This window comes from Nicotiana tabacum, chromosome 8 (assembly GCF_000715075.1).
Source record: "Nicotiana tabacum cultivar K326 chromosome 8, ASM71507v2, whole genome shotgun sequence".
Taxonomy (NCBI): domain Eukaryota; kingdom Viridiplantae; phylum Streptophyta; class Magnoliopsida; order Solanales; family Solanaceae; genus Nicotiana; species Nicotiana tabacum.
This window is the reverse complement of record NC_134087.1, coordinates 150269270-150341358: the sequence shown is the minus strand read 5'-3', so window position 1 is coordinate 150341358 and position 72089 is coordinate 150269270. Positions and strand designations below refer to the sequence as shown.

At 39.4% G+C, this 72089-nt stretch overlaps 1 protein-coding gene and 1 long non-coding RNA gene across 5 annotated transcripts; both read left to right on the top strand.

Moving 5' to 3' along the window:
- The first annotated feature begins 18161 nt into the window (after window positions 1-18161).
- LOC107793672 (uncharacterized) lies at window positions 18162-31375 on the top strand. Of its 3 annotated transcripts, XM_075219765.1 has the most exons (3): window positions 18162-18392; window positions 19666-19847; window positions 25520-31375. In XM_075219765.1, exon 3 carries the CDS (start codon window positions 27138-27140, stop codon window positions 28503-28505), a length of 1368 nt encoding a protein of 455 aa, XP_075075866.1. In that variant the 5' UTR covers window positions 18162-18392; window positions 19666-19847; window positions 25520-27137; the 3' UTR covers window positions 28506-31375. The 3 variants fall into 3 exon arrangements, 2 of the variants coding, with proteins under 2 accessions (XP_075075866.1, XP_075075865.1); XR_012694276.1 differs by lacking the exons at window positions 18162-18392; window positions 25520-31375 and adding an exon at window positions 23211-25477 and having other exon boundaries at window positions 18811-19847; XM_075219764.1 differs by lacking the exon at window positions 18162-18392 and having other exon boundaries at window positions 18811-19847.
- A 2060-nt stretch (window positions 31376-33435) lies between these two features.
- On the top strand, window positions 33436-57241 carry LOC107793673 (uncharacterized). Of its 2 annotated transcripts, none has more exons than XR_012694275.1 (2): window positions 33436-33650; window positions 56986-57241. It is a non-coding gene; the product is annotated as an uncharacterized LOC107793673 (long non-coding RNA). The 2 variants fall into 2 exon arrangements; XR_012694274.1 differs by lacking the exon at window positions 56986-57241 and adding an exon at window positions 35522-35885.
- The last annotated feature ends 14848 nt before the right edge of the window (window positions 57242-72089 follow it).

Here is a 72089-nt window from a genome sequence, read left to right as displayed (position 1 = left end):
AAGTCTTTAACTTCCTTCTCTCGTACCTGTTTAAATGCCCCTGCTTCTACCCATTTAGTGAAATAATCTGTAAGTACAAGTAGAAACTTTACCTGACCTTTTGCTTGTGGAAGTGGACTTACGATATCCATTCCCCATTTTATAAAGGGCCACGAGGCTATAACAGGATGTAGTAACTCAGCTAGTCTGTGCATATTGTTGCCGTACCTTTGACATTTATCACATTTGGACACGAAACTGGTTGCTTCTTCTTCCATCTTAGGCCAATAATATCCTGTGCAAATTAATATTCTTACCAGTGACCGTCCCCCTGAGAGATTCCCACAATGTCCTTCGTGCACTTCTCTCATCACATATTCTGTTTGAGAGGGTCCGAGACACCTTGCTAGTGGTCCACCGAACATCTTTCGATAAAGATTTCCTTGATATAAACAATATCGAGCAGCTTTTTTGCGAAGCGCGTGAGCCTTTCCTTTGTCATTAGGCACGGTACCGTGCTGTAAAAAGGCAACAATTTCGTTTCTCCAATCCCATGTTAAATGATTAATATTTACCTCGTTTTTATCAGATTCGAGAACGGAATGAAATAAATGTATGACTGAAGCATTTGTATCGTTTGCTATGTCTGCTGCAGATGCGAGATTTGCTAAAGCATCTGCCTCTACATTCTCATCTCTTGGGATCTGCACTACTTTTCAAGTTTGGAATTGCTTTATTAACTCCCGTACCTTTGCGAGGTATTCTTGCATTCGTGTCTCTCTGGCTGTATAAGTCCCCAGCATTTGATTGACCACGAGTTGAGAATCACTCTTGATTATAATCTGTGTTATGCCGAGTTCTCGTGCCAATTCTAAACCTGCAATTACAGCCTCATACTCTGCTTCATTGTTAGTTATAGAATGACATTTTATAGCCTGTCTAATAGTCTCACCCGCAGGTGGTACGAGGACTATCCCTAGGCCTGCCCCTTTTACATTAGATGAACCATCAGTGAATAAAACCCAAGTCCCCGGGTTTGCACCATTAAAAACTAGTAATTCTTTTTCTGCTTCTAAATGCATCCCCTGGCTAAAATCAGCCACGAAATCAGCTAGTACTTGAGATTTTATAGCGGTCCTGGGTTGATAAACAACTTCATATTCACTTAGTTCTATGGCCCATTTTGCTAATCTTCCTGAAAGTTCGTGTTTATGCAAAATATTTCGAAGCGGAAAAGCAGTAACTACATTAATGGGATGACATTGAAAATAAGGTCTTAATTTTCTAGATGCCATGATCAAAGCTAATGCTAATTTTTCTAGTTGTGGGTATCGTGTCTCATCTTCCAATAAGGACTTACTTACATAATAAATAGGAGATTGTTTACCTTGGTCCTCGCGGACTAAAACAGCACTCACCGCGACTTCAGATACGGCCAGATAGATGAGAAGTTTTTCCCCCACCTTTGGTTTTGCCAACAACGGTGGTTTTGACAAACAAGCTTTCAAATTTCTAAGGGCTTGTTGACAATCTTCATTCCATTAAAAATGATCTTGCTTTTTCAGTGCAGAGAAAAACTTAAAACACCTTTCTGAGGATTTGGAAATAAATCTCCCCAAAGCTGCAATTCTTCCCGTTAATCTTTGTACTTCCTTTTTATTAGTAAGGATATCAGGGATTTCTTCTATTGCTTTGATCTGAGAAGGATTCACTTCAATACCACGGTTAGAAACAAGAAAACCCAAAAACTTACCTGATGCAACTCCAAATGCACATTTTTCTGAGTTGAGTTTCATATTAAATTTTCGCAAAATTTCAAATGTAACAGATAGATGAGAAATATGATCATGAGATCGCTGGGTTTTGACGAGCATATCGTCTATATATACCTCCATTGTTTTCCCTAAATGTTCTTGGAACATTTTGGTGACCAACCTTTGATAGGTTGCCCCAGCATTTTTGAGACCAAAGGGCATTACTTTATAACAGTAAGTCCCCCTGTCTGTGATGAAAGAAGTTTTTTCTTCATCACCAGGATCCATTTTAATTTGATTATATCCCGAGTATGCATCTAAAAAACTTAAAATTTCATGACTTGCGGTTGCATCAATTAGTTGGTCTATATGCGGTAAGGGAAAGGAATCTTTTGGACAGGCTTTATTTAAATCGGTATAATCCACACAAACACGCCACTTACCATTTTTCTTGGGTACGACCACCGTGTTAGCTATCCAATTAGGATACTTTACCTCACGGATCGATCCGATTTTTAATAATTTTTGGACCTCATCCTGAATCACCTGGTTCTTGAAAGCACCTTGCTTTCTTTTTTTTTTTGCTTTATTGGTGTGAAAAAAGGGTCCTCATTGAGTTTGTGAGTCATCACATCCGGTGGTATCCCTGTCATATCAGCGTGGGACCAAGCAAAGCAGTCTAAGTTAGCTTTTAAAAATTCGATTATCATACCTCGCATGTTTAAGCTTAAATTGGCCCCGACATAAACCTTCCGTTCAGGCCATTGCTCAAATAATATCACTGCCTCGAGCTCTTCAATTGTCGTTTTGATGCTTTCATCTTCTTCAGGTTCCTGAATTGTGTCAGGCCTTGAGTCCAAATCTGTCTTTTCTTGTTCAGCTGAAGTTTGATCTTTTTTACCTTAAATTGTTCCCTGTAATTACTATTTTTCTTTATTTACGGTGCTTGTACTTGTTACAGCGTTGACACTTCTAGCCATCTACTGATCCCCACGAATTTGGCAAATTCCCCATGGTGATGGGAATTTAATAACTTGATGTAAAGTTGATGGGACAGCATCCATATCGTGTATCCATGGTCTCCTCATGATCACATTGTAGGCCATTTCCATATTAACTACATGAAATTTAGTTTCTTTAACAACACCCGTAGCAAAAGTTGTTAGAATTACCTCTCCTTTTGTTACTACACTTGAATTGTCGAAGCTTGACAAGGTGTGCGCTTTGGGTATCATTTTGTCTTCAGCTTGCATTTCACGTAATACCCTTAGTAATATAATATTTACAGAACTCCCTGGATCAATCAAAACTTGTTTTACATTAGTATCATGTACAGGTAAAGATATTACCAGTGCGTCATTATGTGGAGTTGTCACTCCTTCGGTATCTGCGTCATCGAACGAAATACTTTCATTTTCTAGGACCTGCCGCACCCGTTTCCCGTGTGTAATTGTTACCTTAGAAACATTGTTGGAGGCTGTGTAGGTTATGCCGTGAATATCTTCTCCCCCGCTTATGACATTCACTGTCCTCTTGGGTGAAGGAGGTTGTGGTGGCTCTTGCCTGTTTTTCATATAAGCTTGTTTTCCTTTCTCGCTAAATAACTCATTAAGATACCATTGCTTCAATAGATGATCCACTTCACTCTGCAAGAATCTACATTCTGAAGTTTTGTGCCCGTGATCATTGTGGAATTCGCACCAATGATCTGGATTGCGTCTATTTGGATTTGACCGCATCTCTTTTGGCCACCGTACCTTATCTCCCATGCTTCTTAAAACATCTACGAGCTCGGAGGTAGAGATATTAAAATTATATCCGCCGAATCGTTCCTTTAAACTTCTGTCATCATCTCGTGATTCTTGTCTGTTCCGATCATTCCTGAACTTTAAAGAAGAACCAGAGTCCCTGTTCCTCGATTTTTGATCATATTGCTGGCTATCCTGTTTCGACCGTGTGTCTTTTCCTGCAAGTCCCATATAGGGATCGTACCTGTTTTTACCTGATCTTTTTTCGGTTTCTGATCTTCGGGGACCACCCCTTTCTTCATGATGAAACTTAGGTATGGTATCTTCTTCAATTCGCAGCTTCGTACTATACCTGTTATAAACATCATTCCACGTGGTTGCAGGAAATTCTCGAAGGCTTTCTTTGAGTCATCTCGTGGCTTCAGAACTTTTGTCATTTAAATTACTTGGAAAGGCTATTGCAGCCCAATTGTCAGGCACACGAGGTAGAGTCATTCTTTCCCTCTGGAATCTATCAACAAAATTTCTAAGCAACTCCGAATCCCCTTGTTTGATTTTGAAAATATCTTCCATTCTTTTCTCAACCTTTTGTGCTCCCGAATGTGCTTTAATAAAAGAATCTGCAAGCTCAGCAAAAGAATTAATAGAATTTTCAGATAAAAAAGAATACCAGGTTAATGCACCCTTGGTGAGTGTTTCTCCAAATTTCTTGACCAGTACTGATTCAATTTCTTGTTTGGTCAAGTCGTTGCCTTTCACGCCTGTTGTAAATGCAGTCACGTGGTCACGTGGGTCTGTAGTACCATCATATTTTGGGATGTCAGGCATTTTGAACTTTTTCAGAATTAGAAGGGGAGCAGCACTTGGCTTCCATGGTTGTTGTGAGTATTTGTCCATGTCTACTCCTTTTATTACAGGCGGAACTCCAGGGATTTGTTCAATACGCTCATTTTGTTCCTTAATTTGTTTCTGCAAGGTTAGTACTAAATTTTGCAAATATGAATTATTTGAATTACCTGGTCCCCCTTCCTATGGTTCACTGAGGGTTGCTCCGTTTCTAGAATTATCAAGACCAGAACGGGGATTCTCCAATGTATTATTATTAGGAGTTGGTGTGGGTGGTGCAGCAGGCAATCGACTAACAAGTGCCTGAAGAGCTTTGCCGACCTGTGCATCAATTAGCTTTTGTAAAGCTTCAGTTGTAACTCCTTCAAAGTGTTCAGATTGTTCTTGTTGATCAGCACGTGATTCAGTAACAGGAGTGCCTACACGAGATTAACGTGGTGAATCTGGAGGGGAGGGAACCACGTCATCTTGATTTTGATGTATTTGATTCTCATGGTTTCCCAATGTGTTATTACTATTATTGTCGGTGTTGTTGTTTGACATGGTGACGACAATGGACAAGATATAGCTTAAAAGAAAAGATTATCAGATTTCCGGTAACGGAACCAATTTGTTTAACCAAAAATCTGAGTCTTTGATCAAAGCTAAAAAGAAATTCGGGTTACTGATAATCAGGAGACGAAAATAAAATACTTTTGAGAATGATGGTAAAGCAGCAAATAGTTTTGTATTTCAATAAGTTCCCAATAGTATTCCGTGTCCTTACAAATGATGATACTTCTTCCTTTTATAGGTAATTCTAGGTAAAGGAATGAAGCCTCAGCTTTAATGATATAATTATGAGTAATAAATGATATTAAATAAGCCGTTATACAATCATTCCTATTAAATACCAATTTTCTAACATATCAGGTATTTAATAATGAATTTGGACTTCTTTCTGTCATTAGATCTTTGCCTTTAATGTCTTCTAATCCGTTGGCTTTAAATGACTTGAATTGGTACGAGACTCGTATCTGCACTTCGTCTCGTGCCTATTTAAATTCTTAGTCAATTGTTGCACTTTGACCATTTAACCAAACCACGTGTCATGCCACGTCATCTTTAATATAAACTCAGTTTTTCCCAATACAATTACACTACAAATGAATATAGAAGATATCATTCATAATATTCATTTTTTAAACTAAAAAGCAATGAGTTTGCAATTATTATACCCTTGAACGCTTGATCTTCATTGGTTTTTAGGAAGAAAACACGGATAATTTTATCGTTTTTGTGTTTTATCCATGTATAGGTTATACACGTTTTAAAATATAAATCAAACATTGGATAAGGTTATACCCAGTTATATATGCATACAGTCAAAATTATGTGTCCTCGATTTTGTAGGCTCGGGGGTCGCGTCGAGAACAAGTTCAATACGGACCGGGCTCGAGCCCGATGACATAATACAAAACACGAAGATCAAAGTGCTCGATGAACAGCGGGGCCAAGTATGACCAACCTCGAGATGATACCGTTACGTTTTTATAACGGAAAGAGCGAGATTCCCGTGGAGGTCCTAAGAACACAGCGTAAATTCCGGAACGGATTTGTACTAGGCGGTTAGACAGCTGTATAATAAGATTCCCTACTACAATTAAAATTGTACCTTATTTAGGATTCCCTTACTATATAAAGGTATAGTCAGCATATAGTATAGTCATTTACTATAAACATATTATACAGTGATTAAACATTTTACTAAACTAACATTGCATACCCAGTGTATGATGTTTATAAGCATCGTAAAAGGCCTGAAATTTATAAAAGAGAAAAAAGAGGCATTCACTAGCAGCAAACACCTCTGCCTGCATCGGTTTGCAAGTATAAGCCATTATGTTGCCACTGTGAACTGATTTTTTGGTTTCTTCTGATTGAGAAAATTCAAGAGAAGTTCACGAAGTTGAATATAGAAGCATAGGACACTGTACATATAGTGGCAGAATTAGCCTGGATAAGTGGTCTAAAGGAGCTGGAGGTGAATCTTAAGCTGCATACAGAGTAAGAGCCCGTTTGGATTGGCTTGGATAGAGTAAAAAAATACTTTTAAGCACTTGTTTTTAAGCTAAAATGATAAAAATAAGCCAAAAGCCAAAAACTAAAATTCCTAACTTATGGCTTAAAAGCTATTTTGGTTTAAAAGTCAGTTAAAATAAGCCCATCCAAACGGGCTCTAATACTGTGACAACAATGTAGCCCTACAAATTGCATATAAAAATAAATTGTCATTTCATAAGGGCTAATCAAGACTTTACATATATCCAGTCAAGAACAATCAACCTATATTTTGACAAGAGCCTTGAGCATCAACAACATGTTGTACTAGTGTCCAAGTTGAGAATACAACAACAAACCTAGTGTAATCCCACAGACTAGGGTCTGAGGATAGAGTGTACGCAAACCTTACTTCCGATTGACCCCCGACTCAAGATAAAAGTAAAAGAAGCAGACACAACACCTACCTTGAGGCCCACTGGTTTGGTTCAACTTACCTCTTTAACTTATACGCTTGATTCTTTGATTATCAATTAGTATTGGGCTAAATCACCTATCTTTAAAACTTTAATACAAATTTAATTGTTACTCGGATTTTAGGGTAAACAATATACTATAATTATTTTTTATATACGTCATACAAAAAGACCCCTTAATGATTATACTAAAAACTTAATCGACATTTAAAAATCAGAGATTATTGTCTATTGGTGTCAAAACAACTTATTGCGGGTATGGTTAAATTCCCTCTATGCTAGGTTACAATAAAATTTTAAAAAAAGAGAACATAAAATATAGTTTTTTTCCCTCTGGGAAGTTTTGTTTTCATGGAACAATTTTCAGCTTGTTTAAGAGTGAATTTCTTATCCAGTTGTTTACCCTTAAAATCATATAATATAAGTGGTTTTAAAAATATGTGCTTTTTTTGGCACAAAATCATAAATATAAGAATTAATGATAGAAATTACAGTAAAGTAAAACAAACCAATGCGATGAGTAATTATGGCCCTCGAGCTAATTGCCCTCGAACCAACTGAACAAGCTATTGAAAGAATGAACTGAATAACAGAGCTTGCAAGAGAGAAAAATGTGATATATTGCTTTGATATGCTGAATGTAAGATCATTGCAAATGGTTAAAACCCTCTTTATATAATAGAGGAATCCTATTTACGGTATAATTTTAATTACAGAAGCAAGTCCCATGATTAGCTAACCAACTGCCTTTGATTTGATCTGTTCCGAGATTTCTGCCATGATCTTCGACCAGTCACGAATATCTCGCCTTTTCGTTATTATGCTATCTTCGGTCTTGCTCGATGTCTATCCTATTCGACCTCGATCATTACTGGTCTCGATCTCGGCATGTACCTCGAATCCCGAACTTGGTACCTTATCCTCATGTCTTGGTGTGATATGCTATGGGGTTGATCCTCGATCCATCCCCTGGTCTCAGTTAATCAGTAAAATCGGGTGGGCCCGATTTTAACTTTATACAGATAGTCCCCTCATTTTTTGGAATGCAATGACAAGAAACGAATTGAATTTTCAAACTGTACCTTGGTTCACCATTATGTAAGCATTGTGACGTAAGAGCTAGAGGTGATCGAAACGTCCCATTGCTTCAATTTCCTAGACATTTAAGGCGTGTCAGTTGCCGGTCGGCCATTAGAAACTTTGAAACATCACCGTGAAACCCATAAATAGGCCTATTTACCACTCTTTCAAACTTTAACTTTATCTCTTCTGCTATGATCTTCAAAGCTCTTTGCATTCTTCAAGTTCTTCTTCTACAAACCTTCAAGTTTCATCTCTAGTCTCTTCTTAAAACGCCAGATATCCTAACCCTTGTTATTCTTTGTTCTTAAAAATGGCAAAGACCTTTAAAACTATCCCTCACAAAAAACCTCCTCTTCATCAAAGTCTGTCGGCGCTGCCGCGGCGGTAGAACATCCCCTTGCGGACTTTGTTCGACGAAGTGTGCTACTGCTACTGATTTCAAGGTGGAGAACACACCCTCGACGTCGGGCCAATGTGAACCCATGTCGAGGTACATGTGTACGATCACCGAACGTTTCCTCGAGAAGGTGAAAGAGGAGTGCAACTGGGTAGACAACGATGTAGTAGTGCCTAGCCTCGAAGAATCCATCACTACTCACACAGAGGGGTATCTGAGTGTCTATACCTACCCCTTCATGATAAGTCCCTTAGACCCTATCATCGTTGCCGTTTGCAAGAGGTACAATGTCACTCTAGGCCAAATCCACTCATCGTTTTGGAGGATCGTGATCCTCCTCCGATTTTTTTGTAAGCAAGATCGAGTGGCATCCTTTTACCCTCGATCACCTCATGCCTCTCTATGGCCCCCGGCTTTATCGAGGAGGCATGATCAAACTTTATTGCCGAGCCACCAAACCCCCATTCTCGAGCATAGATGAGACCCAAGACCAAGGTTGGATGGGTAGTTTGTCCGAATAAAGACTTCAGATCTAATCCCCGCCGAAGATATATCGTTCCCTGAAAAGTGAAACATGAAACATAAGTACTGCTTAGCCTTTTGAATATCTATTTTGCCATTCTGCTTTCTTGTCTTTCCCTCATCTAATTTTTTTTATCTTGCATCTAAGGCCGTTATGCCGGAAGTTATCCCCGACTTGAGGCAATTGGTCGAGGGATTGGTGTTACAAAAAACTTATTCTGAGGGTGCTTGGATAGAGTTGTCAAACGGCCAATGGGATTCTTGTAACCACGGTAATCCTCTTTCCTTAAAAAGGTTTCCATTCGGGCTTTGATATTGTACTTACTCATCTTCCTCATTTTGTAGGCCTCGGGAAGGATGTGCCGATGAGGCCCCCTTCTGCTCAAGAAGAGGCACTCCATTCCCCATCTGCTCTGAAGTAGGGCAAAGAGAAGAAAAAGAAGGAGGCTCCGAGTGCAGGCCCAGAAAAGAAAAGGCCGGCTAGGCAGCCCTACAAGCCTAAGGAAAACATCATCCACGTATCTTTGAAGTTCGTCCAATAGCTAATGGATGAGACCGAAGCTGAAGACGATGAAGAAGAAGGCTCTAGGTTGGTAACTCGTGTGCAAGCTGGAACTGAGGTTCAAAGAACTATTGGGCAGGCAGGAGCCGAAGCTGCTTTACCCCGAGCTGATGAGCTCGAACCGAAAAGAGTCGAAGATTCCTTGCCTCAAGGTGGGGAGGCCACCAAGGAGGTTGTCAAGGCTACTGCAGAAACCAAGCCCAATGCTTCCCATGACGAAGGCGGGGCCCCAAAGGATTCACTTGGGGCAATGGAGATTGGAGATTTCTCCTCATTGCCTTCGTTCTTTGACACGACAATTAAGGACGCTCAAGAGATGGAGGCTCGCCCCAGCGAAGAGTTTCACGGAGCAGAAGACCTTTTCGACAGCTATTTTGTTGAAGTGGAAGACGTCACTGGTCTCGGTGACTTGGACATACCAAAGAAGAGCTCGAATGAGGGTTCCTCGAGCTATCAACTAACCGACCAATTTCCGGCCCCCAGCGTCGACCCCGACGGCAAACGGCCTCTTATTATCTCGATCCCGGAAGATACTCAAGTTTTCTCTGCCCCCCATGGGGGTGGCTAGCTATCTTCGATGCTTGGTCTTTGAGGAGGACCAACCCAAAATGGATGCAGTGGATGTTGCTTGCTTGTTCAACGAGGACCAGCATGCTCTAAATCGGGTAAGTTCAAGGACCATTATCTTTTCATGAATTTGACTTGTAAATATAGATAATATTTCTTCCTTTCTCGTAGGCTTCGGTGTTGCATCATGAGGCCTTTCTTTGAGTACGAGAGGAATGTAAGGCCGAGGTCTAAGGTCTCACTGAGAAGTGCAATACTTACAAGATTATTAGTGAGAAGCTTCAGGTAGACCTGGTGGAGGCTCAAGATGCGCATGAAGAGATAGCCTAGCAGATATTCCGAGTCCTTCATGATAGTGAGGACGAGTCGGAGATAACGACTAACAATCCCATTCTATAGGTTAGACAGAGGCTCAAATAGATCAAGGGCCTTCAAGGGCAAATAGACAAAGTGCAAGCCGAAGCTAAACAGTTCAAGGGATGTATAGACATTCTGGCTGCACAAAAGGAAACCATTCAAGTAGAGCTAGATTCCGCCAAGTCACAACTTCGATATGTAAGGGACAATGCTTCTGTCCAAGTGAAGAAGGTCGAGGGGCTCGAGTCCAATTTAGCCAATTTGGCCAAGGAGCTCGAGGTTTCCAGATCTGAAGCAGCCCCGACAAATACTAAGGCCCAGGCTACTGCGGCTTAATACAAAGTCAATGCCGAAGATATCCTCCAGTAGGCCACGAGCATGGTGATCATTCAAAGTGGCAGGCTCGAAGAGAGGATCTCGAGGGGGTCCTTGCTCAAAGTATCGACATATCTCCTCAACTCGACATCACCAAGTCTAAGGAAGCAAAGGCTTGGAAGTTAGCATTTCCCGATGAGGATTCCGAGGATGTGAGTGGATCTGGTGGAGAAGACTCCGAGGGAGAAGAAGCTGCTCCTGAAAAAGACTAGGCCTTTAGGATTAGTAATGTTTCTTTTAGGGCCGTTTTGGCCTTTGTAAAGAGTTCATATCGGGCCATGCCGCCTTTGTAAATGATTTTTGATATACAAAATATTACACCCCGTAATATTATGATGATGTTACGCTTCACAGTATTAAGTTACGATAATGTTGTACCCTGTAGTATTGTACGTTGAATGTGTCGTAAGGTAATTAACATCAGTCCAAGTAAAAGATTATCTGGAGATTATAAGGATTAGGCTATTTCACAAGTGATGAGTAAATTCGTGAAGGTGAAAGGGGAAGCAAGTCAAAGAATGAATTTTCGTCAAAGTTGGGCATTTTGGGGTAAAATACGGCCCGAGCTAAAAATACCCGGTATTTATGGACTAGTGCCATACAAGGTACTACATGACCATGCTAGTAAAATATATAAAGTATATTAAAAATAAGTATAATTTTAAGTAATTTAAGGTAATTTTTAATTATGCGGGTAATTAGTTAATTACCGGGTAACAGAACATTACCCAATTAACTAATAAGTGAATAAACAATAATAAATTTCCCCCAAAGTAATGTGGCAGCCCAAGAGGCATTTAAAAATGACTCTTAATTTTATGTTCAAGGTGTCACTTTAAGAATCCACACATCATATGAGCCACTTTGGGTTCTTTTGTCCATTCTTTGGGAATTTGCCAAGCTTTAACAAATATCAAATGAATTTCATTGCCCAAAAACATGAAAACTCCCTGGAGTATTACAATGTCCAAAATGTGAAACTCTCTGCAATGATACCAGTCCAAACGTGAGATTCTTTGAAATGCTAATTCAAAGAAAGCCCGATACAATCATTCTCAAGAATATTATACGGAATTTTCTCTATTTCATTCCGCTATTACGTGTTTTCGCAAAAGAGAATCGGTTCAGGTATGTTAAGGCTATCTCTTCTTTCTTTTGGCATGATCTATATGACATGAACGAAACGAGAAAATACACAACTTCCACAAATGACTCTATTTATAGAAGTATTAGAGGTGACTATATTTTTTAACTCCCATATATCTTATTGTTACATCTTCTGTTCATGAGTCTCAGAAAAATACGTAAGTTAAAAAAAGTTTATTTCATGATATTAATCAGAGGTATAATGGTCTTATGACGTTCCGAGAGATTTTATTAACATACTTCTCATGCATTGCATTCATTTACATGTGCATTTACCCATGACTCAGACGGCGTTATATACACGTATATATATATATATATATATATATATATATATATATATATATATATATGTGTGTGTGTGTGTGTGTGTGTGTGTGTGTGTGTGTGTGTGTGTGTGTGTGTGTGCATTTGAGATATAGGAAAAGGTTACGGCATTATATACGCACCACCGCCTGATCAGCTAGTATATATTGATGATTTTGCCCACCGTGGCCAAGATGATGTGATGGGATGCCCTCAGAGGCTGATGATGTTACGAAACATGTACCTATGCATGACATGACAATCATACGTATTTGCATGATACTATAAGTATTTCATGATTTACAAAATTATTCAGACATACATGTGGAGTCATTTACTCTATATTTCCTCCATGTCTGTGATATACTTATTTATGTGCCTTACATACTCAGTACATTATTCGTACAGACGTCCCTTTTTGCCTGGGGATGCTGCATTTCATGCCCGCAGGTCCCGATAGACAGGTCGAGAGCCCTCCAAGTAGGCTATCAACTCAGCGAAAGATGTTGGTGCATTCTATTTGCTTCAGAGTTGCTTGTTTTGTCAGTATGAGTTAGATGTGTATTGTTTGGTATGACAGGACTCTATCCCGACCTTTATGAAAATTATGTATTCTTAAAGGCTTGTAGACATATGTCATGTACGTAAAAGATTGAATGGCCTTGTCGTCCTATGTTTAGTGTTCAAGTGGTTACTTTGGTCTTAGAGGCCAATATGTCCTATGTATAAATTGGAATTACCTGTTGTATTCTACCTATTGCATGGCAGCCTCTCCGGCTCGGTTATTTATGATAGTATGACATGAAAAGATACGTTATGTTGGTACTCGGTTGAGTAAGGTACCGGGTACCCGTCGCGGCCCATCAATTTGGGTCGTGACAAAAGTGGTATCAGAGCAGTTCTATCCTAGGGAGTCTACAAGCCGTGTCTAGTAGAGTCTTGTTTATGGGTGTGTCTGTGCACTAAACTTATAAGCATGAGGCTATAGGGCATTTAGGACTGTCACTCTTTCTTTTTACTCTAGATCGTATGGTAGAGGTCAGTTGTAAGAACACAATTTCCTAAACTCGACCTTAACCATAATATGACAATGTCTTTAGTTAGAAAGATGGTTAGTAAGGGATTGAATGCAGTTGTGAAAATGTTGAGTCAAAAGAAACCGGTGAGCTTCTCGAAAAGGAGCCTTAAGGAAAGAATATCTATCCATCTTTATGGTGAAAGACAATGAGATATTAAGAAGATAAATACAAGTTTCAACAAGAAAAATAAGCAAGATGAAGAAGGGTACGAGGCGCCTAATTAATGAAGGTTAACAGTGTTTATAATTCAGGCAGAGGAACATAAGCTTTTTGAGTTATATTCAATAGTAACAGAGGTATGTACAATTGGTCATACCCATTTTAGTTGTGCCCTGCGGGGGCTAACAGGTATAGCTATGGAAAGGACGGGATATCAAGATCCGTCTGGGGTTAGGGTAACCCAAATTGGTAAATGGATTGCTTGTGTTAGTTGATATTGCCGAAGGATATTACAAATGTGCTAATAGATCTCTTTATGAGACACCTAGATAGTCCACTCTAAAATAGTACAACCAGATATGAGTACTACAAAGATAGTCACTAGAAGCCTTGAAGGGATAAATATTACCTTAGTATGGCTCCCGCCCCTAGTAGAACGAGAATGCTTGGCAACCCGAAGAGCCAATGGATGAAGCAAAGGGAGCTAAAAGCAAAAGAATGTCATGTTGAAGTTTTCTAAAAAAAGTGATAGGCAGAAATATTAACAGGGAAATAAGAAGAGAGATAAGGAAACATTATGAATAAGGTGTGATACATGGATAACGACAGTAGGAAAAAAAAAAGAAATGACAATATTATTGAGTCTATATCAGGTGAAGAAAGGGACGAGGGGTGTCAGGCCTTGAGACAAGAAAAGAGTATAGGCCATAAAGTCGTATCCTTATTTCGAGAAATAAGTTTGTGACTCCAATATGACTACTAGAAGGAAAAGATTCCAAAGTAATAGAAATCAGTATGGATTGGTGAACAAGACAAACTAAAAAAAAGAATTAGGGATTGAGTGATTTAATAATAGTCAGAATCATGAGAATTTCAGATTGTGTTCCAGCGATGATAAAATAGACAACAAAAGAAGACCCATGATGAATCCAGAGAATCATCACTCAGGAAGACGCTTCCCTAAAGCAAGCAATGTGAGCAAAGTTAAGCTTAAAAGACTGTATGTGCCAGTTACACTAAGTGTCACCATCGCGAGTGAGGAATTTGTTATTCTTGGTATAGAAGGATTACCGCAAGGTGAGTAAGGATCATTGATGATGTGAAAGGACGCCAAAGATAAAGAGGAAAAACATCCATAGGCAAGTCGTCATAGCTCCAAGTCTTAGTACTCCCCTAAAGGGGGGAATATGGAAGAATAAAGGAAGGATACGATAAAAAATGAGGAAGGGATGAGATTGTACTTATCCAAATGTTACAAATATGCTATGATTCCAGAATGTTATGTAAGCACGACGTCAAAAAAAAGTAAGGATTCCTTCCCGGGATGTTATCGATAGATAAGGAACCAGTACGGGAGGTAAGTTAAGGCAAAAAAATAACCCAAGAAAGATTACGTGGAAAATGAAAATGAGAATGGGCTGACAAGTAGATAGTAGTTGATTCAGGAAGAGCCTAGTCATGACTAGACAAGAAGTTACAAACAAATCAGTAGATCATGCAAGATAAATGTAGTAAACCCCAACATAGATAATTCAGCCTCAAAGTAATGTCATTATAATACTTGAGATATATTCAAATAGGAGTCGGGGTAGTTAAAGGTACCGTATGAGTTTTACGGGGATAAAAGAAAGTGCCTCTAGGAAGGCAATCAAAATATCAGTTCAGAAGCAAACCCACAAGCACACGGGCACGGAGGTAAGCAACTACGGATAATTATAGGCAAGGAAGGATATCAAATGGTCTGTAATAAGCTCATAGCTTTACGAGGGTCAATGATTCTCCCTAAGTACTACGATGAAGGACTAGCTGAGGAAACAAGGAAGAAGACTTCAACCTAAGCACAACGACCTCAAGAGGAAATGGTCGTGTGACAACAGTCTCCAAACAACATTGTATGCACTCCCTAGGAAAGTGGCACCTACCGTGGCTAATGAACATAAAGTAAAAATCGGAAGTGATATTCAAGATCATATGAGTTGTATGAAATTTCAATATATGTGGGAACTAAGATAAGCTAAGTATGGATGCAACAAGGGTGCAAAAAGACCAAGAAAAGTAATAGCTTACATTGAAAGAAAGCTAAAATGGAATGAAAGAACTTATTCGAGCAATGATCCAGAGTTGGTTACGTTATGAACTCACTTAAGGGTTCAGAGTTTTATACATGCAACATATACAGTCGTAGAAGATTCTGGTATACGTTAAAAGAAAGAATTGAGCCCAGGTCATAAACGAATAATTAAATTATTAAAGGGTTGTATCATACATATTTCTCAAGCCCGTGAAAGGCTAAAAAAGATAACTAATACCATGAACCATAGATCGGAAGATAGCTTAAGCCTACATAAAGGTTGATCAGAGGGAAGAGGAAACTAAAGAGTCACATCAACTAAGTAATCAGGAGTCTGATTATTGGACCCAGAAAATTAGAAACATCATGATCAAGAACATTGCAGGATCTCCCTTAAAAATCAAAGGTACGAGAGAGATAGTACAACAACCATAGTTTATAACGGCTCTACGATAAATCCAGTAATAAGAAGTTAGTATGAAGCTCCCACCGGATTGTAGTATTGTAATAAAGCTTCAAGTTGTGGTGTGAATCATACCTATGTGGAAGAGAGGTTATGAAATAGACAGAAGATATGATATGAGATTTTAAGTAAGTAAGGTAAAGATGAACAACGTAATAGATACTCAAATGCAGAAGGTTATAAATAGTCCATACTTCGGATATAAGGCTATAAGCATGGGGATCCAATAACCAGGAATGATAACGGCGTCGTTAGCGACATGTCTTCCAGTCTATGGTTTCTAAGTACTGAGAGATCTAGTTAAGAGAGTAGAGAAGAGTTGGAGACGATGTGATGTCTCGCTTCACGTTCTAAAATAACATTAGGAAATATATGGTACGAGCAAGTTGAAGGAAAGTTGCGAGTAGTATAAATGGATATGTATAGGTCGCAAGCTAAAGTATGGTAGAGCGACAAAGTTTTAAAAAAAATGAGTAAGGATAAGGAAAGGCAAGTGAAAAGGTGATTAGAATGGATAAATCCTTGAAATTAAGTCCATGAAAACAAGAGAAATAATGGTTTCTCTATGTTATTGAAAGTTCAGTATATCCTGAATGAACTCAAAAGAGTCTAAGATTAATAGCATTTAGAAAGAATGAAATGCTGACCTGGTAATAAAATGAGGGTATAATTGTGACAGATAAAAAATGACGTTTGGGCCTTTGTTTGAATAATGATTTGGAAAAAAAAAAGAGAAGGAGAAAAGATTTCGCTGGCGGCACGAAATTAGGATACCCCCATAAGGTTAATCACATTGAGACACTATGAAATACGATTATGGAAATCACTTTAAATATTCCTCAATGCAACGTAAGCCCTAACGACAATGTATTACGTAAGAAGTTTCAAGTCATCAAGGAGAGGATTGTAGATCAACATTAAGGTGAATCAACAATGGACATATACAAGTTACAAAGTATGACATGAGATTAAGCCATGATTCTTAAGACGAATGGTAATGAAGGAGCATTAAAGAACTAAGATTTATACCTAAAGGATAGGCAAAAGTAACGAGGAGCTTGGTAAGCATACCTCAGTAATGATAAATTGAAGTAGTATTTATGGTATAGTATAACCCATGCAGACGCAGTAAAGTCATATGAATGGATAACCAGATCTCTAAAATAAGATATGGCCATATTCGCAAGTTCTACAAAGTATCGAGCAAAGAACTTCACTATACCTATAGATGCCCAAAGAGGCACCCTATTAAGCCTTGTATATTTTTACAAAGTAAGGCCTAGAGATTGACTAAAAGCAAAAAGGAAAAAGTAAAAATGAATCGCATAAGCGCACTTACAAAGGTAGGATCATACATGCTGCATGACAGGAGGTAGCAGCAGTTGCGAGATTAGAAAGATTTTGACCACAAGTCATGATATGAGCAAAAAGACTAAAGGGGGGAATACCCTAGACTTTGGATTTATTCATAGAGCAACTGCTTAAATGGCAAGGAGAGTATTAAGGCATTCAGAAGAGCTATAAGTTATGAAAATAATAAGAGCATCAGTCAACATTCGAGGACGAATGTTCCAAAGGAGGGAATGATGTTACACCCTGCAATATTACGATAATGTTACGCTTCGCAGTATTAAGTTACAACAATGTTGCACCCTGCAGTATTATATTACGGTGATGTTACGCTTCACAGTATTAAGTTACGACGATGTTGTACCTTGTAGTGTACGTTGAATTTGTCGTAAGTTAATTGACATCAGTCCAAGTAAAAGATTATTTGGAGATTATAAGGATTAGGCTATTTCACAAGTGATGAGTAAATTCGTGACGGTGAAAGAGGAAGAAATTCAAAGAATGAATTTTCGTCAAAGTTGGGCATTTTGGGATAAAATACGGCCCGAGCTAAAAATACCCGGTATTTATAGACTAGTGCCATATAAGGTACTACATGACCATGCTAGTAAGGTGTATAAAGTATATTAAAAATAAGTAGAATTTTAAGTAATTTAAGGCAATTTTTAAATTATGCGGGTAATTAGTTAATTACCGGATAACATGACATTATCCAATTAACTAATAAGTGGATAAAAAATAATAAATTTCCTCCAAAGTAACGTGGCAGCCCAAGAGGCATTTAAAAATGACTCTTACTTTTATGTTCAAGGTGTCACTTTAAGAATCAACACATCATATGAGCCACTTTGGGTTCTTTTGTCCATTCTTTGGGAATTTGCCAAGCTTTAACAAATATCAAATGAATTTCATTGCCCAAAAACATGAAAACTCCCTGGAGTATTACAATGTCCAAAATGTGAAACTCTCTGCAATGATACAAGTCCAAACGTGAGATTCTTTGAAATGCTAATTCAAAGAAAGCCCGATACAATCATTCTCAAGAATATTATACGGAATTTTCTCTATTTCATTCCGCTATTACGTGTTTTCGCAAAAGAGAATCGGTTCAGGTATATTAAGGCTATCCCTTCTTTTTTTGGCATGATTTGTACTTATTTATGTGCCTTACATACTCAGTACATTATGTAAGCACGTAATTTTTGACCCGGACAACTTTTATAAAGTAGTATTTTAAAGAAATAATTAGGATATTTATTTGGGTTTATTTCTATAGGATTTTACTTTATTACTAATTTTAATTCTATTTTAAGGCACGAAAACTAAAAAATATACATACATATATATATAGTTTCATGTTTTATCATATTTCTATTTAGCTTAAGGTTATTAAGATTTTTGTAGCCATATATTGTTTATACTATAATTTTTAATCTTACTTTTAATTTATATAAAACATCATATATATATATATATATATATATATATATATATATATATATATAGTTTCATATATTTACATAGTTTGTTTAATTAATTGAAATTAGTTTTAATTTTGAGTTGGTTATTTAATGGACTTTTAGAAATTGAAGAAGTACAAAATTTTGGACCCAATTCTACACAAGACAAGGCCCAAATCGGATAACCCAAGCAGCCTCGGTGACCCGCACCCAGTCCACCCGACCCGCCCCGTTTTGATTTTAAATCCTGGCCATCCAACCCCTGTAATTCTAAGGTCAATATTAATCCCCACACCCCATATAAAACCCTAATTTTTCCCAAACCCTAAACTAAAATACCAATCAAACTGGTGCCTCCCCCATCTCTAAGCTTCTGCCCGCGCGCCTACCACCCCAAACTCGCCGGAACTCGTCCAAACCTGGCGAGTTAACTCATATGGTCCACCCGTGGTCCCCTCTATCATCTTCTCCTTCCTCCACGTAGCAATGATAACAAACTCAGAATATTTTCTAATGATTTCGCCCAAACCGAATCCGCCATCCCTCTCACGCGCTTTAGCTTTCTAGGACAAATCTCGGATAAATGGGAGCGGTCGGATGTGAGCGAAAGCGGATCCACGCCTTCCATTTTTCCAATTTTTGTTTTAATGAAAAGCTTTCGGGAGTTTTCGGTTTTGGAAGTTATTTTGGTAGATTTCTCGGAGGATAAATTTTCGGGGGGGGGGGGGGGGGGTTCGAAGGAGGAAAAATCAGAAAGATTGAGAAAATATCAGAAAATCAAAAAAAAAGGGCTCGAGGGTTCCAATTTTGACTTTCAGATTCTTCTCCTTTGATTTTTTTTTCGTTTTCATAGATATATATAAAAAAATATTTCTGTTGATGCTTCCGATTTAAATCTCTGTTATAACATACAAATGGAGTGAAGTTTGAGTTTGAGTTCTTGTTCGGATTCAAAATTGTGCGGCCGATTCGAGTTTCTGTTCGAGGTTCGTGGTTTGGCTCGCGGTTTCTGCTCGATTGCGTTGCTGTTCTCAGTCGATATTTTGGAGCAATACGTTGTATCTGCTGATTCCTCTACTGTTATTAAAAAGGATTTCGACTAAACAGGTTCATCCATTCTCTTTTCTTCTTACATCTAAGAGCATGAATCAAATATTAGTGATGGGTGAAGTTTGTTGGTTCATCTCGATTTAATTTGTGTTGTTAGTATTGTCGTTCCCTCTTGAGTTTCTTGCTGCAGGTCATCATGAGAACTCTTATTGATTGTTTAGAGTATTTGTCTCTGCTTGTGTTTGGTCTAGCGTTGAATCTGATGGTAATTTAGGGATATAAGAATGATCTAATTTACTCGATTTCTAGCTGTGTTTCTTTGAAATGTTAGGAATTCAATCATCTTTGTCCATTATTTTGTGTTTTGGTGTTAAATGAGTTGGATTAGATTGGATCGCTGAGTTATTGGAACTAAGAATCTGTTGGATGTGCTGTTAAGGTTACCTCATGCTGCTTCTTTTATGGTGTTTTGTGTTCTCGTCGTCTGATATGTCGGTGTAGTATTTTTGTGAGTTAGCGTTTAATTCGTCTTCGCCTTCTTCTTTGAATTTGTTTCAGCTATCGAATTGCAAGTTTTCTGTTTGTTTTGAAGGATTTTCAGCTATTTTAGATATATTTACGAGTATTTGTAACCAGAAGTGTTGAGTCTGTTTCTAAAGGGTCGTTTACGATCGACATACTCAAAGTTCTTTGTTGTTCTCTTTTGATTGATGAGACATTGTTCTGCTTTAATTCTGCTGTTTCCTTGGCGATTTATCCTTAGTTCTTCTTAATTTCTTTTAGTGCTAAATTATACATGTTTAAAAGAATTTAAGTGACCTATTTGATTAGTATTCAAAATCGAACTGTAGTTGTCAATTGAACCAACGATTCACGTCCATTCGTTTATGCTACAGTATGTGCATTCATGTCAAAGCTCTTGTTGACAATACCTAATCATGTGAGATTTTGAAGTTTAGTTCGAATTTTCCTTCTTTCGTGGTTTTCCTTCGAAATTTGGATGCCGTGGATGATCTTGGTCGCTTCCTTTGTCCTAGATGTTGATTTCACATCTTATGACTCATGTTTGTTGTCATTGTTTGATGCCTCTTTGTACAGAATGGGTATTGGGGGAGTTGAGAAAAGGCTTGGCCCATTAGCAATTGATTTATTTTCATGCTTTAGGTATCGGGCTCGGCCTAATAACAATAAAGAGTTAAAAAATATGAGCATGAATTAGATCTTTCTTTTATTTAGTCATCTTTTATTTTAATAGATTCGTTAGGAGCACGCTTAGGCCGATCACACTTGGGTAGACAAGCTTTAGGATTTTTGTTACTGTTGAGGCAAGAGGTCGTTCCTTTAGTTCATTGTTTGGGGAATGCCCCGTGCAATTTGTACATATTTTCCAGGGTATGCCCTATAGTATTTGTAAATAGAGGTCGTGGTATCATCAATGGAGGCATTGTATAGGCTAGGAGAACTTATTTCATTTTCTTTTATTTTTCTTTTATTAGGAAGGGACGACCTCGAACCTTTGGGATGTTTGTTTTCCTTTTTGTGTTTTTACCTCAATTCGAACATTCTAAAAGCCGACAAGATCAAGTATGCAACCGTACTAGTTACGGAACTCGGGAAATGCCTAACACCTTCTCCCCAAGTCAAATGAACCCCCTTACCCGAATCTCTAGCGCAGACTTAGTTTTGGAGTCTCAAGTATTTTGAAATGAAAAAAAATTATTATTTTAGAAAAACGGTGACCTGACACAGCGAAATTAAACGTCAGGTGGCGACTCTGAATTATTTCCTTTTGAACACAATTTTGTCACTTTTCAATTAAAAACTCTTTCAAGCTTTACAAATCTTTTTCTTATATTTTTAAGATGGTTCAGTGAAATTTGTTAAAAAAAAGGGGGTGTGACATCTCATGCGAATCTGCTTGGGACTTGCGGGTTCGAGCTAGTACTTGATTTTGTTGACTTTTAGAATTTTTGGTTGAGGTTTTTATGTTTTTTCATTAGCTTTACTTAATTTTTATTATGTTTTTATATTTTGTTATTTGCTAGTTGTTTATGTGTTTACAGTTTTTGCTTTATGTGTTTACTGCTTTATAACTGTCATCATATGCATTACCCGGTCAATTCTTTTTGCAACAAGTCTCGGAGTACGTGTCGCGTACACGAACTCTTCGTTGAGTCACCCTTATTTTAGGAGGGGGGGCCGTCGAACGTATGGAGTGGGTGGAAAGCTTGAGCAGCCACTATCGACCATACGCTCCCCCGAATTGCCTTGTTAGTGAACCCCAAACTTAGGTCAGCCTTTAGGTCATTTTTATTTGCATCATGTCATTTAAACCTAGTAGGGCTCGGTCCCAGGTACCGTGTCCCTTTGTAGGAAGCCTGTCCAAATTTTGTCAAAATGGGCCCGTGACCCAAAATGACATTTAATCATCCTATGTGCTAAATGTTGCATCTGTGAGAGTAAAAGGGTCATTTGGCGGACCGATGCTTGGGAAAGAAGGGTGAAAATGAAGAAAGTAGGGCCCACTCACATTTTTTTCATAGTTTTCCAAAAATTCAAAAAAAAATAAGAAAATCCAAAAAGATTTTACATTTTCCATCATTTTTCCAAAAATTCAAAAAAAGGAGAAAAAGAAAAAAAAATATTTTTCAATTTTCATCAAAAATACAAAAAAATGGTTTTTCCAAAGTCGCATTTTTTTAAAGGCTTCCTCCCATGTTTAATCTCCCGAACTACGCGAACCTGATTCTCGTCTTCTGGGGCGGGATACATAGGCAACCAACATAGGGTCCGGTCTTCCTAGTAGGTCCTAGGTTCTTGGCTTCCGGGGTCGTAGCCAAATCTTGCATGTATAGCCATGTTTGGCCACATTGGGCGTTTTTGCAAAAATAGAGATGTTTTCTCAAAGTAGTTTGTTATCTCTTGTCTTAGGATCTTGAGTCTACAATAAAGTGTCCTCTTAGTTCTAAGGTTCATTCCTGTCAAATTTGCATGTCTAGCCACTTTTGGCCACATCGACCATTCTTACAAAATAGGGTTATCTTCGCAAGAGTGACTCAATTACCCATGTCTTAGGATCTTGAGTTTATAACTCGGTGTCATATCACTTTAAGGTCCATCCATGTCGTGTTTGCGTCCCTAGCCACATTTGGCCACATCGGCCATTTTTGCAAAAAAGGGTCCATTTCCGCAAAGTAATTTTTAAGACCATGATTGTCGGGATATTAGAGTCATGTAAGCTTTAAATGGAGTATTTCTCATGCATTAGGGGTCAACTTTGTCGAGTTTGCGCTAATAGCCACTTTCAGCCACTTAGGTCATTTTGCAAATATAGCCATGTTGTGTGCTGCATTTGTCCACTAGGAAATGTGGTGGGGTCACGTAGTGTCCCGAGTTGCTAACCATGTTTGCTTCATTCAGGTATGGACCCGCTGATTCGATCCAAAGTGCTGATGGTAGTAAAGATTCCTAGGAAGTTGATCAAGTGGTGGAAAATGTTTTCATCGTTAGAGCAGCATGAGTTAATGCAGAAATTGGGCACCCTAACTTCCCTTCTTGATATCACACCCCGCCCAGACTTAGTGGAGGCGATGCTGACTTATTGGGATCCGCAAAATTTGATTTTCAGATTTGGAGAGTGTGAGATGACTCCTACCTTGGCGGAAATGTCTGGTCTCACTTGTTTAAGCTATATAGGCAAGGACATGATACTTCCCCGAGACTACTCTAGGACAAGATTCGTCAGCGGCCTGGGCCTGAAAGATAATAAGCATTTAAAATGTCTCGAGCAGTCCTGAATATCCTTGGATTATTTTTTTGCTAGATTTGGACAACAGGATAGTTTTGACGTCTTTTGGGATAAGTTATGCACAACCAAGGCAAAGTGGCAAAGACGTCGCCTAGAAGCTTTCAACCTTGCTTTGTTGGGATTATTGGTTTTTCCATTAGATGAGAGGCACATTAGCACCCGTCTGCAGTTAGTGGTAATAGCACTATTTCATGAAAAGTAACGCAAAACCGTTACCGTTTTGCCGATGATCTTAGCAGAGTTGTACCGAGCCCTGAGTGAGGTTAAGGGAGGTGTCAGTTATTTTGAGGGAAGTAACCTTTTTCTACAACTATGGATGATGGAGCATTTGCACACTGCATCCTTACTTTGTCCCATCGACCGTGCCTTGAGGGATCGGGTGGTATGCATCGAACGTAGGATGAAATCTCTTAAGTTTACGTACCCAGTAGGCATCACAACTTGGATTGAGTTCCTTGGTTTGAGGACAAATGGGAATATTTTGTGGGTTTACCTTTGGCTACCTTTGGATGATATCTTGGTAGGGTGCCTCATGCAGCCTTTCCTGATGCTAGTAGGACTCAAGTGTGTCAGGTCATACACTCCCGTTAGGGTAATGCGACAATTGGGCAGAAGACAAGAGGTGCCTCCAACTTTGAATCTTCGGAGGCACATCATAAATTTTAGCAAAAAGGCGGCTGATGAAATCAAGTATGTGCAATACTGGAACAATGCAAAGAGGATGAAGAAAAATACATTAGTAGAGGACGTTGGCAGGCCCGAGTGTACTCAAGAGTACTTGATTTGGTTACAGTCCGTCCCACCAGGGGTCAGCACCCCATTACCAGCACAACTTAGGGGTCGGGCAGTTCAGACAGATGATTTTGAGGAGGCATCAGACCAAGATCCCTGGGATAAGCTTGAGTTGATAAAGTCTCAGTTAGCGGGATTGGCAGCAAACGTGAAGCAGCATGGCCAGTATTTGTTTAGGGTTAGCCTTTAGGATGCGGGGGCATACGCCAGGGCCTTTATTCCCAGCATCGATGTTTCTTTACAATGTGGCCGTCTCCTACAATCTGTTGTTGGGCAGCATGCTGCTAAGGCAGTTCCGTCTTCTCTGCACCAAATGGTGAAGTTCGAATGGGACAGGCAGGAAATAGTTGTGCACGATGATGAGGACTTGTCAGCTTGTAATGACACAATTGTTCCGTTCATCGAAGCTGAAGATGATAAGGGACCTTGAGTCTATCAGACTTTTGAAATAGTGTCTGTTGAGAAAATTCCTGAAGGAAAATGCATTCCAGGTCATAAGCTATCCTCCGTATCTGTCATGGTTGCGAATGAAATGTTGAAGAATGGTTTTGTGCCAGGCAAGGGTTTGGGCTCATCTCTACAGGGTATTGTGCATCCAGTGCACCCCAGTGGGAGTCCTGGTACATTTGGTTTGGGATTCATGCCCACAGAGAAGGACGTGAAAAGGGTTAAAAATCTGAAACAGAAGGTATGGTTGCTCCCCAAGCCTGTCCCACACATCTTTAAGTCTTTTGTCAAGCCAGGGACCGAAAAACCTCCAACCTCCTCAATCCCAAAACCTGTGGTCGATGTTGATGAAGAGCTGATTATGGTTCCAAAGTCTGTTCGAAGAGGTCAATATGGTAGAAGTTGGTGAAGGCTCTAGTAAAGCAAATGTGCAGCTCGTTGGCCCAAACGTGAAGCTTAGCAATTGGGAAGCTACTCCTCTCCCCACCAGGAATGAGTTTTGGTAGTTTGCTTTGTTTTCCTTTCTGTTATCTGGGTTATTCTCGGGTTGTAATCTAGATTTTTTGTTTTTGCTTATTTTGATGTTCAAACCCTTCTATCCTTTTATTTTCAATGAAATGCAATTTTTCGTTTTCCGTTATTCTTAATAGTGTTTTATTTTGTTCTTTTTTCTTGTGTACAGTTCTTTTTATGCTGGTTGCAGTGACATGACATGCATGAAGAATTTTCAGCCGAATCTTAAAAGCCAATCTAATCCTGAAATAACGATCCAAGAAGTAGAATATGATGATGAAACAGAATATGATGACAAAGCAGCATTTGAGGAAATCAGTAAAGAGCTAAAACAATTTGAAGAAAAACCAAAGCCTAATTTGAGTGAAACTGAAGCAATCAATTTAGGGGACCGGGATGATGTTAGGGAAACCAAGATAAGTGTGCATTTAGAACCGCAAGTTAAGGAGGAAATAATCAAAACATTGTTTGAGTACAAAGATGTCTTTGCATGGTCATATGATGATATGCCAGGCCTGAGCACTGATCTGGTAGTTCATAAATTGCCCAATTGATCCAGCATTCCCTCTTATCAAGCAAAAGTTGCGAAAGTTCAAGACTGATATGAGTGTGAAGATCAAAGAAGAAATCACAAAGCAGCTTAGTGCAAAGGTCATTAGAGTCACTCGATATCCCACTTGGTTAGCCAATGTTGTGCCAGTACCAAAGAAGGATGGTAAGACTAGGGTCTGTGTTGATTACCGTGATCTTAACAAAGCAAGCCCAAAGGATGATTTTCCATTGCCGAACATTCACATTATGATCGATAATTGTGCCAAGCATGAGATTGGGTCTTTTGTGGATTGTTACGCGGGATATCACCAAATCTTGATGGATGAGGAAGATGCAGAAAAGACAGCATTCATCACGCCATAGGGAACATACTGTTATCGGGTAGTGCCATTTGGTTTGAAGAATGCTGGGGCAACTTACATGAGGGCGATGACCACCATATTTCATGACATGATACACAAAGAGATCGAGGTTTATGTAGATGATGTGATCATAAAGTCAAAGAAGCAGTCTGACCATGTCAAGGACTTGAGGAAGTTTTTCCAAAGGCTCTGCAAGTACAACCTCAAGCTCAATCCAGTGAAATGTGCATTTGGTGTCCCGTCTGGGAAACTGCTGGGATTCGTGGTTAGTAGACGCGGCATTGAGTTAGATCCATCGAAGATCAAAGCCATTCAAGAGTTACCGCCACCAAAGAACAAAACAGAGGTGATGAGTTTGCTTGGAAGGTTAAATTACATCAGCAGGTTCATTCTCAGCTCACGACAACCTGTGAGCCCATCTTTAAGCTGCTGAAGAAGAATGTTGTGGTCAAGTGGACTGACGAATGTCAAGAAGCATTTGATAAGATTAATAGGTACCTGTCGAATCCACCTGTGCTGGTCCCACCAGAGCCTGGAAGACCTTTAATTCTCTATTTGACAGTCTTGGATAATTCTTTTGGTTATGTATTGGGTCAGTATGACATAACGGGAAAGAAGGAGCAAGCAATCTATTATCTCAGTAAGAAGTTCACCCCCTATGAGGTTAAGTACACTCTGCTTGAGAGGACATGTTGCGCCCTGACTTGGGTGGCACAAAAGTTGAAGCATTATATGTCGTCCTTAACTACTTACCTCATTTCCCGCATGGATCCTCTAAAGTATATCTTTCAGAAGCCTATGCCCACGAGAAGACTGGCGAAGTGGTAGATTTTACTTACAGAGTTTGACATCATCTATGTGACTCGGACCGTAATGAAGGCCCAAACCTTGGCCGACCACTTGGTCGAGAATCCGGTGAATGATGAATATGAGCCACTGAAGACTTATTTTCCTGATGAAGAGGTCATGTGTGCTGACGAGGTTGACCGTGATGAAAAGCCAGGTTGGAAAATCTTCTTTGATGGAGCTGCTAACATGAAGGATGTCGGAATAGGGGCTGTACTTATCTTTGAGATAGGGCAACACTACCCTATAACAGCCCAGCTTCGATTTTATTGCACCAACAACATGGCTGAGTACGAAGCATGCATTTTGGGTTTGAGGTTAGCTATAGACATGGGAGTCCAGGAAATACTTGTTCTGGGAGATTCAGATTTGTTGGTTCACCAGATTCAAGGAGAATGGGAGACTCAAGATTTGAAGCTCATATTGTACCGACAGTGCCTACATGATCTTTGTCAACAATTCAGGTCGGTTGAATTTAGACATATTCCCAGGATTCATAATAAGATTGCTGATGCCTTGGCTACTCTGGCGTCAATGTTACATCATCCGGACAAGGCTTATATCGACCCCGTGCATATCCAAGTTCATGATCAACATGATTATTGTAATATGGTGGAAGAGGAAATCGATGGCGAACCTTGGTTCCACGATATCAAGGAATACATCAGGTCGGGGGTATATCCAGTACATGCTACAGGTGACCAAAAGAGAACCATTCGACGTCTGGCTAGTGGATTTTTCTTGAGTGGAGGAATCTTGTACAAGAGGATCCCGGATCTAGGACTGTTGAGGTGCATAAATGCTAAAGAAGCTTCAACTATCATGGCCGAAGTGCATTCTGGAGTTTGCGGGCCGCATATGAACGGGTATGTCTTGGCAAAGAAGATACTTCGAGCAGGTTATTATTGGCTCACCATGGAACGGAATTGTATTAATTTTGTTCGCAAGTGTCATCAATGCCAGGTACATGGTGATTTGATTCATTCTCCCCCATCTGAGTTACATTCAATGTCTGCACCTTGGCCCTTTGTTGCTTGGGGTATGGATGTTATTGGACCAATTGAGCCGGCAGCGTCAAACGGGCATAGGTTTATTCTGGTGGCCATTGATTACTTTACCAAGTGGGTCGAAGCTATAACTTTCAAGTCCATGACCAAGAAGGCAGTAGTGGATTTTGTTCATTCAAATATCATTTGTCGGTTCGGAATTCCCAAGGTGATCATCACAGACAATGCTGCCAATCTCAATAGTCATTTGATGAAAGAGGTATGCCAACAGTTCAAGATCATGCATCGGAACTCCACCCCGTATCGCCCCAAGGCAAATGGAGTTGTTGAGGTTGCTAACAAGAACGTAAAGAAGATACTTCGTAAGATGGTTCAAGGTTCTAGGTAGTGGCATGAAAAGTTGCCTTTTGCCTTACTGGGTTATCGCACTACTGTTCGCACTTCAGTAGGTGCAACTCCTTATCTGCTGGTATATGGAACTGAGGCAGTTATACCTGCAGAAGTTGAGATTCCATCCCTTCGGATCATTGCAGAATCTGAAATTGATGATGATGAGTGGGTCAAAACCCGGCTAGAGCAGTTGAGTTTGATTGATGAGAAAATATTGGCTGCAGTATGTCATGGTCAATTGTATCAGAAGAGAATGGCAAGAGCATATAACAAAAAGGTGCGTCCTCGAAAATTTGAAGTGGGCCAGATGGTATTGAAACGCATCCTTCTTCATCAGGTGGAAGCCAAAGGCAAGTTCGCCCCAAACTGGCAGGGGCCATTCGTTGTGACAAGAGTGTTGCCCAATGGTGCTTTGTATTTAACAGACATAGAAGGCAAATGTGTAGATATGGATATCAATTCTGGTGCAGTTAAGAGGTACTATGTATGATTTCTTTGCTTACCTTCAGTTGTATTTTGTACTTGGCATGTTCAAAGTTGAAATGACGAGGGCATTTTGTTCCGCTACCCAAACACTTTCATCCTTTGTTACCCTTTTTGAGCTTTATTTATTTTCTTTCATACCCCTCTCTTGAAATCAGTAACAGAATTAGAAAACGAAAAAAATGAATGAATGAATGAAAATAAGAAGAATGAAAAAGAAAGAAAAATAAAAAAAAAAGAAAAAAAAAGAAAAAGAAAGAAAGAAAGAAAAAAAGAGAAAAGAAAAAAAGGAAAAGAAAGAAAGAAAAGAAAAGAAAAAAAAAGTAAAAGAAAAGAAAAGAAAAGAAAAGAAAAGAAAACCAACAAAAACAAACAACTTCCTTTTGAACTACGTTTGATGTGATTCCTTTTAAGGATACATAGGCAGCCTCACGGTTCGGTCCCATCAAAATAAAAATTAAAACTCCCCGGACACAAAGAAACTGGGGCAGAAGTTTTGGTTTTGAAAAGATTTGATTCCAAAAGTTGTAATTTTGACCCATTTTCATCTTAAGTTAGTTTGAGCCTTCATGCCACCCTTTCTTTCTAACCCTGTCCAAAAGCCTACATTACGGTACAAAGAAAGACCTTCCGATCAATCTTTGAGGATGCCAGGTCAAGCGAGATAGAGGTATGATTTACATCATGGGTAACACTTTGTTCACGGGCGCAAGAGAGAAAATTTAAAATGAGAGAGTCTTATTGGTGAAAACCCTCACGGGCACCGTAAGGCGATGGTGAGTTGAGAGAAAATTTAAAATGATAAAGTCTTATTGGTGAAAACACTCGCGGGCACCGTAAAGCGATGGTGAGTTGAGAGATGAAAAAATGAGAGAGGCTTGTAGGTGAAAACCCTTCGGGACGCTACAAGTCGAATGAGGCTCATGACTTTACAGAGAAATTAGATCAGTGAAAGCCCAGTTTTGAAGTATGAAGACAGGACATGAACTGAAAATATGATTGGTTGGACGGATTAGGCTGATCAATCCGAAATGCATGTCATGATCATTGGAGCTGGTTGCTTCCCTCATATAAGTCTTCTTTTCTCATTCTTCTTCATATAGTCATCTGTGCTCAAAATTTTCCTTTGTTCCTTTTGTCAAAAATCATTTCACTTTGCTCTTTGAGTCTATCTTTATGGGTCTCTTTTGAGTCAGCCCTTGTTGAACAAGCAGGAAAGGATTTCAAAGCCTACTACTAGCTTCTAAATTGCACAAAGCGGAGTCCGACCAGGCATATCACAATTGACTTGATTTAGAATAAGCAGTATGGTGATAACTGAGGTTCAGGCAATTAAGTGAATCTTGAATTTTAAGAAAATACAAGGATTCAACAACTTTCAAAATGAAAACAAAATGCAGCAAGTGAGTGTGAGAGATTCAGGTCATGCAGAAGTTTTGTGGTCCAGTTCCAATCAGAAGGTCAAACAACTTCTTGCTAGCCCGAAGCAGCTAATCAGAATGAAGCATGACAGTGGCAGAAGCAGACACTCAGCAAAGGATGCCACAAACTAACCATCACGTTTTCAAACTAACAGGATTTTATTTGTCTGAAACAGGGACAAGAAATTTTTTAAATCCACAGGGACCTCCCATTAAAAAGCATGGTTTAGGGAGCAAGAAATTATGTTCAGAATCCTCAAATATGAGAGCATAGCTCAGGTAAGTTCATTCTCAGTTCTCAGGACCCTCATGGATAATGAAATTTAGTTTTAAATTTTTAGAACTCTCCTGGATAATGGGATTTAGTTTTTAAATTTCAGGACCCTCCTGGATAATGGGATTTAGTTTTAAATTTTCAGGACACTCCTGGATAATGGGATTTAGTTTTTAAATTTTCAGGACCCTCCTGGCTAATGGGATGTTTTTAAATTTTCAGGACCCTCCTGGATAATGGAATTTAGTTTTTAAATTTTCAGGACCCTCGTGGATAATGGGATTTAGTTTTTAAATTTTCAGGACCCTCCTGGATAATGGGATTTAGTTTTTAAATTTTCAGGACCCTCCTGGATAATGGGATGTTTTTAAATTTTCAGGACCCTCCTGGATAATGGGATTTAGTTTTTAAATTTTTAGGACCCTCCTGGATAATGTGATTTAGTTTTTAAATTTTCAGGACCCTCGTGGATAATGGGATTTAATTTAAAATTTTCAGGACCCTCCTGGATAATGAGATTTAATTTTAAATTTTCAGGACCCTCCTGGATAATGGGATTTAGTTTTAAATTTTCAGGACCCCCCTGGATAATGGGATTTAGTTTTAAATTTTCAGGACCCTCTTGGATAATGGGATTTAGTTTTAAATTCTCAGGATCCTCCTGGAAAATGGGATTTAGTTTTAATTTCTCAGGACCCTCCTAGATAATGGGATTTATTTTTAAGTTTTCAGGACCCTCCTGGATAATGGGATTTAATTTAAAATTTTCAGGACCCTCCTGGATAATGGGATTTAATTTTAAAAGTTCTCAGGACCCTCCTGGATAATGGGATTTAATTTAAAATTTTCAGGACCCTCCTGGATAATGAGATTTAGTTTTAAGTTTTAGATGAGATTTAATTCGAAGTTTTCAGGGCCCTCCTGGATAATGGGATTTAGCTTTTGAATTCCTAGAGCTCTATAGGCAACATGATCCAATTAACACTCACAAATATGCCCAGATCCCAAACAGGGTGCAGAAAAATTTCTGTTGTTTTGTCTGTTTTGTTGCAATATCAGGCGCCCACCTGGATAATGAGGGAATACAATTCAAATTTTAGTAATCAGGCACCCACCTGGATAACGGGGGAATACAGTTTCGAGTTTTGATAATTAGGCGCCCACCTGGATAACAAGGGAATTCATTTCAGAGTTACTTTCAATTCACAAATTCAAATAGCATCAGGAGCCCGCCTAAAGAACAGGGTCCACTTTTCAGTCTCATGTTGAAGATAAAGTAGAGATTCAAGACAAGAAGCAGATAGGATCTTGTATTTTTCTTTTACTTTTGCTGTAATTTTTCCGTTTTATTTTCGATGTAACGGCAGGAACTGCGGTCCGAAACCTCGACGGTATTTCACTCGACTCTCCACCTCGGTATACTCCATCATTTTACGCACTTCTGAACTACACGTGGCTTGATTCCTTTATAGCCAAGGATATGTAGGAAGCTCAAATACCGGGGCTCGGTCACAATCTTTATAGCCATCTTTATTTTCTTCTGAATAAGCATCTGGTCATAAATCAATTACGTTGCTTATTGTTCTTTGCTCCGAAACTCTTCGTGTTTCCAAGCAAAGATGGGTAGCTGTAAGCACGTAATTTTTGACCCGGGAAACTTTTAAAAAGTAGTATTTTTAAAGAAATAATTAGGATATTTATTTGGGTTTATTTCTATAGGATTTTACTTTATTACTAATTTTAATTCTATTTTAAGGCACGAAAACTAAAAAATATACATACATATATATATAGTTTCATGTTTTATCATATTTCTATTTAGCTTAAGGTTATTAAGATTTTTGTAGCCATATATTTTGTTTTTACTATAATTTTTAATCTTACTTTTAATTTATATAAAACATAATATATATATATTTACATAGTTTGTTTAATTAATTGAAATTAGTTTTAATTTTGAGTTGGTTATTTAATGAACTTTTAGAAATTGAAGAAGTACAAAATTTTGGGCCCAATTCTACACAAGACAAGGCCCAAATCGGATAACCCAAGCAGCCCCGGTGACCCGCACCCAGTCCACCCGACCCGCCCCGTTTTGATTTTAAATCCTGGCCATCCAACCCCTCTAATCCTAAGGTCAAGATTAATCCCCACACCCCATATAAAACCCTAATTTTTCCCAAACCTTGAACTAAAATCCCAATCAAACCGGTGCCCCCCATCTCTAAGCTTCTGCCCGCGCGCCTACCATTCCAAACTCGCCGGAACTCCTCCAAACCCGGCGAGTTAACTGACATGGTCCCCCCGTGGTCCTCTGTCTCATCTTCTCCTTCCTCCACGTAGCAATGATAACAAACTCAGAATATTTTCTAATAATTTCGCCCAAACCGAATCCGCCATCCCTCTCACGCGCTTTAGCTTTCTTGGACAAATCTCGGATATATGGGAGCAGTCGGATGTGAGCGAAAGTGGATCGCCTTCCATTTTTCCGATTTTATGAAAATTTTCCGGAGTTTTCAGTTTTTTTTTAAAAGTTATTTTGGGGATTTCTTGGAGGGAAAGGGCAGAACCTTCGAGAGTTCATATAAATACTCCAATTTGGAGGATTTTCAGAGTTTTGTTTCGGAGAAAAATTGGGAAAAGGAGAGGGCGAGGGTTTTTCTGAGTCTTACTGCCTTCCTTCCAATTTTCAGTGGATTGGACATAAAATTTTGGGAGTTCTCTTTGAGTCTTTCTTTTATTTTCGAATTAAATCTCTGTTACAACATACAAATGAAGTGAAGTTTGAGTTTGAGTTCGTGTTCGGATTCAAAATTGTGGGGCCGATTCGAGTTTCTGTTCGAGGTTCGTGGTTTGGCTCGCAGTTTTTGCTCGATTGTGTTGCTGTTCTCAGTCGATATTTTGGAGCAACATGTTGTATCTGCTGATTCCTCTACTGTTATTAAAAAGGATTTCGACTAAACAGGTTCATCTCATTCTCTTTTCTTCTTACATCTAAGAGCATGAATCAAATATTAGTGATGGGTGAAGTTTGTTGGTTCATCTCGGTTTAATTTGTGTTGTTAGTACTGTCGTTCCCTCTTGGGTTTCTTGCTGCAGTACACATAAGAACTCTTATTGATTGTTTAGAGTATTTTTCTCTGCTTGTGTTTGGTCTAGCGTTGAATCTGATGGTAATTTAGGGATATAAGAATGATTCAATTTACTCGATTTCTAGCTGTGTTTCTTTGAAATGCGAGGAATTCAATCATCTTTGGATCGCCGAGTTATTGGAACTAAGAATCTGTTGGATGTGCTGTTAAGGTTACCTCATGCTGCTTCTTTTATGGTGTTTTGTGTTCTCGTCGTCTGATACGTCGGTGTAGTATTTTTGTGAGTTAGTGTTTAATTCGTCTTTGCCTTTTTCTTTGAATTTGTTTCAGCTATCGGATTGTAGGTTTTCTGTTTGTTTTGAAGGATTTTCAGCTATTTTAGATATATTTATGAGTATTTATAACCAGAAGTGTTGAGTCTGTTTCTGAAGGGTCGTTTACGATCGACATACTCAAAGTTCTTTGTTGTTCTCTTTTGATTGATGAGACATTGTTCTGTTTTGATTCTGCTGTTTCCTTGGCGATTTATCCTTAGTTCTTCTTAATTTCTTTTAGTGCTAGATTATACATGTTTAAAAGAATTTAAGTGACCTATTTGATTAGTATTCAAAATCGAACTGTAGTTCTCAATTTGAACCAATGATTCACGTCCATTCGTTTATGCTACAGTATGTGTATTCATGTCAAAGCTCTTGTTGACAACACCTAATCATGTGAGATTTTGAAGTTTAGTTCGAATTTTCCTTCTTTCGTGGCCTTCCTTCGAAATTTGGATGCCGTGGATGATCTTGGTTTCTTCCTTTGTCCTAGATGTTGATTTCACTTCTTATGACTCATGTTTGTTATCATTGTTTGATGCCTCTTTGTACAGAATGGGTAGTGGGGGAGTTGAGAAAAAGGCTTGGCCCATTAGCAATTGATTTATTTTCATGCTTTAGGTATCGGGCTCGGCCTAATAATAATAAAGAGTTAAAAAATATGATCATGAATTAGATCTTTCTTTTATGTAGTCATCTTTTATTTTAAGAGATTCTTTAGGAGCACGCTTAGGCCGATCACACTTGGGTAGGCAAGCTTTAGGATTTTCGTTAGTTTTGAGGTAAGAGGTCGTTCCTTTAGTTCATTGTCCGGGAAATGCCCCGTGCAATTTGTACATATTTTCCGGGGTATGCCCCGAAGTATTTGTAAATGGAGGTCGTGGTATCATCAATGGAGGCGTAGTATAGGTTAGGAGGACTTATTTCATTTTCTTTTATTTTTCTTTTATTAGGAAGGGACGACCTCGAACCTTTTGGATGTTTATTTTCCTTTGTGTGTTTTTACCTCAATTCGAACTTTCTAAAAGCCGACAAGATCAAGTATGCAACCGTACTAGTTACGAAACTCGGGGAATTCCTAACACCTTCTCCCCGAGTCAAATGAACCCCCTTACCCGAATCTCTGGCGCAAACTTAGTTTTGGAGTCTCAAGTATTTTGAAAGGAAAAAAATTATTATTTTAGAAAAACGGTAACCTGACGCACCGAAATTAAGCGTCAGGTGGCGATTCTGAATTATTTCCTTTTGAACACAATTTTGTCACTTTTCAATTAAAAACCCTTTCAAGCTTTACAAATCTTTTTCTTATATTTTTAAGAAGGTTCAGTGAGGTTTGTTAAAAAAAAAAGGGGGTGTGATACATTATTCATACTGACATTCCTTTTTTGCCTGGGGGCACTGCGTTTCATGCCCGCATGTCCCAATAGACAGGTTGAGAGCCCTCCAACTAGTCTATCAACTCAACGGAAGATGTTGGTGCGCTCCATTTGCTTTAGAGTTACTTGTTTGGTTAGTATGAGTTAGATGTGTATTGTTTGGTATGGCGGGACTGTGTCCCAACCTTTATGAAAATTATGTATTCTTAGAGGCTTGTAGATAGATGTCATGTACATAAAAGATTGTATGACCTTGTCGGCCTATGTTCAGTGTTCAAGTGGTTACTTTGGTCTTAGAGGCCCATGTGTCCTATGTATAAGTTGGAAATACCTGTTGTATTCTACCTATTCACGGCAGCCTCTCCGGCTTAGTTATTTATGATAGTATGACATAAAAAGATACATTATATTGGTACTCGGTTGAGTAACGTACCGGGTACCCGTCGCGGCCCATCGGTTTGGGTCGTGACACAAAATATCTTTTTTCCCTTTCTGTCTTGTCTTTACTTTATTTTTGTTTTATTTATACCTTATGAAATTGCATCCATAGGTTCGAGGCTTAGGCAATTTGGATCGAAACCAAACTAGTATCGAGTGAGTGCTTGCTCGAACGCGAAGTAGATAACCCTTAGGTTTTTTAATTGAGCAAGGGTGACCCCTCGAACAAAAGATGGCCCTTAGGCTTTTGTATTAGGCCGATGTGTCCTCTGTAAAAAGACTGGCTTTTCCCCTTTCCGGCTTAAAAATTTTATTGTTAGTTATACAAAATTTGTTATGCCTTAGCACGAAATAAGGAATTGTTCGAGAGTTCAATCAATTTTGTACCCATTAGGGTTCTCGAGGCTTGATATTATCGAAGCCTTTTGTAATTTTGCCGAGGGTAGCCTTTTTAACCGGTTTGTGAGAATATTCGAAGGCCCGTTTTATTACGAAATTCGGACGTCTCCGAACCGTGTTAATTTTTTCATAGCCTTTTTAGTTTGGGACTTGCCTTTTTGGCTTGTTTTCCCATTATACCTCGAGCTTGTTCGAAGTGTCAGTCCCCGAGTGGGGTGGCCGTGGCCTATAAAAATTGAGGATTGACCTTTTAAGGTCTTATGATCTCGAGGCTTTAATAATTCAATCTCATCTATTTTTCGGGCGACAGTCCCCGAGTGTGGGGTTAATTGTTCGAGCTTCAGCAGTGATCGGCCCTTAAGCCTGTTTACAAAATAGATCAGGCGTATGAAATTGTAAAGTAAAATTTTTCTAAGGCATAAGATAGTTCGCAAGGAAAAAATACTTCTCTTAATAGATGATTACACATGCGTACATGTTTTATGTCAGGGCACGAGAAACCTATATGGGCATGGCTCGTTCGACTATTTGGCCCTTACAAAATTTACCTATCGATATCCTACTGTCACGAAGTAATTTTCTTGCAACAAAGTTATTCATTCGAGGGTAATGCCCCCCAGTATTCGAGGTGGATAGTAAAGAAGCCTTGGATAATGTTGACTTGTTCTATGATAGCACGATCAATGGTTGCCTCATTAAAAACCTCACCGGAAAACCCTTTTGGGATAAAATTGGTCTAAGAGAAAAAGAGTGCAACGCGTGCCTTTAGACCTAAAGTCTTCATGTTTAGGAGTCCATTGCAGTCCCTAGTCGATCACCTGCAGGAGTTAGTTTAAAATATAAATGAAAATGGAGAAGGTCGTACCTTAGCAGTAGTATCGTTTTAAGTGAGTTATGTTCCAATTGCTTGGTAACTGTTCACCATTTACTGTACCGAGCTTGTAGGACCCTTTTCCGGTAATTTCGAGAACCTGGTGCGGTCCTTCCCAATTTGGACCCAGCTACCCTTCATTTCGATTTCGAGTGTTGAGGGTGACCTTTTTTAGCACCAAGTCCCCGATGTTAAAATGTCGAAGATTGGCTCTTCGATTGTATTATCTTTTGACCTGCTATTTTTGAGCGGCCAACCGAAAGAGGGCAACTTTACATCTTTCGTCCAACAATTCTAAACTCGTATTCATGGCCTCATTATTTGACTTTTCCGTTGCGTATCGAAACCTGATGCTTGATTCTTTCACTTCTACCGGAATTAAAGCTTCGGTACCAGAGACTAACGAGAACGGTGTTGCTCCGGTATTGGATTTCGACGTTGTACGGTACGCCCATAGAACCTCGGGCAATATCTCTTTCTACTTCCCTTTGGCATCGGCCAATCTCTTCTTAAGGTTTTGAATGATGGTTTTGTTGGTCGATTCGGCCTGTCCGTTTCTGCTGGGATGATAAGGTCTCGATATGATTCTTTTGATCTTATGTTCCTCGAAAAACTTAGTCACTTTGCTGTCGTTGAATTGCTTTCTTTTATCGCATATGATCTCGTAGGGCATCCTGAATCGACATATGAAGTCTATGACTTCTTTTTCTCTGACTTTCTCTAAAGCATGTGCTTCAACCCACTTAGAAAAATAATCAGTCATAAATAAAATAAACTGAGCTTTACCTGGGGCCAATGGAAGGGGGATTACAATGTCCATCCCCAACTTCATGAATGACCATGGGGATAAGACCGAGTGCAGATGCTCCCTGGGCTAGTGTATCATCGGTGCATACCTTTGACATTTGGTCACACTTTCGGACGAACTCTTTGGTATCCTTTTCCATATCAGCCCATTAGTATCCTACTCTGATAAATTTATGAACCGGTGATTCGCCACCGCAGTGGTTCCCACAAGTGCCTTCGTGAATCTCCCGTAGGACGTAGTTGGTGTCTCCTGGTCCAAAATATATTGCTGATAGCCCATCGAACATCCTCCTACATAGTGTTCCATTTTCGGCCAAAGTGAACCGTGCTGCCTTTGTGCGTAAAGCTCTCGACTCTTTCGGATCTCATGGGAACTTTCCATTCTTTAGGTACTCTATGTAATGTTTCTCCAATCCCACATCAAACTTGTAAAGTTTATTTTGGCGTGGCCTTCTTTGATTACTGATCTCGATAGTTGTATGACAACCCTCGAGTTAAGTTCGTCATCCTCGACTGATAACCCAAGTTTGCAAGGGCATCGGCCTTGTTGTTCTGTTCCCTAGGTATGTATTGTAAGGTCCACCCTTTAAATCGATGCATAGTTACATGTCGCTTGTCCAAGTATCTCTGCATTCGATCTTCTTGGACTTCGAAAGTTCTGTTGACTTGGTTTACCACAAGTAGCAAATCACATTTGGCCTCGATGACCTCTGCTGCCAAACTTTTAGCCAGCTCAAGACCTGCAATCATGGACTCATACTCAGCCTCATTGTGAGTTAACTTCAAAGTTTGATAGGTTGGCTAATTATGTTACCCGTGGGTGGCTTCAAAACAATGCCTAGCCCGGACCCTTTCACATTTGAAGTGCCGTCTGTAAGAAGGGTTCATACCCCTGATGATGTGCCCGATTTTAATAATAGTTCATTTTCAACCTCGGGCACGAGGGCTAGTGTGAAATCGGCCACGAAGTCCACCAAGATTTGAGACTTGATGGCTGTTCAGGGTTGATATTCGATATCATACCCACTGATCTTGATGGCCCATTTGGCCAATTGTCCCAAAAGTTCAGGTTTGTGCAAAATATTGCGCATGGGATAGGTAGTTACAACACAAATCGGATGACATTGGAAATATATTTTAACTTCCTAGAGGCACTTATTAAAGCAAGCGCTAATTTTTCTAAGTAGGGATATAGGGTCTCGGCCTGAGACTGCTAAGTATAAGTAGAGTTGCTCATCCGCTTTCGTGGTATGAAGTAGTGGCGGGCTCAATAGGTATCGTTTTAATTCATATAAGGCTTGTTGGCATTCCAGGGTCCATGAAAAATTACTCTTCTTCTTAAGTAGTGAGAAGAACCGGTGACTTCTATTTGTGGACCTCGAGAGGAATTTCCCTTGGGCGGCTATGTGCCCTGTTAACCTTTGTACGGCCTTAATATTATCCACGACCGTGATATCTTCGATGGCTTTGATTTTATCGGGTTGATGTCGATCCCCTGATTTGATACCATGAAGGCGAGGAATTTGCCCGAGCCAACCTCGAACGCACACTTCTCCAAATTGAGCTTCATATTGTACTTTCTTAGTATATCGAATGTCTCCTGCAAATGTTTCAAATGGTCCTCTGCTCGCAGGGACTTAACTAGCATGTCGTCAATATAAACTTCCACTGATTTTCCTACTTGTTCTTCGAACATTTAATTTACTAGGCGTTGATAAGTTGCACCGGCATTTTTCAGTCCGAACGACATTACATTATAACAATAGGTGCCGTATTTAGTGATAAACGAAGTCTTTTCCTGATCCTTCGGGTTCATCTATATTTGATTGTAACTGGAATAGGCATCGAGAAAACTGAGAATCTCGTGGCCAGCCATGGCATCGATCATGCGATCGATATTTGGCAAAGGAAAAGAATCCTTAGGGCAAGCCTTGTTCAAGTCCTTATAGTCTATGCACATTCTGAGTTTATTGCCCTTCTTAGGGACCACCACTACGTTTGCTAACCATTTGGGATATTTTACTTCCCGAATGGACCATATTTTGAGAAGTTTGGTTATCTCATCCTTGATGAATGCATGCTTAACTTCGGACTGGGGCCTTTTATTTTGCTTTACGGGACATAACTTGGGATCCAGGCTCAGTCGGTGGGTAGTGATCTCTGGTGGGATCCCTGTCATGTCAAGATGGGACCAAGCAAAGCAATTCATGTTAGCTGTAAGGAAATGAATAAGTTTTTTCTGAGCTCAGGGGTTTGCCCTGTGCTCAGGTATACCTTTGATTCTGGCTGATGATCGGTCAATGTGATTTGTTCCAGCTCTTCGACCATCGATTTGGTAGATTTTGAGTCATCGGGAACTACAAAAGATTGAGGCATCCTATAGTCATCATCCTTATCGGTCTCCTGCTTCTCCGATTGGGTCGAGGCTGGCGTTTGTGGTTGCTATTTAGCTTCTTGCTTTCCCTTTGAGTCTGATCCCTTTGTTGAAGAAAGTGTTGACACTGGTATTACCTCGTCAATTGAAAAAATTTCCTTGGTGGCATGCTGTTCCCCGTACACTGTTTTGACTCTTTTAGATGCCGGGAACTTCAGAACTTGGTGAAGGGTTGAGGGTAGCACCCTCATGGTATAGATCCAAGGCCTTCCGAGCAGAGCGTTGTATCTCATGCCAACCTTGATTACATGGAACTTTGTTTCTTCTATGGTCCCGACCACATTCACTAGCAAAACAATCTCACCTTTGGTGGTTTTGCTCGCCATGCTGAAACTGTTAAGTACTAGGGCTGCAGACACAATTTTATCTTGTAGGGCAAGCTGTTCTACGACCCTCGATCTAATAATGTTGGCCGAGCTACCTGGATCAACCAAACCACATTTAACTTGAATTTTATTCATAAGGACAGATATTACCAGTGCGTCGTTATGAGGTTGTTTGATTCCTTCCAGATCCTCATCGTTGAAAGACAAGGTCTCTTCTTGTAAGTAGTCTTGTGTTCGTTTTTCTCTTGTGATCATCACCTTGGTGCGCTTAAATACTTGTCCTTGAGGAAGTCGACCCCTCCAACGATCATGTGAATCACGTGCTACGGTTCGTTTTGCTCATTCTACCTGTTTGAATATCTATTTTTGAAGTGATTCTTGGTCCTCTCACTTAAAAATTGTCGAAAGTGACCCTTGTTGAACAATCGGGCTACTTCCTCCCTTAGCTGCCTGCAATCTTCTGTTTTATGGCCATGGGTACCATGATACTTGCATATTTGGTTTGGATTTCTCTGGACCGGATCGGTCTTCATAGGTCAAGGCCACCTGGTATCTTTGGTACATCCAATGGCTGATACTATGGAAGAAGCATCCACGTTGAAGTTATATTTTGACAATTGAGGTGCTTTTTTTGTTCCGACATCCCTATTGAAACCACTTTTGCTCATGATCCCTCGGGAGCTCTGTACCTGATAATTCCTTCTATCATTCTGAACGGGGTTGCACCCAGGCCCATTATTTCTTCGATCTCCACTGTATGGATGATATCGGGTCTCTGTTTTATCATGGTTCCCGGTCGACGTCACTTTTAATTTTGTCTACGGACTTGTTAGGATAAATCAAACCTATCGGAGCCACCAATTGATCATCCTCGACCCTGATCTTCGACTGATACCGTACATTGGCCCAAGTGACAGCTGGATATTCGATCAAATTTTATTTCAACTGCTGTGAAGCTACGGAACTTTGAGCATTGAGACCTTGAGTAAAAGCTTGAACAACCCAATTGTTGGTGACCGGTGGAAAATCCATTCGCTCCATTTGGAATCGGGATACGAATTCCCTGAGCATTTCTTTGTGTTTCTGTCTTACTTTGAAGAGGTTCGACTTTCTGGTAGTGACCTTAATGGCTCCGGTGTATGCCTTTACAAAGGCATCTGCAAGCATAGCAAACGAGTCAATAGAATTAGGAGGTAAATTATGGTACCATATCATAGCACCCTTCAATAGAGTCTCCCCGAACTTCTTCAGCAACACGGACTCGATCTCGTCGTCTTCCAGGTCATTTCCCTTAATAACCTACGTGTATGAGATGACGTGCTCATTTGGGTCTATTGTCCTATTATATTTCCGGATCTTGGGCATACGGAACATCTTGGGGATTGGCTTCGGAGCCGCACTCGGGGGGAAAGGTTTTTGGAAAATGTTTTTGGAATCAAGTCCTTTCAACACCGGTGGTGACCCCGGGATTTGGTCGACCCTGGAATTCTAAGTTGTCACTTTCTTATCGTTTTCCTCGATCTTCTTTTCCCCTATATCGATTCGCTTTGTTAGTTCTTCGAGCATCTTTACAATAGTAGGGTTAGTCTCCGCTTCTGCTCCATTCGACCTCTTTGGCATTGATTCGGCTCTATGAGCAATTTCTTGCGATGGCTCGATCTCGATCCTGCTTGGTGCATGATTCTGATTTTGGAGCTATGCTATTACAGCTTGTTGGGTCTGTAACATTTCGAATATCATTCGAAGGCTAATACCATCTTTTTTACCATCCCGGGCGTTCTTATCTGCCGTTCGAGCATCTTTGCAGACGTTATTTTTAGAGTCAACGACTGAATTCCCATTAATAGCAATATGGGAGCTGACGTCGATTGGGTCCATGGCCGGAGCCTCATCGGGGTTGACCAGAGGTATTCCGTTCCCTTAGGTGGCTATGTTATCGTTCTCGCCATGGAAACCGAGATCATTGTCTGTGTGTGTAGGTTCTACATGAGAGTTTGACATGTTGATCCTGGAATCAAAGATACTTCAAAGAACAAGTGTAAAATAATGTGTGTTACGAAAATTATACCAGGCAATCACTATTATCCTTGGCCCCACGGTGGGCGCCAAACTGTTTACCCTTACAATCAGATAACAATTAAACTTATAAGTGGTTTTAAGGATATGTGATTTCACTTGGCACAAAATGATAAATATAAGAATTAATGATAGAAATTACAGTATATTAAAGCAAACCAATGGAATGAGCAATTATGGCCCTCGAGCTAATTGCCCTCGAACCAACTGAAAAACTATTGAAGGTATGAACTGAATAACAGAGCTTGCAAGAGATAAAAATATGATATATTGCTTTGATATGCGTGGCTGTAAGATCATTACAAATGGTTAAGACCTTCTTTATATAGTAGACAAATCCTATTTACGGTATAATTTTAATTACAGATGGATATCCTATGATTAGCTAAACAATTGCCCTTGATTTGATCTATTCCAAGATTTCCGCCATGATCTTCAACTAGTCACGGATATCTTGTCTTTTCGTTATTATGCTATCTCCGGTCTTGCTCGATGTCTATCCTGTTCGACCTCGATCATTACTGGTCTTGATCTCGACAGGTACCTCGAATCCCGAACTTGATACCTTATCCTCATGTCTCGGTCTGATATGCTATGGGGCTGATCCTCGATCCATCCCCCTAATCTCGGTTAATCTATAAAATTGGGTAGGCCCGGTTTTAACATTATACACCAGTGATTCCTATAATTCAATGCGACAGCTTTTATGTGATTTATTAATCATCATAAAAATATACTTAGCTACTATACTTCAGAAAAATATTAAACATGATCCAAGGGAATTCCCAGACAAATTCTTCTTGAATAGGAGATGCTACATTGAAGTGCTTCTTTTAGGTTTGTCCACATTTTAAGAAAATGTCTCCTGATGTTCATTCACGTTATTATTGTCATAGGATGAGTATACTATGATTCTGTGTTCGAACAGCATAAATACATCATTATGAAATAACTTCCTCGTTGAAAGTTATGTTGTGTCTTTATAAGATATTTACAATTACTTTTGTCTATTTGTATTTCAATACAAAAATTAATTGCTTCCATTAAATTAGCTATATATTTGTATTATATATCAATGATTTCAATATTAGGCGGTAAGAGCAATCACTCACTTGAGCAATTGAACTTTAGACTATCACCTACTAAAAATGTGGCAATTCAAAAATGTTAAGTATTAGAACTTGCACTATTTTTATCTATATTTATCAATATTATTATATATTTTTGGCACGTGTATTTCACGTGTATGTCAAGCCATATTGTAAATGACTTCATAAAATAATATCAATATAATTAAAATAGTATTTGGAGTAAATACTTATACACGAATGAAAAGTACAAGTTCTTGTGATAGATTAAAGTGCATCATCACTTACTTATTTTTTGAGACAAAAAATGATTAGATATCATGTGAACCTATAAAGGTGAGTGATCAAAGTTTAATTAGAGATAATTGTAACGACCCGACAGTTTGTTTTGAACTTTAGCGTTCTGTTCGGTGGCTTGAGGTCTTGGGTAGCTTCATATGATGTATTACGACTTACGTGCGTGGTTGGTTTCGTTCGAAAGGCTCAGGATTGATTTGGAATAGAAATACTCAATTTGGATGAGTTAAGGAAAGCTAAGCAAAATAGAGACAACCATATGCCACCAAAGAAACATATTAGCAACTAAGAGGCTGAGGAATTCTTCAAGAAAATGAAAACTATGGAGTACTCGATAGTTGATCAACTCCGAAAAACTCCCGCACAGATATCACTTATGTTTCTATTACTGAGTTTGGATGAACACCTAAAGGTGCTGCTCAACATTTTGAATGAAGACTATATCCCGGATGAGACAACTGTTGCACAATTGAAAGGAATGGCTGAAAGATTTTTCAAAGTCAATAAAATCTCGTTTAACAACAATGATTTGCCTGCAGAGGGAGCTATACACAACAAAGCCCTCCACTTGACTGTTAAGTGAGTAGACGAATCCTATTTGCGGTATAATTTTAATTACAGATGGAAATCCCATGATTAGCTAAGCAACCGCCCTTGATTTGACTGTTCCGAGATTTCCGTCATGATCTTCGACCAGTCACGGATATCTCGCCTTTTCTTTATTATGCTATCTCCGGTCTTGCTCGATGTCTATCCCGTTCGACCTCGATCATTAATAGTCTCGATCTCGACAGGTACCTTAAATCCCAAACTTGGTACCTTATCCTCATGTCTCAGTCTGATATGCTATGGGGCTGATCCTCGATCAATCCACCTGATCTCGGTTAATCGGTAAAATCGAATGGGCCCGATTTTAACCGTATACACCACTAATTCCTATAATTCAATGCGACAACTTTTATGTGATTTTTTAATCATCACAAAAATATATTTAGCTACTATACTTCAGAAGAATATTAAACATGATCTAAGGGAATTCAAGACAAATTCTCCTTGAATATGAGATGCAACATTGAAGTGCTTCTTTTAGGTTTGTCCACATTTTAAGAAAATGTCTCCTAATGTTCATTGACGTTATTATTGTCATAGGATGAGTATACTATGATTCTGTGTTCGAACAGCATAAATACATCATTATGAAATAACTTTCTCGTTGAAAGTTATGTTGCGTCTTTATAAGCTATCTACAATTACTTTTCTCTATTTGTATTTCAATACAAAAATTAATTGATTCCATTAAATTAGCTATATATTTTGTATTATATATCAATGATTTCAATATTAGGTGGCAAGAGCAATCCCTCACTTGAGCAATTGAACTTTAGACTATCACCTACTAAAAATGTGGCAATTCAAAAATGTGAAGTATTACAACTTTCACTATCTTTATCCATATCTATTAATATTATTATATTTTTTTGGCACGTGTGTTGCACGTGTATGTCAAGCCATATTGTACATGACTTCATAAAATAATATCAATATAATTAAAATAGACTTTTTAGTAAATACTTATACACGAATGAAAAGTACAAGTTCTTGTGATAGATTAAAGTGCATCATCACTTACTTATTTTTTGAGATAAGAAATGATTAGATATCAAGTGAATCTACAAAGGTGAGTGATCAAAGTTTAATTAGAGAAGATTGTAACGACCTGACTATTCGTTTTGAGCTTTAACGTTGCGTTCGGTGGCTTGAGCTCTTGGGTAGCTTCATCTGATGTATCATGACTTACGTGCATGGTTGGTTTCTGTATATGGCCAAAATCGGGGAGTTCAATTTTGGGCATGTTGTGGCCCTCCGCGACCGACCTCGAGAAGCTCGAAGCAAAACTTGAAGGGTGACCCCGAGGCGCGTCCCTTGAGGGAGCATATCGAAGGTTTACTGTGGTCAATCTCGAAGCAGTACAAATAGATGATCGTCATGGAAAGGCGGGAAAGCTCTCAAGGACACGTGGTTAGAGCTGACCAGGTCTACAAAAATAGTACAAATCCGTACTGGGCCATCTTAAAGCTGCACCAATAGCATTTCCTCGTCATTATTAGACATGTACTATATTAGGATTCCCCCCTCCTATATAAAAGGGACCCTTGTCAATTTACAACGCACATGAATATTGAATACAATAGAACATTCTCTGTATTTCTTGCCTAAACGTGCTCAACAATTACTCTACAGATTTATCACTTGTTCGTTTATTTTTCTTCATTTATTGTCCATTATTAACCGCAAAGGTCTATCTTCGAGGCCTTCGATATCATTGTTTCTTCGTCAATTGTTCATTATTAACTGCCTTAACTAGACCTCGAGGCCCCCCTATTCCAGCCAGCTCGAGGTCCAGTCTTGCGACAACATTGGTTTGCATATCTTATTCTCTTCACTTACTCTTAGCATCTATTGCCTAACAACTGGTATTGAAATAAGTCACATATTTTTAGAACCACAAATCAAACATAATTGTTAAAACCTTTTTCAAGGTAAACAGTTTGGCCCACCGTGGGGCTAAAAATAATAGTGATTGTTTTGGTGCTAGTTTTCTAAAAACATAAGTTATTTTTCATGCTTTTTCTTGTCCAAGATTCTTTGATTTCAGGCCAAAATATGTCTAGCACACAAAATGCACCTCCTCATGGCAGTGAAGGACTTGGAGAAAATAGCGGCATCGGTCTCGGTGTGCCACCTGTAAACCCTGAGAGAGTGCCAAATGTGGAGCCAGTTGATATCAGCTCCCACAACGCTCTAAACACGGAAGCAGGTGCAGACCCCAAAAGGAATAGATGCAGGGAAGCCCAGACTGGAGGACAAGAAGCACGAGGAAGTGAAGAAGGAGGAGTCAACCTCCAAGTGATATTCGAGATGCTACAATCTTAGCAAGTCTCCATTGCTCTACTTCAAAGTCAGAAAAAAAACCCTAACACCGCCGAACCAGTAAACATGCAGCACGAACTAGTGCTATAAAGACCTAATGAAAGCGACTCGGGGCTGAACCCACAATCATGAAAATGCTCGAGGAATTGACTAAAAGAATCGAGTCAGGAGAAAAGAAGATATAGGCTAACGATTCCCATCAAGTGTTGCTCCGAAGCCCATCCCGAAGAAATTCAGAATGCCTGATATCTCGAAGTATAACGGGACCACGGACCCCAATGAGCACATTACCGCTTATACTTGTGTTGTAAAAGGGAATTACTTAAATAATGACAAGATTGAATCCATCTTGCTGAAGAAATTTGGGGAAACACTGTCGAAGGGGGCCATGATGTGGTATCACAATCTACCCTCAAACTAAATGGATTCGTTTGCCATATTGGTAGATTCTTTTCTGAAGGCATATGTCGGTGCCATCAAAGTTGCTACAAGGAAGTCCGACATCTTCACGATCAAACAAAGGGAGAGCGAGATGATGAGGGAATTTGTATCTCGCTTCCAAATGGAGCGAATGGAATTACCACTGGTCTTCAATGACTGGGCAGTGCAGGCCTTTACTCAGGGCTTGAACAAACGAAGCTCGATAGCTTCAAAGAAGCTAAAGCAAAATTTGATTGAATATCCCACTTCGACCTAGGCAGATGTGCACAATAGGTGTCAATCGAAGATTATGGTCGAAGACGACCAATTGGGAGCCCCCTCTGGCTCAGTATATCCAAGCAGGCTCCTAGCAAAGGAACTAAGGTCTACAGAAAGGGATTCAAGATCAGGCAAAGAAAGGTATCAACCATACTTCAAAGATCGAAGAGACATTTCGAGTGGGAATATACCTCAAAATAATCGAAGACTAGATCGAGGCCAAAATTCTCGGGGTCTTATGAGCATGACCGGGTTTGATAGGCATTCGAAGCCAATGGAGGCACCTCGATTGCCAAAATACAACTTCAACATCAATGTCTCAGACCTCGTATTGGCCATGGGTAGAATTAGGGATACCAGATGGCCAAAGCCTACACAGTCAGATACTTCCCGAAGGAACCCCAACTTGATGTGCAAATACCATGGCATTCACGGTCATAGGATCGAGGATTGAAGGCAGCTCTGAGAGGAGGTGGCTCGACTGATCAACGAAGGGCACCTTCGAGAATTCCTTAGCAATCGAGCCAAGAACCACTTTCAAGAAAGAGAGGCGAATGGAAAGAATGGACCAGAAAAATCTCAGCACATCATTCACATGATCCTAGGAGGAATCGACGTCCCACAGGGACCCATGTTCAAACGGGCCAAAGTGTCCATCACAATGGAAAGGCAAACTCGGAGCTATATACCCGATGACGCCCTTACATTTAGAGAAGAAGACATCGAGGCCTTGTCCCAACCACATAATGATGCATTGGTAATTTCTTTTCTTTTGAATAACGTTCAAATTAAACGCGTGCTCGTGGATCTAGGTAGCTTGGACAACATAATCAGTTCGAAGGTGGTGGAGCAGCTCAAACTGCTCGATCAGATAATTCCCACCTCTCGAGTCCTCAATGGATTCAACATGGCAAGCGAGACAACAAAGGGAGAAATCATCCTCCCAGTCAACGTGTCCGTTATAGTTCGAGATACCAAGTTTCATGTCATCAAAGGTGACATAAGGTGCAATACCCTGCTTGGAAGGCCGTGGATACACAACGTGAGGGGGGTACTATCAACTCTTCATCAGATGATGAAGTTCCCAACAAAAGATGGTATAAAAATGGTGTACGGAGAACAATAGGCAACAAAAGAGATGTTCGCGGTAAACGACATGGCACCAACATCGACTCTCCCCATCCAGGATAAGTCAGGAAACATCCTCGAAGATCGTAAAATCAAGAGGATCCTATCAACGCCCTATCACCCATGTGCAAATGGATAGGCCGAGTCCAAGAACAAGACCATCATCCAAAACTTGAAAAAGAGGTTAGAAAATGCGAAGGGACAATGGAGAGAGGTGTTTCCTGAAGTACTATGGGCATACCGAACAACTTCAAAGTCAAGCACATGAGAGACACCGTTCTCTTTGGTATACTGGTCCAAGGATTTGATATCGGTCGAGGTCGGGGAGCCAAGCGCCAAATTTCGACATGCAACCGAGTACTTGAATAGCGAGTCCATGACTACAGCCCTCGAGCTACTAGATGAAAAGCGAGAGTTTGCACTAGTTTGAATGGCCGCCCAAAAATAGAGGATCGGGAGGTATTATAACAGGAGAACAAATCTCCGATACTTCAGAGTCGGGGACTTAGTCCTAAGGAAAGTCACCCTCAACACTCGAAACCCAAAGGAAGGGAAGCTAGGCTCAAGTTGGGAAGGATCGTACCGCATCCTCGGAATAGTAGGCAAAGGGTCCTACAAACTTGGCACCATAGAAGGCGAAAAACTCCCAAGCAATTGGAACATATCGATGCTCAAACGCTATTATTGCTAAGGTATAATCTGTCTCATACTAATTTCTTACAGGTGTTCGACGGGAAACGCCGAAGCACCTATCGACTTGAAGACCCTGGGTTTTAAAGCATGCATTGCACTTTTTCCCCTTTGATCGGGTTTTATCCCAAATGGATTTTGCCGGCGAGGTTTTTAACGAGGCAACGTCTATATGCTACATAAGGAGAACTCAATAAGTATTCAAGGCTTCTTCTCAATCAGCCTCGATACTAGGGGGCATCCCCCTCAGAGGTTATCTTTTCGAAAAAATCGAGTTATGCCTAAGGGGACCTCGATAGGAAAATATTGTATCAGGCCAAACGATTGAATGAACCATGCCCATACAGAAAAATCGAGCGTCCAAAGGAAAGAACATGTGCACATATATCAAGTAATCAAATAAGCCTCTCTGCTTGTCAAAACATTGTGTGCCTCAAAGAAGTTTGCCACTTTCACACAAAACGGCCAGAAGTTTACTACTTTCACATAAAATGGCTCAAGGGCCAAAAATCCTCGAACATTCGGGGACTGTCATTGACAGTCAGCTCATCGAAGCCATCAAAAATTTGAATTCGTAAGACCTCAATAAGGCAACTTCGAGCTTGTAAGACCTCAGTAAGGCAGCATCGAATCTATAAGACCTCGATGAGGCAATATCGAGCTTGGAAGACCTCAACAAGGCGTACTCAAATTTATAAGACCTTAAAAAGGCATAACCTCGATATTAAGGCCTAGGCTATATATTCAAACTTGTAAGACCCCTAAAAAGGCATACCCTCGATATAGACGCCAAGATCACCGCACCCGGGGACTAAGAGCTACTATCAAACATAAAGACTACGGTCGAACTAAAAGGCTACGGCCAAATTAATGCGGCTCGGAGACGTCCGACTGCTGCCATAAAACTAATGGTCTTCAAATACTTTGAAAATACTTCTAAAAGAACCAGTTAATCAGGCTAATCTGGGAATAAGCAAAGGAGCTTCGATAACATCAGCTCCAAACAATAAAAAGGCTTCGAAAACAATCAGCCTTCGATGAAAAGGTTTTGAAAACTCAGCCTTCGAGCGAACCTCCCGAGGTACTCAACTATCGTCACATATCGAATCATAATCGAGGTTCTCGTTTGGGCCATCAAAGAGTCGGACGAACATAAAACATGCCAAGGCATAATCAAAACTTCAAAAGTCTTTAGCCAAAATGAGGGAAAACTATAGCCATATTAGATGTCGCATCGACCCAATCTAAAAGTGCCTAAGGGCCAATGCATTAGAGCCTAAAGGCCAATCTAAAGAGCCCAAAGGACAATGTGTTAAAATCTTGATGGTCGATATTAAAATCCTAAGGGGTTTATATTATAAGTTCGACACATCGGACTGGTTATCAACAAGCATCAAAGTTTATTCCAAAAATGCAAAGGGAAGACAAGAAATGACGAAAAGCAAAGATCCTTATATATATAATAAAGGTTCACAAAGACATATTTCCAAGGATCACGCCTAGATCCCTTACACAAAAAAGGAACAAATAAAAACCTAATCTAACATCGGGGTCACATGACCGGACGGAGCTCCCTCAGAAGTTGTGCCTTCAGCGGCTTGGCCCTCGACCCCCGGAACATCAACGGCCTCCTCCCCCTCGGGGACTTTACCTTCATCCTTGTCATCGTCCGAGCCGCTGGCTGAACCACTTGCTGAACCATCATTGGAAGAAAGCAGAGCTACCGATTCTTCCTCCAGGGCCTTCATCCTCTCGATCTCATCAGACAAATCGATGCCCCTGCATGTACATCCTCGAGAACCTGCCTCCAAGATCTTAATCGGGCATGATCTTGGGCTCGGGTCAGTTCAGCTCCACCTCTTCAGATACCTTCTTGGCTCGAGCATTTGCAGTAGCAACATCTCCTCGGTACGAGGATATGAGCGCATCGGCTTCGGACTTGGCTGTAGATAGCACGACAACTGATTCAGCATGGAGATCCTTATACTTACCACTATATGCCCTTGCATCCTAAAGATGATGCTCAACTGAGGTCAACTTCCCCTGAAGGGTATCTCTCTCTGAGGCTATCTCGTCCACACTCTGCTTGAGTCCGAGAATCTCAATATCCCTGGGTTTGAGCCCCTCGTTCATCAGGATATCTTTCTGCTCGAGCTGCAAAAATCAACTCGAAGGTCATGAAGTTCTTCCTCCTTTTTGGTAAAAAGAGCTCTGAGCTCATTAGCCTCTGATGAGAGCCTCCTACACCCTTTAAAGGGAATCAATTTGTCAGAAATTATTAAGAAGAATCTACGAGTTGGGTTCGAGTAGACGCTCACTCTACTATTAAGCCCAACCCGAGTTCGAGTAAATTCTCATTCGGGGACTATTTATATAGCCTCAGGGCTATCTTTATTTCTAGTTCGAGCAAATGCTCATTCGACTATTAAGCCCAAGGGCTACTCGAGTTCGAGCAAGTTCTCACTTGGGGACTATTTACAAAGCCTTAGGGCTATCTTTATTTCAAGTTCAAGCAAACGCTAGCTCGACTATTAAGCCCAAGGGCTACCCGAGTTCGAGCAAACTTTCACTCTGGGACTATTTGTAAAAACCTAAGTGCTATCTTTATTTTCAGATGATTGAGCAAATGCTCACCCAGTTGCTAAGTTCCAAGGCTACCTGAGTTCGAGAAAATTCTCACTCGAGGGCTATCAACGAAGCCTAAATAGGCTAGTTTTATTTCAAAAACTAAGACCCAACTCTCACTCAAACAGAAGTCTCGGTGACCTAAGTTCACATTAAATCAATCCAAGCTTAGTGCGAGGAATAACAAAGGACTTTAAGAAGTATCATATTAATCAATTAAAAACCTAAGGGTTTATTATGTTCCGAGTCTAGTATTCAAACTAATCATTAGAGTCATACACTTGGATTTTTCACAAACGAAGGCAGAATGGAGTTCAACACAAATCAAAGGAAAAATGAAGAAATTATTATATTTATAAAAGATGTTTTCAAAGCCCACGAGGGGCCCTTCCACAGAAAGAAAGAAGCAAAAAACAATAGCCAAAGGGCTAGTGTACTTTTGAGGGAATATCCTCAAGAGCGATATCTTCGAGAACCTTCTCCTCAGGGACTCCATTTCGATCTTTAGAGTGGTGTCTTCAAGAACCTCCTCCAAAACCGCAATAGATGAAGAAAAGGAAATAGCCTACCAAAGAGCAAAAGCTTTTAACAAGCGAAGAAAATTGTGGCCTGGTGAAAAACCTGGCGAGTATGGGTCTCATCAGCACTACTATTGCGAAACCACTTCTTGAGACATTGTACCGGTGTAGAAGGTAAAAGGAATTAAGATCCACACCAGGTTGAAGATAAGAGAGATGAGCGGTGGTATAAAGACCACATATCTTCTAATACGGGAAGAATTTGGTGCTCTTCTCTTATTGATTCGGGCCAACAACAACAACAACAACAACTCAGTATATCCCACTTAGTGGGCAAAATCTTTGAAAAAGAACCATGGCATAACTGACAAAGTTGCTACCGTATAACCTTGTGGTCATGAGTTCGAACTATAAACATAGGAGGTTAGAAGAGAATATAGAGAAGGGAAAGGGAAAAAGGTTGAGAAAGAATGAGTGAAGTTTTGGTTCAAGTAATCCCTTATTTATAGGGAAATGACGACGAAAATGACGGCGCATTCAATGTTTCTGGGGAAACGGACCGGCGGTGCATTCAATGTTTCTAGGGGGAACGAACCGACGGGATGTTTCAATCACTTCGAACGCTTACGTAACGAGCATAACATCATCACAAGAGGCTCAGGAAAATCGAGGTCAAAGTTATTTCATATCATTCTATTCTAAGAAATGCGGGGGCTATCTGTATACGGCCAAAATCGGGGAGTTCAATTTTGGGGCTACTGTGGCCCTCCGTGCCTGACCTCGAGAAGCTCGAAGCAGAATTTGAAGGGTGACCCCGAGGTGCGCCCCTCGATAGAGCATATCAAAGGTTCACTTTGGTCAATCTCGGAGCAGTACAAATCGATGATCGTCAAGGAAAGGCGGGAAAACTCCCAAGGACACGTGGTTAGAGCTGACCATGTCTGCAAGAATAGTACAAATCCGTACTGAGCCATTATACAGCTGTACCAATAGCATTTTCTCGTCATTATTAGACATGTACTATGTTGGGATTCCCCCCTCATATATAAATGGGGCCCTTGTCATTTTGTAACACACATGAATAAATACAATAGAATATTCTCTGCTTTTCTTGCCTAAACATGCTCAACAATTACCCTACAGATTTATCACTTGTTCGTTTATTGTTAATTTATTGTTCATTTATCGTACATTTATTATTCTTTATTTATTGCCCATTATTAACCGCAAAGGGATATCTTCGAGGCCTTCGATATCATTGTTTCTTCGTCAATTGTTCATTATTAACTGCCTTAACTAGACCTAGAGGCCCCTTATTCCAGCCAGCTCGAGGTCCATTCTTGCGACAACATTGATTTGTATATCTTATTCTCTTCACTTACTCTTAGCATCTATTGCCTAACAACTGATATTGAAATAAGTCACATATTTTTAGAACCACAAATTCAAATATAATTATTAAAATCATTTTCAAGGTAAACAGTTTCGTTCGAGAGGCTCGGGATTGATTTGGAATAGAAATACTCAATTTGGAAGCTTTAGGTTGAAGAGCTAATAAATGTTTGACTTTTTTGTAAACGATCTCGGATTTGCATTTTGATGATTCCAATAGGTTTTTATGGTAACTTTGTACTTGGAATTGGTCTACTTTGTCATTTAGGACTTGTGTGCAAGCTGTGGTATTATTCCGGGTTTGTTTGGTAGGAATAAGATGCTTGGTTCTAATTTTGGAAGCTCTTGAGTTTCATTATGATTTTGATGTGTTTTGGTATTTGATTCGTAATTGTATATGTTATTTCAATGATCAAAGCATATGAGTGAGTTCATATGAGGTTTATGTACTTGTTGGTATGATTGAACGGGGTTCTGAGGGGCCCGGGAGAGTTTTTGATTGATTTTGGATTGTTTTTGCTAAGTTGAGTTGGGCTAGTTCTGGTGTTCTCGCATTTTTTGATGAGGAGGTCGCAAATGTGACCATCGTATTTGCGATTCATGGCTTTTGGGTATGGGCCTCCAATTTTCGTGGATTTTGTCGCATTTGCGACTGGTCACCTGGGGAGGGGCTTCACATTTTCTAAGCATTTTATCGCAAATACGATATCTGCAAGGTCTGTCAAGGGTCGCTTTTGCGAACCCTTGGTCACAAATGCATCATCTATAGTTGGTTATATGCTGTGTATTTCAGGATATAGTCTCATTTTATCACATTTTGTGCCCTAGACTCGGTAGGGGGCTATTTTTGGAGGGGATTTTCATACATAACTATGGGGTATGTGATTTTGACTCAACTTTAATATTATAGCTTGACTACGTATGGATTTTAACATCAAAATCATGAAATTTGAAGAGAAGTTTTGGAATTTTTTACTATATTTTGAAGAATGAAAATTTGAAATTTGAGAGTTTAATTGGATTCAATTTTTAAAATTAATCTTATATTTTGACTCATAGAGTTATGAGTAGTCAATATCTACCTTTCAACTAGGGTTATAATCAGGCTAGCCCGGAGTTGACTTTTGTTTACTTTTGAGAATTGGGTAAAGATTGCAACTTTATTAATTGAAATTGATTCTTTTGCATTGGTTGATGTTCTCGAGTAATGTTTTTCCAAATTTTGACCGGACGGAGGTGAATTTATGAGGTAAAGACTATTTTTGAGTATTGATTTGGCTTGTTTGAGGTAAGTGTCTTGCCTAGCTTTGGTTGATAGAATTTTTCTACTAGTTGATGTTGTTTTCTACATGGAGGGGTGATATATATACGAGGTAACGAGCGTATATATATGTGTCATAGATATTCATTCTCGGGATAGATTCTAGTTTACTCAATGCCTTATATAGTTGTACATTTTACTTGATCCAATGTGTTACTCCTATTAAATTAATCGACTTCGTGAGTAGTATAAACCATGCTAGAGGAATATTGAGGCTATTGGTACTTTATGTTGAACATGATGAATAAATCTTGAGACTCATGCCATATTTGTCTTGGGGATAGACACACGTAGGTTATGAATACATATCTGGACTTGATCTTATAATGTGTCTTGATTGACATGTGTACAGTATGTTATGTATATGTGATACTTTGAACGACTACTTGGACTTAGTTTTTATACTTGATTTAACCATGATTATGCTTTATTCACACTTTTGTTGTTATCATGTCCTTGTGCCATTTTTGAGGAGTTATGAGAATATGCCTTTTGATCATAATTTGTTATTTTCATTTCTATGTCATTGTGGCACATGTTGACATGTTGCAAAGATTGATTTTAGAGGCGCATGCGACGACATAAGGGAGGCATTTCATTTGTGATGAGCATGCGGCGAGATAAGAGTGGCTAGATGCGCGTGCAACACAAGGCTTGTGTTTATTGATGCTCATGTGGCGAGATAAGGGTGGCTTATGCACGTGTAGCAATATAAGGGGAAATATTCATTGTGATGCTGACGCGGCGAAATAAGGATGGCATTATGGGGACGTTATGTGATAGCCCGAGGGCAATTTTTATTGATTATGCATGTGCGGTAGTACAAGAGGTGAATTCTTGTTGTACTTATGACTTCTTTGTATGTGTCATGAATTGTTACATAATTTGTTGTGTTGTTTCTAATATGTTAATCAATGCCTCTGTTACTACTTGATGAATTGGTTGCTAAGATGGATTTTATTTACGTGGAATTGTTATATCATATTATTTGAGTTTTTGCTAGCATATTAGATTGATGAGATGGCGAAATTGTCATCATGTATTACTACAATTGATTCTTGAAAAGTTCTTTTGAATGTGTTATCTGAAAGTTAATACAGAAACGGATTGTAATTTGGCACGAGGTCTTTGTCATGCGGGTGTGACATGTGTTTTTGCATGAGGTCTTTGCTATGAAAGGTTAAAAGATAATGTGGGCACGAGGTACCATATATATACGATTCTATATGATGACTTGTTATTGATGTTGAGCCTTGCTCGTATTAAACTGCTATCACTAGTTCTAATAAGACTATTGTTATTGTTTATTTGTTATACTCTATGTTGCCAGTCTTGAATGTATTGCACAAGTTATTTGACAAGTTAGTTTCTTTTGACTTAAAAATCTCGTCACTACTCCTCTGAGGTTAGTCAAGATACTTACTGAGTAGATGGCTCAGTGGCACTCATACTACACTTCTGCACCTTGCATGCAGATTTTGGGTAGTTGTAAAGAGGGAGCTTTGATTGAAGGCGTGCCCACATGCCGAATTCATGCTAATTGTTGTTCCTGACAGCATATGATTTTACTTCTATTTATGTAATTTTCAATCAGATGTTGTATTTAAATTATTTCACCAGCTTTGTAAATCTAAATCATAGTGGCTCATGACTTGTAATACTAGTTCTTGGGGTAGTTGTATATTGAATTCTATTACGGTTTTATTAATATATTGATAGTAACTTAAACTATTTGCCTTACCTATTCTGTGTCGTGCAACAGTGTACCTAGTGTATGTTCCTTCACCCGTTATTATTATGTCATACTAGGACTTTTATTATTGATATTTATAATCCTCTTGAAATTGCTATGTAAAGTTGGTTATGTGAAAAAATATTTTGTGGTTGCATTCCTTTCACATTATAGGATTAACTGGCTAGGGAGTTGGTTCAGTTCCTAGTGGCGGTTGTTTGGTATTGTTCTTAGCAATCCTTTAGAAGTTGAAATTAACACCGAAAAAGGATGATGGATGTAAAGAGAAACTGAAAATAATCACCTTCCATATATTCTGCAGAAAGTTCATCAAAATCTTGCATTTCATTTTAAAATGAGAAAAAGTCACGTGGTATTCTATCAACACAAAAGAACAAATAAAAAGAGAGCAGAAATAATGAAATATGAAATCACAACCAAGAATCACTTATGAAGTATAGTAAAGTTTATTAACTTAGATAATTCAAATGTAATGGCATTCTCGATAGCCATTAACACGATAACATAGATATTTACTGCCAGGGATGGACCTATGTTGAAGATAGCGGTTCAAATCTGGTTCGCGAAACAATGTCACTGTTTATGTATATAAATTATATTGAAATAAACAATTTGTTATTGTATTGTTTGAAAGGAATCCACTTTACAAACGTTGAAGGCTATGGGGCAATGGTTGTACGGGTTCAAAAATTTCAGGAAGTTCCGTGATAGAGTTTCATGACCCAAACTCCCACCAGTTGATCTGTAGGTCTCACATTTGTGAGGACCTGTTTGCAAGTGCGAGCTTCGCTTTTACAAAGTCAAGCTCGCATTTGCGATATTTGGCTGGGGAAGCAAGCTTCATAATTTGCGAAGCAGTGGTCGCATTTGCAAGAAGGCAGGCATCACTTTTGTGATCAATGTGTCACTTTTGCCGGCGGGGACTGAGCTGGGCAACCTTCGCAACTGCGAAGCCAGTATCGTATTTGCGTTTGGTGTTTTTTCACAAATGTGAAGTATGTGTCGCAATTGCGACAACTGATCATTTTTTAAGAACAGTTTTTTGCTTTTGCGACTATCGCAATTGTGATGTCTGCAGCTAGATAAAATATGGGAATTCCTGGATTAGCTCATTTTACACTATTTTTAACCCTAGACTTCACATATGCGAGAATTGTCTTCCCAAATTCATTGTTTAGCAACTTTAACTTGTTTACAAGTAATTTCAATTACTTTTTTATAAATTTCTTTATCAAATCTATGAATTTTAAGATAGAAATTAGGGATTTTGGGTAACATTTATGAATTTTATAAAATTGTGATTTAACCCTCAGATTTTAAAATAAATACCATATCTGGACTCGAGGGGGGAGGGTGAGTGAGTAATCAGAATTCGGTCGTGGTCTCTGATTTCGGCCATGTTGGCACAGGTTGACTTTTTGTTGACCTATTCAATTTTGTTAAAGATTGAACTTTTTAATATTCGTTGGTAGTTTTTAAAGATTGTTTTGAATTATTTGAACAATATTTGACTAGATTCAACTGGTTTGATGACTTGTTCTAAAGAAAAGGTTGTATTGGATTGTTGACTTATTTCTGGAAAGAGTTAAGTATCTTGGTTAACCTTGATTTGAGGGAAATAAGGAATAATTGAATCTATTTTCTACATGAATTATGTATTGGGGGAAACATATATGCAAGGTGGCGAGTGTATCTGCATTGGTAGGGTGGAATCTGCTTTACTTATACCATGTTAATTCATGTATTATATCTTCCATGCTTTAGATAGAGTGTTAATTCTTTGATTACTCGCATTCATGTTATTTCTTATGTTGAGATTGTTGTGATGTTGGGTGTGGAGATTGTCGAATTTATTGACTGGTTATTGGCACAAATTGTTGAAAGATTTTCATATGACGAGTTATGTTCAAATACTATTATTGAAGTTGAATTTGCTTACCACCTTTCTTGGTATTGTGTTATTATGAATGCTTAGTGAGGAAGGGTAAAAAGTACGAAGGGTGTTTCCGTGTCTTATTTGCACGTTGATATCATTTCCTTAGTGAACGTAAGGATAAAGCATGAAGAGTGATGTCGTGCAATTGCTTTCTTATTTTATATGTGAGGACGAGAAAAAAAGCATGAAGGATGATGCCATGCACTTGCTTAACTATTTGACTGGTTTGGAGGCTTTGAATATGAGGGTTATTTCATGCAAATTCGTTGATTTCCTTGCGATTTACCTTGATACTTAGAATGTGAACTTAACTTGGTGGTTTCGTTCCTTACTTCGGAAAGAGGTTACTCGGTGATTCTTTACTTGTTGTTTTTTCTTGTAGTCCCTTTTACATGTCCCTATCCCGTTGTCATATTTGATTCTTTATATTTTATTTTATTATTTTCTGGTATATAACTGCACAGGTTTTTAGTAGGTATCCTATCTTAGCCTCGTCACTACCTCATCGGGGTTAGGCTCGACACTTACTAAGTACATTGGGTTGGTTGTACTAATACTACACTTCTGCACTTCTTGTGCATATCAGGATATTGGTACCAACGGAGTCCCAAGAGGTACTTAGCAGATTCTAGGCAGTGATCTAAGGTATTGTTTCAGACGGTGTTGTATTTCTTTCAGAACAGTCTATGTAGAATACTCTAAAAGCTCATGTACTTGTGACTCCACATCTTGGGATGGTTCGCGTAGTTGATAGATTTTGTCTTAATATGTTTATCTCAGAATTGCCTTTACATTATGTTGTTATTCTCTTGTTAGTCCTTTATAGCAGTTCTTCTTGTTTATCTATTGTGTGTTGGCTTTCTTAGAAAGTGGTGTTAGGCGTCATTACGAACCCGATTGGTTGAGATTATGGGTAATGACAAGTTGGAATTAGAGCATTAGGTTGCCTAGGTCTCACGAGTAATGAGCAAGCTTAGTAGAGTCTTGAGTATTTTTATGGAAACGTCTGCAATTATCTTCTAGATACCATCATGCTTTAGGAAATTTCACTTTCCTTCTTTCTCTATCATGTGACTTTGTTTTATCGCTAAGTTTGAATTATTCTTCTCGTATTCTCTCCTAGATGGTGAGGACACATACAACATCCGTAGCTGATCAGGAGCCAGAACCTCAGGTTGTAGCCACTACCAAGGGTAGGGGTCGGGGCCGAGTTATAGGCATAGATCTGCCTAGAGCATGAGCATAGACACTTGTTCTTGAGCCTTAGATAAAGCAGATGAGGAGATCTTTTTCCGACAGAGCCAGTAGGAAAGATTATTAGTTTGCATGGTTGGTCTTATAGAGAGTATGGCCCAGAATGATGTGTTTCCTGTGGCATCAATCGTTTCTCGGTCTTGGGGAGGCACCCAGACTCCCACTACTCACACTCCAGAGCAGGTGGCTCATGGGTATTAGACACCGATAGTTATACGAGTTTTGGCAGTTTAGCCTGTTGTAGCTACATGGTTCAGGATAAACCCACGACTATTGCTACATCTGAGGTAAAACCTAAAGCATCAGCACAACCGGCAAAACCTAAAAAAGAAAATAGCTCCGATCCCATAGGCCGTTGAAACTAAAGCTGAGTCGGCACCCGAAAAAAAAAAGTTTGTTCTTTATGTTCCAAAAGAATCAAAGAAAGAAGAGCTTGTCCTCAGTGTCCGAAAGAAAGTGGATGAAAGAAAGATCACACCGAACGTACCGAAGTTGTACGTACCAAAGGGAACAACACAGGTAGCATGGGGCTTGAGAAAAACACCAAGGCTGACTAAGCATGTGTTTATCAGCCCCACACCATAAAGTCCAACTAAAGATCCTAAAGTAGTTCCTTGGAACTATAATAAAATAGTTGTTACCTACAAAGGAAAAGAAATTACGGGGAATGTTAATGAGATGACCCCACCGGGGAGATACTGTACCTCAGATGAGTTAAGAAAAGCTTAGCAAAATAGAGACAACCATATGCCACCAAAGAAACCTATTAGCAACTAAGAGGATGAGGAATTCTTCAAAAAATGAAAACTATGGAGTACTCGATAGTTGATCAACTCCGAAAACCCTCCTCACAGATATCACTTATGTCTCTATTACTAAGTTCAGATGAACACCGAAAGGTGATGCTCAAATATTTGAATGAAGATTATGTCCCGGATGAGACAACTGTTGCACAATTGGAAAGAATGGCTGAGAGATTTTTCAAAGTCAATAAGATCTCGTTTAGCAACAATGATTTGCCTGTAGAGGGAGTTGTACACAACAAAGCCCTCCACTTCACTATTAAGTGTAAAGGCTACTAAGTGAAAAGAGTTATGTTGGATGGTAGTACGATAGTAGATATTTGTCCCCTTTCAATGCTTTAGAGAATGGAAATTGGTACAAAACGAATCCGGGCCAACAATGTTTGTGTAGCCTTTGTTAGGGTCAAAAGGGATAGTATTGGAGAAATCGATTTGTTCTTGACTATTGGCCCTATGGATTTTTAGGTGATTTTCTAAGTTTTGGACTTGAAAACATCGTATAACATCCTTCTCGACAAGCCCTGGATTCACGCCGTCAGATCTATTCCATCCACTCTCCATCAGATGGTCAAGTTTGAACATGATAATCAGAAAATCATTGTCCATGGAGAAGATGAGAAATGCATTTATCGAGACCCCTTAGTCCCGTGTCTTGAAGCTAGAGAGGGCAGTGAATACATTTGTGTATCATGCTTTTGAAATTGTGGTCGCTGACTAGTTTGAAGAAGGGGCCCCGCTACCTCAGCTTTGTTTGTCCAATGCATCAGTTATGTGGGCTCGGGAAATCTTTGCAAGGCATTACTAAGCTTATCTCCCCGGTCATAAATGAGAATACCTTTAGGCTTGGTTTCCGACCCACATCAGTAGACAGAACATGGGCTAATTAATGCAAAGAGAACGGGTGGGTTCTGTCAAGGCCTATCCCATATCTCTCCTAGTTGTTTGCCAAACCAAAGTATGTGGAGGACGAAAAAGATGCCTTCATAGCCAAAGAGATAGATGACATATGTGGAGCTCTGAAGAAGATGATATATGAACCCAACATGGTCCAACTAGGGGAAGGCATGAGCCAGGCCGAAGTGCAATACATGGGATTAAAGTTTAAGCTCAAGAACTGAGTGCTACCCCGTTCCCTACCAGACTAGAATCCTAGTAGTCAGTCTTATTGTCTTTTCTGCATTATGGGTTATTTTAGGGTGTAACCCAAATCTTTTTAGTTTACTGTCTTTAAATTCTAATGTAAACCCTTCTATCTTTCCACTTTAATAAAATAAAATCAATATTTCATCGTTCATGAATGTCTCTTTTTCTTTTTTGTGATTTTGTTATTTTTCTTAACTTCTTTCACTTCTAATAATGCAGATTTTAGTAATATGACATGCTTGCAGACTTCATGCCTAAATCATAAAAGCGCTGTCTAACTTTGAAATAATGAATCAAGAAGTAGAATATGATAAAGATGAGGCTTTAGGGAGATAAATTGAGAATTGGAAAAATTTGAGAATAAGCCTAAGCCGAACATAAACGAAACCAATCCAATCAATTTGGGAAACTCGGGAGAGGTTAGGGAAACAAAGATAAGCATCCACGCTGATAAGAAAACTAGGGATACCCTGATCAAACTATTATTTGATTTCAAAGATGTGTTCACATGGTCGTATGATGACATGCCAGGACTCGGTGTTTATTTGGTGGTGCATAAATTGCCTACTTGTCCCGGTTATCCACCTTTCCAACAGAAGCAAAGAAAGTTCAAAATTGACACTAGTGATAAGATAAATGAAGAAATCACAAAACAATTCAAAGTTGGTGTGATCTGAGTTGTTCGATACACCATGTTGTTAGCTAATGTGGTGTCAATGCCTAAGAAAGATGAAAAAATGCGAGTTTGTGTTGATTAATAGGATTTGAACAATGCAATTCTCAAGGACAACTTCCCTTTACCAAATATCCACATCCTCGTTGATAATTGTGCCAAACATGAGATACAGCCTTTCGTGGATTGTTATGCTGGGTATCACCAGGTTTTGATGGATGAAGAGGATGCAGGAAAGACCGTTTTACAACACCCTAGGGCACATACTGTTAGAGGGTCATGCCTTTTGGTCAAAAGAATGCTGGGGCAACATATATGAGGGCCACAACTACCATTTTCCACGACATGATGTATCAAGAGATTGAGGTACATGTGGATGATGTGATTATGAAGTCTAGAATGCAAGAAGACCATGTGCAAGATCTAAGAAAGTTCTTTGAGAGGTTGAGCAAATATGACTTGAAACTGAAATCGATTGAGTGCTTGTTTGGAGTTCCATCTGGGAAACTTCTGGGATTATAGTCAGTCGGAGGGGCATCGAATTGGACTCCCCAAAGATAAAATCCATTCTAGATTTTTCGCTTCCAAAAAGCAAGAAAGAGGTTATGAGTTTGCTCGAAAGGTTGAACTATATTAGTAGGTTCATTGCTCAGCTTACTACAACTTGTGAACCCATATTTAAGCTTTTCAAGAAAGATGCAGCAATTAAGTGGATAGATGAATGTCAAGAGGCTTTCGATAAAATCAAATAATATCTAGCGAACCCTCCAATGTTGGTTCCACCCGGACCAGGAAGACCCTTGTTCTTGTATTTGACAATCTTAGAAAACTCTTTTGGATGTGTCCTAGGGTAACATGATGTAACCGAGAAGAGAGAACATGGAATATATTATCTGAGCAAAAAGTTCACTAGTTATGAGGTCAAGTACACTTTGTTGGAGAGAACCTGTTGCGCCCTATCTTGGGTTGCCTAAAAGCTAAGACACTACGTGCTGGCTTACAAAATGTACGTCATAACTAGAATGGATCCCTTGAAATATATATTCCAAAGGTCGGTGCCCACTAGAAGGTTAGCGATGTGGCAAATCATGTTCACTGAGTTCGACATTGTCTATGTCACCCCCATTGCAATGAAGCTCAAGCCTTGGCAGATCATCTAGTTGAGAACCCGGTCGATGATGAATACTAATCCTTAAGCACTTACTTCCGGATGAAGAATTAAATTTGGTTGAAGTGGTTCTAGAGAACATCAATGCCTGAAAAATGTTCTTTGATGGGGCTGTAAAGACAAAAGACATATGGATAAGGGCAGTTCTTATCTCTCCCGCAGGTTAACACTATCCAAAAATAGCCCATCTTCATTTCTTTTGCTCAAATAACACTGCCAAATATGAAGCCTGCATCATGGGTATGAATATGGCGATTGATCTAGATGTGCAAGAATTACTAATCATGGATGATTCTAATTTGATTATTCGGCAAGCTCAGGGTAAGTGGGAAACTGGGGACATCGAACTCATCTCGTATAGGAAACATGTGGAAAACCTCAGTAAATGGTTCAAGTCCGTGGAGTTCAAGTACATTCCGCGATTCCACAATGAGTTAGCAGATGCGGTAGCTACTTTGGCCTCAATGCTTCTGTACACGGGTAACACTCCCGTTGGAAATTTGAGTTTGGGAAAGACACTTATTGAAATGCAATTGAAATACAACCGGATGATGAACCTTGGTATCACGATGTCAAAAGTTTTCTTAAAATGAAAGAATATCCTGAGCATGCCAATGGGATCAAAAGAGGAGTATCTTAATTGCCGCGCCCCCTTTTTCTCGCGAAATCGAGTTTATGACATTTGGGAGGACAACTCATTCCTTTTGGGAATTGAGTTTGATTTGAAGAGTCGCCACCTAATGATTAAAGTGCATTAGGACACTAGGAGGGGTTTGTTTTGAGTAACCAGATATTGGGTAAGGTCTTGAAATTATCTCAAGGGGAAGGTGTTAGGCACCCCTCAGATTCACTAGTGTGGTTCCCGGCCAAACTATTGTTGTGACTTAAGTGCAAATAACACAGGGGAAAATAAAGGCTTCAAATAAGAGGGGATTTTCATGTAATGGCTACAAATAAACAAAAATAAGAAAAAGGAACTAAAAAGAGTTGATTTTCTTAAAAGAAATGGTTTAAAAAGATTTAAAAGAAACAAAGAAAACAAAGGGAAGGGGATTGGGGGGGGGGGTCCTATGTTTATTAATAATATGGATCACCCCACACAACATCCGGTAATCACCCCTCATTGAGGGGCTACACGTGATGTTATCGCATGGTCATCATATCCATATCTACCATTTCCCACCCCGTTAAGGTATTAAAGCGCGGAGTGGTCTCGTTTACTTACTGCATGCTATTACCCACCCCAATCCTATCAGCCCCGGAGGCATTTGGGACAAATAATCCTAAAGGGAGGAGGTATTGAGCTTATTTGTGGTTTCAAAAGGTAAAATACTAAGGCGACAAACAAAACACATATAACACGTTTGGGGAAGCATATAACAAATAAAAAGGGCTCAGACAGACCTCCTTTAAACCGAAGAAAGCACATAATGTAGTATAACTTGCATGTACTGTTTAGGGTCTGATTAAAACTTAAAAGGTTGAGGCAGACTGATTTATTACATAGTTCAGATAAGAAGCCCGAATCAGGCCTGCCTGCTGGTTGTAGCATATAAAATCTGATTCAGCTTATAAGCTTTCACCTTATGGCTTGCCTAAGTGTTAGACGAAGACCTTATAGGCAATATATCTAATGATTTCAAAAATAAGGATATGAGCTGATTACATACTGATTTAAGAAAAGTTGTCAATTATTAAAGGAGGACGAGTTTTATCAAAAGAGCATAAGTTCTGCAACTGGTAATGCATTATTATTGTTGGTTTTAGACTCATAAGCGAGTGAGGCGATTCAGATTTGATTAAAGCTCCTATTGGCATGCTTTCTATGCATTTTTCGACTTTAGAACACTTTTATAGACATAGAGAAATGCAGAAATCCTACAAACATGATATCTAGGTGTTGTATTTTTTATGGACATGATATCTAATCGTAGTTGGTTATTTAAGACCTATAAACATGTTTGCCTAATGAAAGTGGATATGCAAGATTCAGAAAGACCTATATGCATATTTTCTATATATGCATATGCAAAATTCAGATTTCGAGTAATTATAGACATAATATCTATATGAAAGGATGCAGGATTCCTATAGACATGATATCTATATGAGAGTGCAGAAATTCAGAAAACTCCTATGGACAGGATATCTATATATGAGAATGCAGGATTCTTATAGACATGGAATCTATATGGAAGTATAGAAATCAGAGATTCCTATAGACATGGTTATCTACATGGAAATGTAGAAATTCAGAAACTCCTATAGGCAGGTTATCTACCCCTTTTTGCATACATAGTTACCCCTCCCTTTTCACTAGCCATCCCCGCGAGTTTTCATTACAAAGTTATTACAGCCCAGAAAAATAAAGTAAAGTAAAGAAAATACATCAGAAATTAAAAAGTACAATCAAGGAGAGCCTGATTCAGATTTCCTGTCTGAAATATGAAGTAAACCAACTCCAAGAGATCATGTTCCAATGCCTTTCTCCCATTTGGATGTGTCAAAGTTCCCTAAGAGTCTCATATGAACTCCGGGCAGTACTTACACCCAAATGTATTACCGGATTAAGACATAGTGCAGTGTGGAAGGGCTAGCCCTCAGGTGTCCCAGTTCAGAGGGAACTGTCCCAAGGCAAGGCTCACAAGAGGGGGCAGAACTTAGAGACTAAGAGAGAGTGCAAGTGCAGAAATAGAGTGCTGAAAGGGAAAAGGGAAACAACTTAAATCAGTACACATAGGGGTGTAGGGGAATGAGGAAATTTGCAAGAGTAAAAGAAAAGCAGGCTGATAGGCACACCCAGCAATGAGAGATGCTGGCACACCCTCCAGCCTGTTTGCTTAGAAGTTAAGACCCTATTGGTTCAAAGTTAATTCATAGGCAACAACTCACATGCCATGCCTTAAGTCATAACTCTCAAACACATAAGGGTAATGGGGATAGGGAGCAAGGATTCACAACAGAAACAGACAGAAAGATATGAGTATACTAACTTAAATATTGAACTTTAAAGAAAGAGTAAAGTAGACATGGATATAAAAGCTGTAAACGGAATACATTGTGATGATGCTGAAGCTTAAATTAGGACATACCAGTTTCAAAGAAACAAAATAGAGAAAATGTAGTAGTCTTGCAAACAGGCCACAGTGTAGATAAGAAGAGAATATTATTATGAGAGAGTATGAGTTCAGAAGGATTCTCAGTTGACGATGAGTTTGTGAAAGAGTTGAACATTTATAGTGTGAAAATCAAGCATAAATAAGGTAAGAAAACAGTTAAGGAACTGATTGTCAATTAAGAATCAATTACACAAGACTTCCCCTAATTAGGGAATTTAGATTCAAACGGGTAAAAACGATTTAAGGAAAAAAATTGAATAAGCACTTTGTGCAAAGCATGCAATTAGAGGCAAATACATAAAATGTTATTTAAGGACAAGATTTTGAAGTACACGGTTGTACAAATAAGGTAAGAAAATCAATTAGTAGCCTGTAAATCAATGGTCAGAGATCTGGTAATTACTGATCCATGAATGAACCAAGCCATAAAAGCTGAGAAGGGTTTTAAAATTAAGTCGAGTCATGAGTAAAATCAGCAAACAAGGAAGGAAAATCAATTAGTAATATTCAAAAGGAAGTCTGAACTAATCATAAATTTGAAAACCCCTTTAGAGGGAGGTTCATCACATATAAAGAGCATACAAACATGTTGAGTTGAAAGAAGATGTTGTACCATTGCAAAATCAGTAGGTAGTGGTTCGTCACATAAGTTAGAATTGCAAAAGAGAAGTAGCATTCTGATAGCATGCAAAAGATCTAGTAAAAAGAGTTTAGAATTGTGTGAAAACAAGAACGACCAAGCTCAGTTCAGAGACTCGAAATTGGTTTGAAAGAGTTGGGGTTTTTGAAATAAAACCTTAGTTCGAGCAAATCACATAGCCAAACCTGGAAGAACCCCCAAATTCTAGGGTTTCCGCCATTAATCGAGTGTAGAGTTGAGAGGGCAAGTAATAAAATTCGAAACAGGTTCAGAGGTCTCAGAAAAGAACTGAAACTTCTAACGTATTCCTTTCAGCAACAAATTTCATGAGAAAACATGATAGAAAAGTAACATGCAGAACATAACAGAAGAGCTCAAAGAAAATAGAGTAGGAGAAGCTAATACGAAACATAATGGGAAAAAATGATAAGAACAGTAGAAGAAGCTTGCTAAGAAGTTTTAGAAAAAACTTAAACAGAGCTCAGTAGACGAAACTTAATGAGAAACACTTAAGAACATAGTAAAGGAAGTTACGATAGGAGAAACACACAAGAACACAACATAGGAAAATACCGTAGAAGAAGCACACAAGAACACAGTAGAAGAAAATACAAGAAAACAATAGAGGCAGATACACAAAAAGAAAAAGAAAGTCAGAGTAACATTTAAATACTTTTCAGAAAACCCTAGATTGGAAAAGAAATGGTTTTGAAAGTAGTTTTTTGAAAGAAAAGCTAGAAAAATCGTTTAAAAGCTTAGGGAAATCATAGATACACAACGGATCTAAAGGAATCGGAAAAACCTCGAAGGGTCAGTGTTTTAGAAGAACCCCAGTAGTGAGAAAGGCTTGGAAAAGTCACCGATCTAAGCAGGAGAGGTCGAGGTCAGGCTCGAACAACCATAGTATGCTGGAACAAAGCCGGAGATGACCATGAAACTTCGAATCGACAGAGGTCTGGATACGACCCTTCATGGTCAGGCCTTAAATCTTCAGAAATCGGGCGTGTGGGAGCCATTGGAGGCCGGTGTAGGGTTTCCATAGCCTTAGAAGCCATGGGTTCCAGTGGTTTTCAGGGTGGAAGTGGTAGGAGGTGGCTAGGGTTTAAGAAGTTTCTAGAGGGTTTGAGAGAATGGGAGGGTTCAGAGGCGGCTTGGTAGGTGGAAAATGATTTAGGTTTAGGGGGGTAATGGGTAATTAAAAATGGTAAGGTTGAAATGTGGTCGTTGATCATTTTGATCAATGACCTGGATTAAACGGGGGGCCGGGCGGGGATAAAATTCAAGTGAGCATAAATATGAGAATTCAAGTGAATCACCAAAAATGATAATTTTGGACACTTATTGGATTTTTCTTGATAAATTAAGGCAATAAAATTGATTTTAAATGCCTTTAAAATTAAGAAAAATAATAAAAATATTTGTAAATATTTATATATGCATACATATACTATTTTGAAAGTATTTTGCATATAAAAATATACCGAGAAAAATTGAGGGTATCAACAGCTGCCCCTCTTTACCCGAGAAGGATGAAAGAGTTGTCGGGTAAAGATATGATGGCCAATTTTGACCGAACGAAATGGTTTGAAGAGGTTGACCTTGCTCTAGTTCCTGAGCTACTTACATATCCCTGGTCTTATAGGAATCAGGCCATATGTAGTTCGGGATCCATCGGCGGAATATGCCAATGGAGATTTTCAAGACGGACGCGATATTCGGGTTGGGATGGATGGTTAAAGTCTAACAGGGCTACGGGAATTGGAGCGAGATTTCTCCTGCTGAGACGGTCGTTGCTCGCCGGTTTACCTGCAAATAAGCAATACAAGTGTATATTGTGCGGAAATTTAAACGTGATGCGAGTTCCCATCGGACCATGAATGTTTGTCTTTGGACGGTTAGGATGACGTCCTCAGACCATGATGTCCTGGGCCATGAAGCGCATGATAAGGGATTGACAGGCCATGAAATGATGCTCTCGGACTATGAGAATGATGCCTCCGAACTATGTCGCCTTTGAATAATGATATGCAAAAGATAAAAGGGGTCTTCAGGCCATGGCATGGCGTTCTCGGGCTATAAAAATGGTGCCTCCAAACAACAATGCCTTTGGATAGATTGGCGATCTTTGAGCCCATGAGATGCAGAAGGTGGCGATCTTTCAGCCGTTGCAAGATGTAAATGAAGTGGCGATCTTTCAGCCGATGCAAGAAGGTGGCAATCTTTCAACCGATGCAAGATGTAAATGAAGTGGCGATCTTTCAGCCAATGCAAGATATAAATAAAGTGGCGATATTTCAGCCCATGAGATGCAGAAGGTGGCGGTCTTTCAGCCGATGCAAAATGTAAATGAAGTGGCGATCTTTCAGCCGATGCAATATGTAAATAAAGTGGCAATATTTCAGCCCATGAGATGCAGAAGGTGGCGGTCTTTCTGCCGATGCAAAATGTAAATTAAGTGGCGATCTTTTAGCTGATGCAAGATGTAAATAAAGTGGCAATATTTCAGCCCATGAGATGCAAAAGGTGGCGGTCTTTCAGCCGATGCAAATGTAAATGAAGTGGCGATCTTTCAGCCGATGCAGATGCAAATAAAGTGGCAATATTTCAGCCCATGACATGCAGAAGGTGGCGGTCTTTCAGCCGATGCAAAATGTAAATAAAGTGGCGATCTTTCAGCCATGAAGATGGAGGTAGAACTTAAACTCGGAAGGCAGAATGGTAGCCTTATGCAATGGAGGGAATGCAGATGGAGACAGAGCTTTGTCTCGGAAGGCAGAATGATAGCCTTATGCAATGCAGAGCATGCGGATGGAGATAGAGCTTAGTCTTGGGAGGCAAAATGGTAGCCTTATGCAATGCAGAAAATGCAGATGGAGACAGAGATTAATCTCGAAAGGTAGAATGGTAGCCTTATGCAATGCAGAGAATGCAGATGGAAACAGAGCTTAGCCTCGTAAGGCAGAATGGTAGCCTTATGCAATGCAGAGAATGCAGATGGAGACAGAGCTTAGTCTCGGAAGGCAGAATGGTAGCCTTATGAAATGCAGAGAATCCAGATGGAGACAGAGCTTAGTCTTGAAAGGTAGAATGGTAGCCTTATGCAATGCAGAGAATGCAGATGGAGACAGAGCTTAGTCTCGGAAGCTAGAATGGTAGCCTTATGCAAGAAATAAAAGGTAGGTGGTAGTAGAGTTTTCTTAGCTGATATCTAATTTCGATATTGTGGCTACTGGGGAAGCTGGCTGATCATATGAGTAGCGTTTGCGAGTTCTGGGTATTCTCCTTTTTGCCAAGTATTCCTTGATATCATGAAACCAAGGCTTTTCGTCTGCTTCTTCTTCGACATGAGCACAGTAAGCTGGCTGATCATGGATCTTTACTAGAATGGGATCAATGAAATTCTTGTCTGGATGTTGTATCATGGATGATAGGGTAGCCAGTACATCGGCGAATTCATTCTGGGCCCTGGGAACATGCTGGAATTCTGTCTTTGTGAACCTCTTTTCTCAACTCCTGTACATGATGCAGATAAGGGAGTATCTTGGAATTCTTGGTCGCCCATTCTTCTTGGACCTGCTATATAAGCTAGTCCAAATCTCCAATTACTAGCAACTCTTTAATGTTCATGTTAATGGCCATCTTGAGCCCTAGGATGCAGGCTTCATACTCGGCCATATTGTTGGTGCAAGGGAACCTGAGTTTGGCAGACACTGGATAATGCTGACCGGTTTCTAATACTAGGACCGCTCCTATGCCAACTCCTTTGAAATTTGTTGCTCCATCGAAAAACATTCTCCAACCGTCATAGGATTCTGCAATATCTTCTCCTATGAACGATACCTCCTCATCAAGAAAATATGTTTTCAAGTGTTTGTATTCTATGTCCATGGGATTTTCAGCAAGGTGATCTGCTAGTGCCTGTCGTTTGATTGCTTTCTAAGTCACGTAGATAATGTCAAATTCACTCAACAGGATTTGCCACTTGGCCAACTTGCTAGTGGGCATGGGCTTCTGAAAGATGTACTTCAAAGGATCCATCCTTGATATGAGATATGTAGTATAGGCACAAAAGTAGTGCCTCAACTTCTGA

Bases quoted from the DNA above. Each gene is read 5' to 3' on its own strand.
- LOC107793672 (XM_075219765.1), top strand. From the start codon at position 27,138: ATGAAGGCCCAAACCTTGGCCGACCACTTGGTCGAGAATCCGGTGAAT.